Source organism: Hordeum vulgare, chromosome 3H (genome assembly GCF_904849725.1).
Source record: "Hordeum vulgare subsp. vulgare chromosome 3H, MorexV3_pseudomolecules_assembly, whole genome shotgun sequence".
Taxonomy (NCBI): Eukaryota; Viridiplantae; Streptophyta; class Magnoliopsida; order Poales; family Poaceae; genus Hordeum; species Hordeum vulgare.
In genome coordinates, this window is record NC_058520.1 from 181,206,803 (window position 1) to 181,278,891 (window position 72,089).

The 72,089-nt window shown below is 46.2% G+C and overlaps 2 protein-coding genes, 1 long non-coding RNA gene and 1 pseudogene across 4 annotated transcripts; 1 reads left to right on the plus strand and 3 right to left on the minus strand.

Annotated features, from left to right (window-relative positions):
* The first annotated feature begins 10,203 nt into the window (after positions 1-10,203).
* On the plus strand, positions 10,204-24,879 carry LOC123443427. 2 transcript variants are annotated; one of them, XR_006630657.1, is made up of 4 exons: positions 10,210-10,883; positions 21,714-21,877; positions 22,066-23,733; positions 23,943-24,879. XR_006630657.1 is itself a non-coding variant. In XM_045119789.1 (3 exons), the coding sequence occupies exons 1-3, from the start codon at positions 10,301-10,303 to the stop codon at positions 23,155-23,157; spliced, it is 1,839 nt and encodes a 612-aa protein (XP_044975724.1). In that variant the 5' UTR covers positions 10,204-10,300; the 3' UTR covers positions 23,158-23,919. The 2 variants fall into 2 exon arrangements, 1 of the variants encoding a protein (XP_044975724.1); XM_045119789.1 differs by lacking the exon at positions 23,943-24,879 and having other exon boundaries at positions 10,204-10,883; positions 22,066-23,919.
* On the minus strand, positions 12,548-13,642 carry LOC123443429 (BAG-associated GRAM protein 1-like). The gene is made up of 4 exons (XM_045119790.1): positions 13,262-13,642; positions 13,080-13,121; positions 12,882-12,979; positions 12,548-12,729 (listed from the first exon to the last, which is right to left on the minus strand). The coding sequence occupies exons 1-4, from the start codon at positions 13,544-13,546 to the stop codon at positions 12,678-12,680; spliced, it is 477 nt and encodes a 158-aa protein (XP_044975725.1). The 5' UTR covers positions 13,547-13,642; the 3' UTR covers positions 12,548-12,677.
* A 2,297-nt stretch (positions 24,880-27,176) lies between the features above and the next one.
* Positions 27,177-30,689, minus strand: LOC123443430 (annotated as a pseudogene).
* Positions 30,690-33,773: 3,084 nt separating this feature from the next.
* On the minus strand, positions 33,774-34,194 carry LOC123439770. Its single transcript, XR_006630152.1, has 3 exons — positions 34,154-34,194; positions 33,993-34,061; positions 33,774-33,874 (listed from the first exon to the last, which is right to left on the minus strand). It is a non-coding gene; the product is annotated as an uncharacterized LOC123439770 (long non-coding RNA).
* Positions 34,195-72,089: the final 37,895 nt, after the last annotated feature.

Genomic DNA, 72,089 nt, shown 5'->3' on the forward strand with positions numbered 1-72,089 from the left:
TCTTACTTTGCTAAATTCAATACTAGATATAGACTCTTGCTTGTTATTGTCTTGACTTGAATTGCATATCTCACTTGCTTTACTTTGAAGTTCTTATATGTGTGTTAGCATGTCACCACATAAATTATTGTGTTATCATTTATCTACTCGAGGACGAGCAGAAATTAAGCTTGGGGATGTTGATACGTCCCAAACGTATCTATAATTTCTGTTTGTTCCATGATATTTTGGGTGACATTGTTACATGTTTTGCTACACTTTTATATCATTTTACACATATTTGGACTAACCTACTAACTCAGTGCACCCACTGCCAGTTTCTGTCTGTTGATGTCTATTTTGTAGGGGCTTTTACCCAATTTTCCGAAGCCCGAAAAAAATCAGAAAAATATATTAAAAAATCAATGAAACAAAAGCTTCGGGATCACCGAAGGAGGGCTAGAGGGGGGGCCAGGGGCCTCCCAGGCAGCCTGCTAGCGCAGCCTGGCCCTAGGCCGCGCCAGGAGGTCGCCTGGGTGGGCCCCACCTCCTCCGGTGCCCTCCTTTGGCCTATATTTAGTGTTCCATGAGGACACCCTTGTAGACTATCTGGAATCACGAATTTCTCCATCGTTCCGCCGCCGCAGCACTTCCGAGATCGGGAGCATCAGGAGACCTCTTCCCGGCACCCTGCCGGAGGGAGGATTGACCTCCGGGAGCTCCTCCACCACCATGGACGCCTCCCGGATGTGCCGTGAGTAGTTTCCCTTGGACCATGAGTCCATGACCAGTAGCTATGTGATGTCTTCTCCCCAATCTTCTGCTTCAATGGTTAGTCCTTGTGAGCTGTCCTACATGATCAAGGCGTCTATGTAATTCTCTTGCTATTGCTATGCTCGGTTTGTTGGGATCCGATGGATTATGAGATTATGTTCAGATTGTTATGAGTTATATGTTTTATTATCCTTTTATATTATGTTCCTTAGTGATTCATGCATGTTCTCCGTTGCTTTATATTGCTTTAGCTAAGTAGTAGATCGTAACTCCAAGAGGGAGTGTTATGCATGATTGTGGGTTCAGGCCCCTCGATGTCTAGATTGAGTGACAAAAAAATGAGACTAGGGGATGTGCTTGTTACCACCAGGGAGAAAACAACGATGCTTGTGACCACGGTTGCAAGGATTGTTTACCTTACGCATAGTTCGTTAATGCAGTTGTCCGTTGCTTTGAGTTTACACTTTGGGTGGGACTCGCAACTTAATACCGGAGAGATGTTCCAGATAGATATCTCAAGGTGGATGATTAGTAAGTAGATGTTGATGAATAAACGGTCTACTTCTCTCGGCGTATTTCCCATTACTATTGAACCTCTAACTATCAAGAGCATAATTAGCATTGTGGTACGATCATAATTTTGTCAATTGCCCAACTGTGATTTGTTTACCCTAGCATAGTTATTTATCGTCTTTTGGGAGAGAGACATCACTAGAGAACGTCATGTGACTCCGGTGTTAAGGCATATTTATGCCTAAGTAATTTTGGTGATTGATGACAGTACCGTAAAGGACTAATCGTGTGCATTAAGATTTCAGATAACACATGTCAACGGCACAAGACGACTCGGCCCCCTCTATGGAACAGAAGCACGGTGTCCTCTACGATTCTCTTTCTTTGAGTCATAGGAACGCCGTACTATTAATAGGGGACCCGTAGTGGAAAGGTTTGGGTGGAATCAATTTTGCACGCACACACTTTTTCTCCTTTCCCTTTCCCTGCAGCTTTGGAGTAGTTCCCGTCTCTGGTTTATCTCCTCTTGCAAAAAGGTCTACCAGCGGTAGTACCCCTGTCCCTAGCGGTAGTACCGCTGGGCCTAGCGGTAGTACCGCTAGTGATGGCGGTAGTACCGCTAGGCTGGCGGTAGTACCGCCCCTGGTCAGCGGTAGTACCGCTCTAGGAACTTAGTACCACCTTCCTAGCGGCAGTACTTCGTCGGACTTTTTGCGAAGACTTTCTTGGCGGTGGTTGGCCAGGTAGTGCATCTGCACTACCATGGGCTCAGCGGTAGTACCGCTGCAGCCAGCGGTAGTACCGCTGGAGTGCTAGCGGTAGTACCGTTGCAGCCAACGGCAGTACCGCTAGGCTCGGGCTGTGAGTGGGAAAACGGTTGGATTTTTTCCCCCACTGTATAAAGGGTTCTTCTTGCTCTAGAACCCTACCTTTGACCCTCCCAAGTTCCATTGTTGCTCCCTAAGCTCAAAAGTGCCGATCTCTCTCCCTAGCCAATCAAACTTGTTGATTTTCTAGGGATTGGTTGAGAAGGCCTAGATCTACACTTCCACCAAAAGAAAATTGTTTCCCCCCACCAATCCCTTGCGGATCTTGTTACTCTTGGGTGTTTGAGCACCCTAGACGGTTGAGGTCATCTCGGAGCCACATTCCATTGTGGTGAAGCTTCGTGGTCATGTTGGGAGCCTCCAAGCTTTGTGTGGAGTTTTCCCCAACCTTGTTTGTAAAGGTTCGGTCGCCGCCTTCAAGGGCACCTACAGTGGAATCATGGTACCTTGCATTGTGTGAGGGCGTGAGGAGAATACGGCGGCCCTAGTGGCTTATTGCGGAGCATTGTGCCTCCACACCACTCCAACGGAGACGTACTTCCTGTCAAAGGGAAGGAACTTCGGTAACACATCCTCGTCTTCATTGGTTCCAGTTGCGGTTATCTCTAACCTTTACATTGTGTATGCTTATGTTGTTGTTTATCTCTTACTTGTCTTAGTTATATTTGTTGGTAGCATCATATAGGTTCACCTCTTTGTTGACATTTTATAGAACCCTTATGTTGCTAACCCTAACTTGCTAAGATTAATTAAAAAGTGGTCGTTGCCTATTCACCCCCCCCCTCTAGTCAACCATATTGATCCTTTCACTCCGGTCCATATCACCATCATTGTTTACACCTCCATTATTTACCGCTTTCTTTACTTTTCCGTTGCAATCACTATTACCTTCCCGCTTGTGTTTTGATCCTTTGCACACTACAAGATCGGAGAGATTGACAACCTCTTTGTACTCGTTGGGAGCAAAGTTATTTGTTGTGTGTGCAGGTCCACGTCTTCTGCTAGCGCCAGGGTGGAAGACACCTACTTGTTGAGTCCAGGAGTCCTCCAGGTTCCATAAACCTTACAGTCTCCGTGTAAGGGAAATTTGCTGCTGACTACATCTCCACCTTCCACTTGGGGTCCAACGAGGGGCGAGAAGAATATACATCACCTCGTCATCAATCGCCATGTATTTGTGTTGTGTTACACGTGACCATCCACGTGCATGTGTGGATTGGCTGGCATGGGCGGAGTACTGCTACAACACCTCTTATCACTCCACCGTGCGCACCATGCCGCTCGAGGTGGTCTATGGACGAATGCCCCTGCCTATCCTACCGGTTAACCCTGAGACGGCTCGGACTGAGGCGGCGGGCGACATGCTTCGCAGTCGGGACGAGATGCTTGCAGAGGTGCGGCTAGGCCTTCTCTAGGCTCAGCAGCTGTCCAAGCGCTACTACGACGATCATCACCATGACACAGAGTTTGCAGCAGCGGCTAAGCATATATTTGGTGGCTAAACTTACGAGTACAAGAAATAAGAGGGGGAAGATCTACGCGTTGCGGACGTGACTATTGATGATCAAAAGAATGATCCTGAACACCTACCTACGTCAGACATAACCCCATTGTGTCCTCGATCGGAGAAGGAACTCACGAAAGAGATAGTCACAGTTACGCACACAGTTGGCATATTTTAATTAAGTTACTTCAAGTTATCTAGAACCAGTGTTAACAACGTTTCCACGTTGCCACATAACCGCGGGCACGGCTTTCCGAAAGATTTAACCCTGCAGGGGTGCTCGAACTAGTCCATCACAAATTACCACAAGCCGCATAGAAATCCTCGATCACGAAGCTCGCGATCTCGTCGGACTCCTTAGTGAAAAACCTCAACTCTGAGATTACCCAAAGCATCACCGGAATCCTGATGCACAAGATATCTCGTCAAAGGTAAAACTAATCCAGCAAGGCCACCCGACATGTCGACGATCCCGATAGGAGCCGCGTATCTCGTTCTCAGGACACGACGGATAAGCTACGCGTACGGAGGCCTGATAGAAATCACCCAAGTTTCCCTGGGTTGGCCCCGCACAATGCTCTGTTTTGGACCAGCACCATCAGCACTGGCCCCCCTGTATTATGTAGAATTACTCCTCGGGTAGCGCTGACTCCCTATGCATTTCAGTATTATCAAATTATTATGTTGGGCAAATGTAGTACCAATGTTGGGCCTTGCCAGACTAGCTTTAATCTAAAACGAATTATCAAGGGGGTCCCCATAACAACCCCGATCGTGTTAGGAGCGCTCAATTATGGAACATAACACCGGTAGCCGAAACTAAGGGGGCAAAGGTGGAACAAAACACCAGGATATAAAGGCCGAGGCTTCCACATTTTACCAAGTATATAGGTGCATTAAATTAAATAGCATTAATACGGTGATATAACAAGGAACCCATGTTATCACATGGAAGCAACTGCACCTGCAACTAGCAACGGTAACACAGGGTTAAGCAAGCGGTAACATAGCCAATCAGTGGTTTGTTAGGTTGAACAGGTTGAAGGTTTTCATGGCATTGTTGAGAGGTTGATATTTAACATGTGGTAGGCAACGAGACATAATCGATAGAAGCGATAAAACTAGCATGGCAATGATAGTAATGGTATCTGGGGAAATGGTCATCTTGCCTGAGATCCTGCTTGGTAGAAGAATGACTCCGTGAAGTCGGCGAACCAACGTAGTCGAACGGGTCCTTACATTCCGACACGCTTGCGGAACTCTATCGAGATGGAGCAAACCGGAAACAAGAATCAACACACGATATACACCACACGATGCACAACACAAATGATGCATGAGCAGGAGAAAACACGCAAGACATGGCATGGCAATTCACTACAATCAACACTACACATTAAGTGAAGTTCAATATGCAACGAGTTGCATATTGGCGGAACTCCACATACGAATTATTTAGTTCACTCCCGTTTATCATCACGACAATATTAAAAGGTTGTTAACATGGCAAGGGGTGAAGCACAAATTAATCTACCTAGCCAGGCATTTTAAATGAGGCCGGAAACGACATATAGCATCTCTGAAATGACCCCACGTGTTAAATTCTAATTCTGTCCAGATTTGTCCTAATAACTTTTTATGTTTGTTAAACGAAAAAAAAAGTGGTTCACGTGATTCTACTCGTTGTTCTGGCGCATTTACATATATGGCACATCTCCAACGGAGCTACGGTTAAATAACTACGACCTAAACCGCTTCTAACATATCAACACGCAAACAGATGCAAACAACACGTTTATGTAATTTTATCATGCATGAAAGTCGGAAATTATTAATCTACGTGAAATTCTAGCCAAGTTACATATCTAACTCGTCAAAATCCGACACACGGAATAGAATCTACGGGCGTTTGAAAATATACCTATCTCCTGAAATAGCAAAATTCCTAGTGTAAAAAAACGACAAGGGAAAAATGATATGGGAAACAACTGGGATTTGAACCCCAGATCTCCACAATGACAATGCGTTGGGTTAACTAGCAGGGCTCGAAGTGCCCTTGCGCTTTGTGCATTCGGTTATTGAACATAACAACCAGGCTGATAAAAGATAAAGCAAAAACGATGAGAAAAAGGTATGTTGGAGCTGGTGGGATTTGATCCCAGGACCCCACTGGTTGCTAACGAAAGTTGACCAACTGGGCTACCAAGTGTTTGTGAAAAACTAGTGGCTTGACAGAAACTGAAATAAAGGAAGGAGGCCATCCTCAAGAGGGAAAAAATGCATATCAAAACATGCAGTCGCGGGGACTTAACCCTCGACCTGCTGGTGCTAGGAGATGGGATTAGCCGCGCTAGCCAACTCAGCTAGCATTGAACTCGTGATTAAAGCCAGCGTCTAATATATATTACCTCTACGCATCAGATACACATCTAGGGAAAGAAACACGATTCAGAAAGTTGCTTACAGGGAAACAGATCCCGTCGGCCATGGCAGGGGTCTAGAGCACGGATTTCGGCGGGGAATGACAAAGAAGGCTTGGGCAGCGGTGGCTCTCGTCGGATCCGGCCGGGGTGGCTCCTTTCCTATCGGATCTGACGCGTTCTTGAGGAGCTTGCCTCCATGGTGCTGCAAACCTGCAGGGAAGAGAGGGGAGAGAGGTGAACGAGGGGAGAGAGAGGAGAACTCGAGGAGGGCCTCACCGGCGAGCTGCAGTGGTTGAGCGGGCGCTGCAACTGCTGCAGCACCTGGGCTCCTGCTTCGGCGACTCATGTGCCTGCGAGGGGCTGCACGAGGAAGAGGCGAGGCGAGCAGTGAACAAAGAGGAGCACAGGCGCGGCTGCGGGAATTGCTGCACCTGTGGCGCGCGGACGGGGCTCCCTTGAGCGGCCGGATGCGTCCATGGCTGCAGAAGGAACAAGGGGATTGGGTTGGCTCACACAGGAAAACGAGGGAATCGGGAGGGGAGATCCCGAGGTTGGTGGAGACTGGACAGGGGTGGCGGCGCGCAGATGGGACAAGGGGGAGCATTATTAGGGATTGATTTAGGTCTCATCCACTATATATATATATAGCATATATGGCAGGTTGGGCTATCGAGACCCTCCGATCATAATCGGACGATCGCGGATAAATAGGTTAGGAGAGTCCAATAAACACACCGATGATGATTTGCAGTATAACGGGGTTGATCCGGATCCAACGGTCACGACCCGTGTGTTATGGGTATCGGGAGGTTTTTGGGCTAGGCTGCGCGGCGGTTCAGTGCACTGTGCAGAGAGGCTAGGTGGGGATGAGAGGGAAAACGAGCGGCACGGCAACATATTTTAAAACACCGACAAACGTCCGACGAATAACCGAAGACGGTGTCGCTACGGTCGACCGTTCGGGTACCAGACGGACTCCGATCGCGACGAAATTTGACAGGCGGCCTACCTATAACTAATCACGATCGCATGCCAAGTTTCACCCCGATCAGAGAAAGTTTCCAACACACTTTTAAAATAGGGTCTTGACAGTGCCGCGGGCGCGTGCGTGTGCGGTCGGGCTCAGAACGGACGACGACGTGAACAGGCAACTAACAACGGATGCAAGTTTTGAAAACTGGCGACAACGAGGTGCCGATGCAATGCTGATGGTGCGCATGATGCGATGATAATGCAACAAATAAAAATAACCACACGACAAAAACGGAATAGAAGGGGAATCTTCTGGAACGTCGGCATCGGGCTGTCACAACCTATTATGCAATTAACCCCTTGGTTTCCTGTGTATTCCATTAGTTTAAATGACGTGGCGAGTCAAATATCAAGTGGATCGAGTTGACATGTGCCACGTAAGCCCATATGTAAAGCAAATCATATTTTAGACCGTTTGTGAATCCTTAGAACAAGTATGAAGATCGTATTTCTGGTATTTACAAGTATGTGGGATCAGATCTCAACTGGTCCTCGCGTTGTCACCCACGGGGGACTCAGGTGGATCCGCCGCCACCTCCCTACCTACCTCTGTCCCCGACTCTCCTCCCGCAGCCAGCACGGGCAAATCCCCTTGTGGTTGTCTGATGGCGGCCCCTTCTTCCTCCTCGACCGGGACACGCAACGTGGGGTGTGGCGGCCTGGCCAGGATGCAACACTAGTGTGGGGCGCTGTGACGGCGGCGTGCGCAACCTGCCCGGCAGCGCGGTTGAGTGGCGTGGCTGTGGAGGCTGCGTGGTGACCTGGGAGCGTGGCGGCGTCGTGCCTTGTAGACCTGGCGCGATGGCGTCCCGATCTGACGGATCAGGATTTGCGGGCGGCGCGGGGGTGGTGGCAGCCGTCGTGGGTCGTTGCAGGGGTCATGGCTCATGGTGTTGTCTTCAACAGGCCACGGCGTACGTGGCTGTTGTGGCGGCCGGCGGCGGCTGATCCGGCCACATTCCTCTGGCCCTTGATCAGTGTGCTTCTCTCCTACGGGTTCCTGGTGATGCGGGGTGTGGCCATAGATGAAGCTGGTGGAGGAGATTCAGATTGGGTGAAACCCCTTGGTCGGCCGCGGCCGGTTGTGCCGATGATGACACTCAAGGGTGTCAATGTTCTTCTTGGAGACGTCGATCTACGTCTGCTCCTCCACTTTCTACCTCACTGCCTCATGGGTGAAAACCCTAACCCTGGTGGGCGGCGGCGACGTCCTTGACGCCATGACCTTCCTGAAGGCGTCGCCTTGAGGGCTGAGTGGTGGTGGGCACTGTGTGGGTCCTTGACGGTTGCCGGTGGTGGACACTGCTCCGGGGGAATCCATAAGATCTGGCCTTCCATATTGGACGATGGCGGTATTGCGATGTCGTTTCTCTCTTTGGAGCATCGTTTGTGGAGCAGCGCTAGATGACAGAGGCAAGAGGTGGAGCGGCTTCGTCTTGCCCGGAGATTTGGTGGAGCTGTCAAGTCATGCGTGGCTGATAGGTGCTACGCTGAGTCATGCTTGGTTGGCAGGTGCTACGCACGACAGTTCTTCGAGAATCTTCCGTGTCTGGACGGATGAGTGCAGGGCGGTGGTGCTGTTTGGCGTCGCGGTGGCGTCGACGGATGTTCGGACTGGCAAAGATGATACGAATCTCTCTTCTGAATATGGGGCAGTGGACCGACGATGATGTCGGCTTCTAATGTGTGCATGTGGTGTGCGCTTTAGGTCCGCTGCACCGATTGTTGGTCCCGATACGTTATGTGGATGGTTGGCGAGAACACCGGTTTTAGATATGGGGAGTGAGAGCACTCCACATTATCGAGTCTGTAGGTGTGAATGGTGGCTTCAGGTGATTTGATATATATTTTTGTCGGACCTTTGTGAAATAATTAATAAAGATGGCCGCATGCATCGATTAATGCAAATGCCAAGGGTTTAACCTCCTTTTGTATAAAAAAACTATGCGGACTAAAATGACCATTAAAACAAGTACTCCCTCCGTTCCTAAACATAAGTCTTTTTAGAGCAATTCCAACGGGCCGACCCAAACGGACGACGATTTTGTCCGCTTTTCATTTGTTTGGGTCGTCCGTCGGTCTGTCCGTGTCCGCTTTTTTAAATGGGTCAACACATGCACCCAAGAGGAAGCAAGTGGACAACAACACTGTGGTAATATAATAATGGGAGAAAGGTGAGTGGGGGTGGACCAGCGAATTAAACAAGCACACAGAGGTGGTTGGGTGACTGTGTGACAAGTGGGTCAGGCCGACCACATGCGAACACCGAGAGGGTGCGCGTCCGTGCCGACCCACTTCAGCCCCAAATTTGAGCCGAAAATGGGTCGACATGGACGCGTTGTAGCAACGGGTCCGTGCGTTGGGCCATCACTTTTGTCCGCGCGGACCCAAACGGACGACCGCAGAGAAATGAACCGCCCCATTGGAGTTCTTAGATATTTCACTAGTAACTATATAGAAAGCAAAATGAATGAATCTATATTCTAAAATATGTCTATATATATTTGTACGTAGTTTGCTAGTGAAACTTTAAAAGAAGGGCGATGCTCTGCGCCGGCCGGCCGCGCGGGCCGCCCGATCTGCCAGCTGTAGGCGGGCCGCGCCGTTAGATCTCCATGCAACATTTTTCTCTCGATGCAACAAATTTCGACGCTATGCAACAATTTTCGTCAACGGTTGCAAAAAAAATAATAATATTTGTAGCGAAAAAAATATCTACGTAATCGTAGCAAAAAAAAGGAAGAAGATGATGTGTGGTAGCAAAAGTCAAACGCCGGTTGTATGCAACTTTTTTAGTAAACGGTTGCATCAAAAAATGATGCCGGTTGTAGCAAAAAATAATACGGTTGTAGCAAAAGTGAAAAGGCCGGTTGTAGAAAAATCTAACAAACTCGAGTTGCAACCAAACGTATATGCAGTTTTTTTACTAGACAAATGTAGCAAATAAAAAACACTTGTAGCAAATATAAACGTTGATTGGAACAAATTTAGACAAAAAAAAGCTACATGAAAAACGTTTGTATCAAAATAACATATGGTTGCAACAAATTTAACGAAAAAATGTTGCACGAACGATTCGGCGGGCGCGCCGGGTGGAAGCGTTTACTTAAAAAAAAAACTTATATTTACGACAGATGGAGTATGAAGACATGATGATTTTTTCTCTTTAGCAAAACCGAAAAAAGAGACTCCGTCGATCTCCAGTGTTCCTCAATCCACAACCGCCGCCGCCGGCGCCGCCATTTCCAATGGCGTCGCCTCGCCACCGCTCCTTCCCGCTCCGCCTCCTCATCCTCTTCCCCGTCTCACTATGTATCCTCCTCCTCCTCCGCCGCTCCTCCTACTCCGCACCTCCGCTCATAGCCGCGGGTCCCGCTCCGGATCCCCACCGGTTCTCCCTCCTGATCAAACTCCTGGCCTACGATCGCCCTGCCCCTCTCCTCCGCTGCCTCCGTTCCCTCGCGGCTGCCGATTACGATGGCGACCGCGTCGCGCTGCACGTCCTCCTCGACCACCGCCCGCCCAACTCATCCGCCCCACTCCTCGCAGCGTCCCACGAGATCCTCACCGCCGTCGACGCCTTCCCCTGGCCGCACGGGGAGAAGCGCGTCCACTACCGGGCGGCTAATGTGGGGCTCCAGGCGCAGTGGATCGAGGCGTGGTGGCCTGGCTCGGACGACGAGTTCGCCTTCGTCGTTGAGGACGACCTCGAGGTCTCACCGCTGTACTACAGGTTCCTGAAGCGGGTGGTCATGAGATACTACTACGACAGGGAGAACTACAGTCCCCACGTCTTCGGCGCGTCACTGCAGCGCCCCCGGTTCGTCGCAGGTGAGAGCTTAATAAGCAGTGTGAACGTTTGCTGATTTTCTGGCTTAGTTAGGACTAGTAAAAGTGCCGGTGCGTTGCAACGGGCGAACACCAAAAACTCATAAAAGTTATAATGTCCAACAGAAAACAATTCAAGTTCATCAAATTGCACCAATCTGATTTGAATCCTACAAATCATTTGGTTGATGCAAAACTGGAGGATTAAGGTCTGGTTGATGCAGTGTTATATTAACAATTGGACATATCAAGAAGGGCCACAAAATCTCTTGAACAGGAAAAATTACTGACATAAACTTCTTTGTTCCTCCAGTATGCTTGCATTAGCTAACTGTATCTGCACATCTTAGTTCCTATGTCAATCATGTACCGGATTGGTAAAATTTAAGCTAGCCAAGGAATGAAAAGACAAATATGATCATTGTAGTCTACGACAATTTATTGTGTTTCAACAAAGGCCATGGAAAAGATATGTAAATGAAAACGAGCAATACCCACCCAACTGGAAATTGCTGCCAATTAAAGAAAAGATTGTTTGTTAGCACTGAAGTATCGAGTGAAAGGGAAACTGAAAATAGTTCGAGTCTAGCAGAATAGCGAGATATTCGAACAAAATTTAGGAATAGTACAACTACTATTTTAAAAACTGAACTAAGTTTTCTCTCTACGCATAAATCATCAATCAGATGTCCACTTATTAGTTGCCAATTAAAGGTTGAACTTAGAATTATAGACCTTACAATTACTCCCTAATAGGCCCAGTCAACGTGACACATTTATCATTGCTAAAATGTTGATATCTCAGGATCCTAGATTTTACAGTGATAATCCTCCCATATTAAGATAATAAATAATTAATGAATAAATAAAATAACTATAATTCAGAGCTTCAAATAAAGCAACTGGTTCGGTTAATTCTTTAGTCGACGGCTCTATTATACCTGATGGAATTATCCTCCTCGTGCTGCCAGTCGAGCACCTTGACCCGCTCATCCTTAGCGCAGCATCCACACAACCCATTGCACCACTCAAAGATACAGGTTGTGAACTCCACTAACGTGTTGTAATTGGATTTAGCTTTTTCCTCATGGAGCCAAAATCTTTTGAACATCATGTCGTACTGTAATTTCATGGCAAACATGCAAGCATATTAGCTGGACTTTTTGAGCTTTACTATATATGCATTTCTTAATCACTTTATCTAAATAAATACCCAGGCACCAAGTGAGGCAGGAGCACAATGTGCATCACTTTGTAAGAACCATAAAGAGTAACAAACAAACAAATTCCCGGGAAAAACAGACTTTGTAAGAATTCTATATTTATACCCAAGTAGCATGACTGGACGGTATTTCATTGTGAGTTGTGAGCGACATGCGCATGCTGTTGCTTCAGAGGATAGGGATACAGTGTTTTCTGTGCTTGAAGATTTCTTCGCCATGTAACTGACCTTAGTTTTAGGAAATCTCTTGTAACAGAGTTCGAAGATTAGCACAAATAATTGGTTCCTATCAGAAGACCTGTTAGTTGATATGTGGTCGACATTGCATCCTTAGCACATATAAGGGGAGCGTCCGGTGGCTGGCGAGTGGAGACAGCGACCTAGGGGCGACTGACGGTGGCAGTGAGGCGACATGTCTCAGAGGATCATGAAGAAAAGAATCATATTCTGGCAAATGGAAGATAGCCCATCAATTTAAGCATGAAGAATCTATGAGAATAATGGATTCAGTCTGCTTGAAGTCATGTTTGTTCTCCTTGGCAATAAAACATCAAAACTTACTGCCAAACAATATCCTAAAAATTTCCAAAGGGAGAACTGCTCCCCATTTTATACGGACACCAATTCCTGTCAAAATATCAGAAGATTACATGAGATTCCACAATAAAGAGCCAAACTATGAATGTGAGGAAAACATGGCGTTGTAGACCTGAATGTGAGCCAAACTATGAATCTACATCATTGCAGAAGAGACTCTACATATAAACACTGAACCGAACCTGAAACGCTTCTCTTCGCCGCAGGTGATAAGTGCATAAGGGTCCGAGGTCCCATTCAAGTTGGCCGCGATCAAATTCTTCGCGGCTAGCAGCTCCAGCTGTTACAGGCACGCACCCAAGTCACACGACCGCTCACAGAGCCAATCACATACAGGGGCCGCAACAAAATCAGAGACAAGGGGCTGATCAGCCGGTCACCTTCACCACGTACGCCGACGGCCCGGTGGAGCCTCCCTTATACTGAGCAGCAATCTCGGAAAAGCCAAACCGAAAACGCTCGCAACATTAGCATGGGTGATCGTTGGTCGTCGCGCCATAATTAACCGCCCAAATATTTTCCCCACTGACGGACCCCAGGCAAACCGCCGGAGCTTGCTTACCTTGTCGGCGCCGTCGAGTTCCTGGGCGAGGCCGAGGTCGTCGGCGCCCGCTGGCGGGGACCGCGGGACGAGGAGCTCGTAGGCAGCGTAGAGCGCGACGATGAGCATGGCCGCGGCGCAGGTGACCTCGATCTCCCAGCACGTGGGCAGGAGGAACCCGAGCGCCCTCGCTCGCATCCGAGCCGCTCCAACGTACCAGAGGTCCCGCCGCTGTCGGATCTGCGCGGGGGCTTCGCCCGGAGGACGCACACGGAGGGCGACGAGGGAGGATGAGAAGGGGAGCATCCGCTGCGCAGGCGAGATGCGCCAGAGTGGCAGAGCTTGGTGACGGGAGGGGAGCGACTCTGCCCAGGGGCTTTTTTACAAAAAAAAAACGAAACGTTTTTTCCGCTTACTATAGGACTGCGGGTTGATTTCGAAAGAACAGAAGGACTTTTCTGCAAAAACGCCAGCGACGGATGACAGAAGCGATCCGTGCTTTATTATTATTAGGGAGAGACTTAGGAACCATAGATCTTTGAATGCACGTTGTGTTGCGCAAATGTGTATGCTAGGTTGCAATTGCATAGACCATATTGTGGCCTTGTGAATGTGTGTACCACTCTTTCCTTGATCTTTGTTCTATAGTTAGGACTTAGGAGTTAGGACCTTAGGATTGGTTAGAAGACTGTTTGATGGGAGATGGAAAGTATTTTGCATTGTCATGATCTGTTTTGTTCTGTGGATGTGTTATTATGATAGATGGGGATCTGGAGCCCCTGAGATCAAATTGGGTCCAGGGTATTCTGAAGTTAATTACCATTTTGGATTTTGTGATGCTAAATTTGTGAAACTAAACTGGTTATTGCTTTGTAGAGTTTAAATAGAGTAATAAAGCCAGAAAAAAAAAACTGAACTCATACCGCTCTTCGGAATTGAACCCTGACCTTCTGATCCCTGAAATGGACACCCTATATAAGTACAGATCCCGATCAGTACACATCCCTATTTTGTGCTGGAGGTTGAGCAACATTGACTATAGCCCGTACCAAATTTGAGATTGACAGGATTGACAGCGTGGGGCGGAGTGAGCAAGCAAGGCTGGAGTGAGTTCGGTCTGGCATGATGCTCTGGAAGTGGCAGAGGATCATTGAAGTGGCAGAGGATCATTCTAATGCGCCGGACGACCATCTCGCCGTCGATGCCTTCGGTTCCGAATCAGGTGCAACTGGGAAGTGGTGATGAGAAGGCACACGCAGAGTCGTCCTCCGTGTCTGACTCGGTGGCGCCTCCGAGGAGGGTCGTAGGCAACCTCGCTTCTGCGGCAAGTGCCTCGACCCCGGCGAGGACATCTCGCGTTCGATTCTCGTGTTGCAGGCTTGCAGCCTTCCGTTTGATTTTTCTCTTCATACATACTTGTGCCTGGAACCAGTACCACACCTCTGTCATCGAGACGCGCAAGCTCCATCTCACGGCCGGCAACGGCAAGTGCGAGTGCGACACGGTCGCGACACACGACGACGTGCTCTCCTGGTTCATGTGGCAGGGATCCTCTTTATGAATATGTGTTCTGCCTGCTTTTGCATTGTTGCGTGCGCCATCAGGGAGCTAAAGATGCCGGCCTGCGCCGCGTGCCACTGGCCATAACCGCTCCTGGAGCTGCACTTACACCAACATTCCCAGCAGCACCGAGCTGTTCTTCAAGAAGCCGCGACCTTTCATTGGACTCTGTGTTGTAGCAGATTTTAGGGATAGAGAGAGATTGGGAGAGAAGATGAATATGACATATGGGTCCATGTAGTCAGTGAGAGTAAAGAGTAATCTCAGTGGGAGTTCTCTTTTTCCTGGTGTACCAAACTAATGCAAACTGATACAAGGTCGGGATTTACCGGGATCGGTAAGTTCAGGGTGCTGATTTCAGGGATTAGAAGGTCAGGGTTCGATTCCGATGAGCCGTATGAGTTCCAAGGTTTTTTTCAGACTTCACTCGTTTAAATAGCAACTTAGGTAGATAAGGTAAACTGCATCTTCTGCTGTCATCTAGTGTGTTAGCTAGAAAAATTGGTGCTTTGCAACTTATCATTTTCTTGATTAATCTCTCCACAAGCTTGCCTTCAGCCATGGATTCAGATTTATCTTGATGAATTTGAGCTAATAAAATCTAATCTGTCCACTAAAAGATAAAATGCCTTCTAATTGGCTCGGTAGCTGGAGTGTATAAGAGCTTTTGGGATTCGCTGAATCCCATGCCTGTGTTTTTCTTTCTTTCCAGGTCTTGTCAACCTTGCTTGCTGTCAAAATTTTTGGTTCTTAATTTCCCAGCAAGAATATGCTAGGCTGAACTTATTCCGGTGTTGTTTCAGTTGTTTTGGGTTACTATAGCTGGGTCTGATACAGACCTGCAGAGGTGTGCAACCTGTGCATCTGCCCAGGGCCCCCAAATAACTAGGTCGCCAAATACTTACGCTAAGTGCCAGTACTAGTTAGTACTAGTAATTCTCCCAAGGAAGTTAGTGATGATAGTAATAATTGTGTAGGTAATATTAGTACCCAACAACAAACCTATCTAGCCATTACTTCTTCACTCGAATTTTCCACCGTTTTTCATTTGGTAACAAGGGCCAAGAAATCAAATAATGTCTCATGTAGCTGATACAATTATTATTTTCATGTGAAACAAACTCATATCTGATAGTGTTTAAAGTATAAACTTTAAATGCTTACCCTGAATTGCTTTTAAGTTCGTTTACAAATAATAAACTTGGCTATTGTGGCTGCTTAGTTGAAATAACATTTGCTAGGCAATACTGAAGTAGAGTAACTAAATCGGGTTACGTAATGTACTTAAGATTGGTGATAAATTAACTACTCCCTTCGTCTCAAAATGTAAGACTTTTTCTTAAACTAACCTTTTAGAGCGTTGCCACCGTACCGAAAAAGGCTTTCGCCCCGCTTTATACGCTTTATAAATAAAGCAAACCACCGAAGCACAACATCCAACAACAGTCATAACACACCCACACACACACACACCGCATGCAAGGTAGCACAACATAAGGTTCAAAGGTTTTGCTGAGGGCACAACTCAACAAGCCCAAAGAAAGTAGAAAAAAGCACAGTCGGCGATGATCTGAAGTGAGGACACTAATCCGGCTCCGGTGGTGGTGGAGGGAGCGGCGGCGCCAAGCGAAGAGCCATCGCACGAAGATGGGGGATGATGGTGTTGATCGCGTCTCGATCCCGCGGGCGGCTAAACGGCCGCCAAAGCTGCAAGCAGCCACACATTTTGAACACCGAGTCAGTGGCACGGCTAAGAGGTACACGCTGAATCACAAGCTTATTCCGAATCATCCGCAGCGTCCAGGCAAGCACGCCAACCATCAGCCACCTAGTGTGGCGGATAGATGGAGGCAAAGCCTGGAGTTCGGCGAATAGGTCGGGGAAATTTGTGTGGCACCAAGTGCTGCTGACCACTTCGCGGAAACAACTCCAAAGGAATTGCACGGATACGCAAGAGAAGAAGATGTGGTTCAAGTCTTCCTCCGTCGCATAGAGCGGACAAATGACATCCCCAGGGCCATTGTGTTTGAGCACCTCAACACCGGAGGGGACGCAGTCGCGAATCCATTGCAAGAGGAATATCCGAATCTTCAAAGGTAGCCGAATCGACTATATCGCTGCGAGCGGCTCGGGTCTCGGAGTCTACGCAATGGCTTGGTAGAGGGATTTTGTGGAAAAGCTACCCGATGGCTCTAAGCGCCACGAGAGACGATCAATCGACTACTCCACATCCGGCTCATGTAAGGCGATGCAATCTAGGAGGTCCTGCCGGGCAATCACGTCCATAGGCCCTAATGACCGCCGGAATGCGAGGCGCCATAAGTCAATAAGGGCCACCTCGACCGAGATCCTAGGCTCGACCGCGACGGCGAACAGGTCCAGGAAGCGCGCAGCAAAGGGGGTCTCGCCGGCCCAGCGATCAAACCAGAACAAGGTGGACGCGCTAGAGCCAACCGCGATAGAGTCCGATGCGAAGGATCGGGAGAAGCTGGATGACGGATTGCCAGAACTGTGATCCGCCGGACCGCTGGCAGAAGGCGAGGGGCTGGCGATGCAAGTACTTATTCTGAATTATGTGCAGCCAAAGGCCACCCTCCCCATTGACAATCCTCCAAAGCCAGCGGGTGAGCAGAGTGATATTCATGCGTTTGGAGGACATGATCCCAAGCCCACCCTGCTCACGAGGCTTGCAGACTTCGGTCCAACGAACCATGTGGTACTTCTGCTTATCACCCTCGCCAGCCCAGAAGAACCGCGCCTGAACCGTGGCAATCTCATGATGGAGCGTCTCGGGCAAGCTATATAAGCTCATCAAGAAGAGGAGCAGGCTGGACAGAGAGGAGTTAATGAGGACAGTCCGGGCAGCCTTAGATAGCCATCGACCCTGCCACGACTCAATACGGTGTTGAAGCTTGTTGACCGTCGGTCGCAGCTCCGCTACCGTGAGGCGGGTGTCGCCAATGGGGATCCCCAAGTAGGTAGTGGGGAAGGTGCCCAATTGACAATTGAGGCGGTCAGCTATGCTCTAGGCCTCGGAAGGGGGGTAGCCCAAAACCATGACCGCACTCTTATCGAAGTTTATCTTGAGGCCCGACATTTGATGGAAACACAGGAGGAACTTCAGGTTCGAGATGTCTGCTTGAGAGCCTTCTACAATGATGATCGTATCGTGTGCATATTGCAGGAGGGAGACGCCATGCCCTCCCACAAGGTGCGGGACGATGCCGCGGATGTGACCGGCCTCCTTAGCCTTGTCAAGGAGGGAGGCGAGCGCATCAACCACCATGTTAAAAAAGAACGGGGAAAATGGATCTCCCTGGCGAACCCCACACAGGGTGGGGAAGTAGGGCCTGATCTCCCCGTTGATGTTGACTGAAGTCCGCCCCGAAGAGACCATCTGCATCACCCGGGTCACCCAACGATTGTCGAAACCCTTTCAAAGAAGAACTTCCCTAAGAGAGGCCTAGCTGACAGTGTCATACACCTTGTGGAAGTCCATCTGCAAGAAGAACGCCTTTGAGGTATTTGGTGCGGACCTCATGGAGAGTCTCATGGAAGACGAGGACGCCATCCAAGATGTATCAGCCTTGAATGAAGGCTGACTGGTCCAGATGCGTGATCCGATCCGCAAGAGGGGCCACCCTATTGGCGTACCCCTTTGCCAGGATGCGGAATATGACGATCACCGTGCTTGGGCGGAATTGGCGAATGTCAGATGCACCAGGGACTTTGGGAATAAGGGAGATAATCCCAAAGTTGAGGCGAGCAAGGTCAATGGCGCCAACAAAGAACTCCTCGAAGATGGCCATGACCTTCGTTTTAATGGTATTCCAGAAGGTCTGAAAGAACTTTACCAGGAGGCCATCGGGTGCGGGGGCGGAGGTCGGGTTCATGCCCTTGATGGCCAACCAAACCTCCTCCTCCGAGAACGGAGCCGTGAGGGCCGAGTTCTCCGCGGAGACGCGTCGGTGGGCCGGCCAAACGTCAGGGGCCAGGGTCACCCCTCCCCGAGGGCAGGTGGAAAAAAGGGCTTTGTAATAGCCATCTACGTGGGCGCGGATGTCCGTCAGCCACTGCAATAGGGAATCGCTGTCCCAGAGCAAAGGGATGGTGTTCCGGCGGTGACGGTCATTAGCGATATTCTGGAAATAGGCCGTATTGGCGTCTTCCTTGAGGACCCAATTTTGGGTACCTCGCAACCGCCAATAAGCCCCCTCATCAGTATAAATGACGGTGAGCTGATCCTCAAGATCGTTTCTCTGAAGCCATTCCTCGGCGGAGAGACCCGTAGTATCGGCCCAGAGATCTTGAAGCTGAAGGGAAGCTAGCAGAGATTGCTTCCGCACCGGCAGGTCCCTTTTGAGGTTCGCGTCCCACCCCTTCATGAATTGGCGAGACCGCTTCGCACAGAGATGCCAGGAATCCACTGCGGAGGGGGCGCGGAGAGGGGCGAGGCGAGCCGCCTGCCATTTGTCGCAGACGGCTTTGACAAACCCATTCTGGTTAAGCCAGAAGAGCTCAAAGCGGAACCGCGGAGGTTGCGGCGGGCGGCATGGGAACATTGAACATCTGCATCCATGGGAAGTTGACCAAATTATTGCTTTTGTCCTCCTCCAAATGGATGAGGTTAAAATCGCCGCCAACGATCACGAGAAGCTGAGTTGCGGCGACTTTCCTCCTCAACTCCTCGAGGAAAGACTTAGACCGACGGTGGTCGGCAGGTCCGTAGACCACGATCACTTCCCTTTGAAGTTCAACGCCCGTTCGAAGAGCTCCATGCTAACAAAGAACTCGCCCCGGTCCATGCTTCCTACCTCGAAGGTGGCATCCTTTACACCTAGAAGGATGCCTCCCTAGTGGCCAGTGGTCCCACTAGAAGGGAGCCAATGCCAGGTGAACAGGTGGGAACTCAAGGGCTTGAGCTCCGTGAGGGAAAACTAACGGCTACTATGTCAATCCATTCTTCACGCATATATTCGATCAACTGGTGACGCCGGCCATCCCGACCGAAGCCGCGGATGTTCCAGAAGAGCTTCCACATCACTGAACCATCGGGAGGCTGCTTGACCCCAGGACAAGTGATGCGCTCTGGGCGCGTAAGACGACGGTTCGGAAGCGGGTGCGGCCCCGGACCTCCACTGCCACCATTGGGGGGCGGGGAGACCTCGTCGTCGGCCTAGGGCGAGCAGGCGGGTCCGTTCCGACGACAGACCGAAGGCGAGAACGTGCCTCGTCCAAACGGCCGCCGAGAATTTCTCGAGCTCGAATCGCCTCAATCTGGGTTAAGGGGGGACCGACTTCGCCCTTGAACACAATCGCTGAGTCGGCGCAACTATCGCAAGGCGGCCAAGCGGTATCGAACCAAGAGGTCGGGGTCATCTGCCAGTCCCATCGGCATCGGTAGAGGTGGTTGAGCTCGGCCTCGATCATCTCGGGGGAGGCCATTCCCTCACCCAGGACGGTGACAACCGCGAGGAGCGAGGGAGTGGGAGGCGGGATGTCGGGCACCTCGATGTGGAAGAAGCCCATTCCCTCGATGCCGTGGCCATACATCATGAGCTCCTCCGCGACCGATGCGTTGTCATCTTACCAGCACATGACTTAATAGTAAGGACTGTCACTGCATTGATATCGCTCATGGATCGTGTTATACTTGGGAAGATCCGGCCCAAGGGGAAGTCATAATGGAATAGCTTTGTACTCAGTACATGATTGCTTTATAGCACCTGTAGCTTATGCAAACAAATTCCCTCAGAGTGGTAGCTTTTCAATGTCTAGCTAATCCACTGCATCTTATAAATTGTATAGTTATTCAGAACCTCCCCCTTCGAGCTCCTATTGAAGACCTTGGCCACACGTGCCTAAGTCTTACATTTTGTGGTGGAGGGAGTATTTTGCTATTGCAGAAGTGCATGGGTTGATTGGTTTTTCCGAGGGGCTGTATCGGAACTGCTTTGTGTAATGTAAAACAAAATACCAAGAATATATATAAATTCACATACAACTTTGTGAACTGGGCACCAACGCTATTGAAAATGGTAGTTTGGAGAAGGTTGTTGGCTAATATATGGTTGAAGATCTTGTTCTTAGATAGACTAGAAATGTGGCATATTTAAACTTATTCCATTTGAGTGTTCCAATTGGTTACACCAGTAGTTCTGATCAATAATGTTTGCGTGATCTCTCTCCATTAGTGAAGTTGGACGATAGGTACTATAACAATGCAATCTGTGTTATGTGGGCATAAACTTTTTACGTAAAGTGCAAAGTATTCAGACTTTGAGGTGCACTTACGCTAGTTATTATTTCTTTACTGTGTTTTTATCATCCATGTCTTTTATAATCAAATTGCTATGATTCTGAAAGAAACTGCCACTAACTGAAATTTGTGGAAACTAATTCTTTTGGCTTTATTTGACGAGGAGGGTTCGTTTGGGTTCAGTTCAAACTAGTATTATCAAGGAGTCTTTTCTGTGTTTTTTTATTGATAACTGCTTTTAACAATGCTAAAAAATGTGTTTATAGACTATCTTTTCCGTAGTGTCATGCAGATGCATTTTCATTATAACTTGCATCCTTTGAACCAAAAGGTTTCTAATCAAACCATATGTTTGATCTAAGGGATATACTTAAACGGTGTTATGACTTAATTTGGATTAGGCATCATGAGTTGATTTTGGAGTAAGGGAGATTTAAAGCAAAGCCTAACCCAAATCCCCTTGCAGAAACAGGGAGAGATGTTACTTCCATAGTTACAACATACACACTGGTTAACTTATTACTCCCTCTGTAAAGAAATATAAGAGCGTTTGAATCACTAAACGCTCTTATATTTCTTTACGGAGGGGGTAGTTATTATACTAAAGTGCTGGCAATGCTTCCGTTATTAACTAGTTAACCTTGAATTGAATAGGTAAACATGGAAACAAGATACAGCTGGACAGTGAAACTAGACTATTCTTGTACCAGATGGTTGGTACCTGGGGCCAACTTCTCTTTCCCAAACCATGGAAAGAATTTCGATTATGGTATGATGAACAGAAAGCCCAAGGAATCAGACCTATTCTTCAAGGCATGGTAAACCTTTTTCTTAATTAAATTTTCAGTGTGCTTCCTCAGTTTGTGTATTATATTTACTAGATCAGTTTCTTTAGATTATTCTGATCTCTATGTGCTGTTTGATTAATTAGCTTGATATAAATGTTGTTCCACTCTCATTCTAATTAGTTTGATTAATTAGCTTGATATAAATGTTGTACCTGCAGAAAACTACAGGATGGTACAGAAAGATGGGTGAGAGAATATGGACTCCTTGGTTCATTAAATTTGTCCACTCACGTGGATACTTCAACATCTACACAAACTTCTTGAAGGAAAGGGCCCTCAGCATATCTCATAGGGATGCAGGTGTGAACTATGGAAGAAGTGTCGGACCAGATTCTACATTGTTAGATGGGAACAATCTTGATTTTAACGTATGGCAATTACAGCCTCTAAAGAAGCTAAACTGGTATGATTTCTGCTTTGCTGAAATTCTTCCAGGAAGGTTTGTTAGGAAATTTAGTGAACTTGGTTCTGTGCTCAAATCTGTGCAATTAGGAAACAATGTTGTACTCATAAGTTTGTATTCAGTGGAACAGAGGATTGTGAGAAACCTTATTTGCCATCTTGAGAAGACAGGCATGCGAAATTACATCTTTGTTGGTGACAATTCAGAGTTTCTGGATGACCTTGCTCATAGAGGACATGCTGTCATTGATGCTATTGAGTTGCTGAAGGGGATCAAAATGAGTAGTTATATGAATTCTGATGGTTTTGGTAAGGAAGTACTGGCTAAAGCTTACGTGATACAACATTGCTTGAACCTGGGTTACAATACATGGGTACTAGATGGTAATATGATTTCACTTGGCAGTAAGTTGGTTGAGCCATCAAATCAATCAGTTGACATTTTTACTGCAGACCCTGTTGATTTGATATTTATAAGAAACTCACAAGGCTCTAAAAAAACATGGAATGAGCATATTATATCGAAAGTAGCAGATGGTCTGCTGTCTCCAAAAGGTGATCTTATTGCTTCCCTGAAACATGTGAGTTTTGTTCATATACTCACCAGAGTGTTGGAAAACAATGGTGGTGGTGTGAGGCTGGGGAAACTGAATGAGGGGATAATGACTATGGAATTAGGGCCTAACATGTCTAATAGATCACTGTCAGAGGGTCAAAGTAAATTGCTTTTCTGGTCTCATAATGTGGCTTCAGATTCGGTACAAAGGCAACTCGGAAATGTGAATTTGTGGTTAATTGACTCAGATTCATCTTGTAGTGGCGTTGTTTGTAGCCAAAAGCAGAAGTAGCCTCTGTTATCTTACGCATGTTTCTTTTAACATTGACCTCCATTAACGGATCCTGAGGTAATATCAAGTATTTGAGGCTTGGACCTGCTCCAGCACTTACCCAAGAAATATTGATAGCCTTTATCGATGGATGCATCTGCCATTTCTTTATTATCTTTGTGGCCTTCAATCCTCCAGAACCCTGCAATTACTTTAGATGTTGATAACTGCTGGTCTTTGGAGCCAATATTCTGTACTTAAGGGGTCTTAAAGTGTGGATCGTTCTGAATGCTTGGTAAGGTTGAAGTTAGCTATGCTAGTCCTGATTGCTAGTCCCTATTCACTGGTACAATTTTTGAGAATCCTCCAGAACTCTGCAATTACATTTGATGGTGATAATTGCTGGTCTTTGGAGCCAATATTCTGTATTTGGGTCCTTAAGGTGTTGATAGTTCTGATTGCCTGGTGAGGTTGAAGTATTCAGTTTGCTATGTCAGTCCCCATTCACTGGTACAGTTTTTGAGATGAACCTTTCCTGGTGTGCTCGGTGTGAATATCAGTGCCCCCTAAGACTGAAGACATTGGAGACTGAACTTGGTATGGTTCTCCTATATCAAGCTCTATTCCAATTCTGTAGCAACAATGTTGTCTGCGTTGCTAGTCATTTAATTGTGCGCAGCTGCAATGAGAAATACGGTACTATTAGAGATTTGCTTATGTGTGTTTTATCGTTTGCTCAGGATGGTTAGTTTTCCTTCAATCTTACAAACTTGTGGTGCATCATTTGTTGCTTGTGTTTGTTATAGAGATGTTCGGTGTTTCTGACCACTTGCAACTGAGGCTAGAGGCGACGGCAAACTTGGAGGCAGCGAAACTTGCGCTCGCAGTGTGTATGGAGAAAGTCTCTTAAGATGTTAGAGGCGGTCTTACAAGCCGAAAATCACAACACGGGGGATGCTCTTAATAGATGAAGAAAGTGTGTGATTGGCGACAATGCAATATCAACATAGTACATGTTTTACTGTGAAATATGATGAGCATGCATTGTCGATCTGAAGAGATTTCCCAACCACAGTTGACGATTCCTAGTAGCTCAATGTTCTTCCACATTGATGGCACATGGTTGCCGAGGCGTCTCGTCTCTACAACCACCACCTCCTCCAGGAGCACGTGCAGGCGGAGGAGTAGCTCGTTGTCGGCAGGGTGGAGCAAGTGGCACTCCTGGAGTCCTACCGGTAACGGGCGACGGAGGAGGAGGGCGTGTCCTCGTTTGGCGAGGGCGACGGAGGAGGAGGGTGTGTCCTCGTTTGGCGAGACCGATAACGAGGAGAACGACAACACCAAAGTCGTGCCCAACGAAGCTGACACGTTCGCGGTGCCGCCGACAGTGACAAAGAGTAGTGCACGGGAGGTTGTCAACACTCTCACCCAGGAAGGCCACCGCTCCTCCCCTCCCGTCGATGCCAAGTTTGGTGGGCTGAACAAAGTCGGTTGATTAATCGCTTGGCGGCAATGTGAGGGTGGACACCTGTGGTTGCCAGGTCTCCGGAGGGGGAGGTTACGGTGGTCGAGCTGGAGAGTGTCAAGGCGAAGCTTCATCTTTCGGAGTTCATGGCCGGACACGGTGAACGGGTGCCAGTGACAATTTAGATTAGGTATTAGTTATACCTCTAGAGCCGGACTAGAATGTAAATGTAACAAAATTTGTTGTGTTTATATGAAATCCGTCGTGTTTGCATAAAATTCGGTCGTGTTTCATCCGATTGATTTTAGTTGTTGTCAAAATATATGCGATCATGATTAGATGTCGTTTTCTTGCATCCGTATTTATGGACTGGTCTCTTTGTCCATAAAGGATGGGGAAGGAAATTTATGGGTTTTCGTTAAAATGCCCTCACAGCCTTCTAAGAGCATTTTCAGCCGGATGTCCACTTCCATCCTATATGTCCGTGTGAATGGCTTGAACACACTAAAAAGCATTGTTCAAGAAATCGGTAACTGGTAGCTGCTCGGTCGGCTTGGGAGTAGCGATTAATCGGTGAATTGGCCTATTAACTGGATTAATCGGTCGACCATTAATCGGTAGATTAAATAGAAACTTGCCAACTTATATCTAATCTTTTTATGTATCATACCATAATTCCATGCACCTAGCTATGTAATATACCAAAATACTCTATTGTGGGCATATAAAAAATAGATAAGAGGTAAAATTAATAATCGTTATGCATCTAAATATATAAAATCTCAAAATTTAAATTGAGCAATTAAACATTTAAACTTATCCATATACTTGCTAACATACATCACATAATATATTACAGATAACAACCAAAACCAACAGTTCCATCCATCCATCTACAAAATTGTAATTCATAATCTACTAATATATGAATGCTGGATTCTCCAGTAAGGTATGGGGGGTAGATGGTAGTACCTTGCCAAGGTGACGACATTGAGGAAGAGATTGGGAAGCATCCCATGGGAGAGGATGGGGATTGTCCAAGGGGGGTGGTGTCGAGGCAAGCGACCAGAATGTCGGAGCAACTAGATCTTTCATGTATAGTGTGGAGACTGGCATTGGTGAGAACACGACTAGCCACCAGCCAGGTTAGGAGGGGATGAAAGGAGCATGAGGAAGCGCGAGGAGGGCCAAACCCTATGTATTTAGTAGAAAGAGGGTGTGGGAGGCATTATGTGCCAAAATTTTGGGTTTCGTTTGCCCACTAGTTAATAGGCCAGTAGTGATTAATCGGTCTGGCAACTAATTAATCGGTATGACAACTCATTAATCGGTCTAACTGGCCAATTAATCGGCATGGCAAGTTAACACGATGAATAGACGTTATTCGATTCGGTCACCCTAAAAGTAGCGATTAACTGGCAAGTTAACTGGTTAATCGGACGAATTCTTGAACAGTGCTAAAAAGTGACACTTAATCGGACTTCCTATCAAGCCCAAATGGCTAGGTAGTTTGGGAATAAAGTCTGAAATAAACCCTGACTTAAGACGCTGAATTCTTTGACCCCGATCTTCTTAAACCCTAGACACGTCTTGGTGTACTAGGAGAAGAGACTTTCATTGACGGTATGGGTCCACAAGTTAGATTCATCCCTATCCTTTTATCTTTTTCTTTCTATATCCTCTCCTCTTCCGACCCCATTTCCCACTTCAGCCCCTAACTCCCATTTTCCTCTCCACTACCGATCCCGCTTTCCTTTTCTATGAGGCTGGTCGAGCCACACACTCATTGGCGTCGACGGTCGAGACGACTTTGTCCAGCCGACGACTGAAGACGGCTGCTGTTGGAGACCTTCGGATGGTGGGGTTGGGCAGAGTGGTGGCGGCGGGCGACGAGGTCTTGGCAGAGTGTGACGCGACCAGTTGGTCCCGTGCGCGATGCGACTATGGCTGGGGAATCGCGACGGCCTACATGTGGCTCGACCACGATAAGTGTTGGGGATATGCTCGACCATGGTAAGTGTTGGGAATAGGAGCTAGAGGAAAAAGAACATAAATAGTTTTTTTTGTGACGGCCACACACATAGCTTCAACGTTTTCTTCTCTTTTTATTTTCCCACACAAAGAAAAACAGAATTACTTCTTCTATAAACTAATATTAAAACATTTAAATTATTAAAATAATATTTTAAATGTTTTTATATTAGTTTACAAAGGAATTACAACTTAAATAGCTGACTACACACGCACAACCGGAGGCACTAACTCCATACCTCATGCACGCACACTAACCTGACTGTCACATCCGGCTATTAACCACGCACCAACACATTAAGGCCGCACTTGGATAAAGTGTATTGTAATACGAAGGTGTCAAATTTATAATGCCCGTGCGTTGCACCGAGTAAAAAAGATACAATTTGTTTCATGTATAAAAAAGACACAACTTGTTTCATGTATAAAAAAAATGTATGAAACATCTTCTGACAATACAATCATAAAAAGTTAATACTTTTATCGGCGATGACATTAAACAATGGGAATAATCAGAAACAAACTGCTAGCATACACACATCAGTAAGCAACAACCCCAAATATACAATCTTTCAAGTAAGACAACCCAATTGTCACAACAGAATGTTAGCATGATAACTGGAGCCTTTGGGTAAACTTACATCAGCCACATTACTCTGTTTCCATAACGCGTATCTTTGTTCAGATGCACGGTATTAGCACAATGATGTTAATGATGTTGATGGAAAGCGAATCACTACCTCACCGCGAAAAATACAAAATAACTTCCATCTCATATGCACTGGCTAAAAAATGGACCCGGATTTCCCCTTCCTCATGAGCATGTCCTTGGCCTCGTTTATCTTGGACGCGATGTAATGGCTGCCGCCACCATCAGGGTGGTTGGCTACCATCACCCTCTTATGCGCCTCCTTTATCTTGTCCAGCGCATCACGTTCTCTGAAACAATAACAATTGCGTATTTTTCAGCATATCTCAATGTAACTCAAAAAACAGCTGCGTACAGGATTTCAGCAGCGACATTTTCAAGAAGATACAGGTTAATTAGCAAGGACATGGACGGAGAAGAAACATCACCTTACGCCAAGGACCAATGCGACTTCTCTTCTGCTCATCTCCGTCTCGAATTCATCGGGATAGAATTTACGCACGCGTGGCATGGCCGCATGGATTCGAAAGGCCTGTCATGCCTGAATCATGTATCTGCTTCCCATCGCAGCCGCAGCTACCGACAGCCCAGCTACCAGCGGCGTAGCCTGTGGTACCAGAGAATGTTGCAGCGCACTGATTAGATCGATGAGGGTGCTAAAAAATTCAGAATGATACTTTGAACATGAAACGAGTAAGCTTGTGAAACTATGCGCAGGTTCAGTTATGCATTCCAAGTTACAGATACATAATAATAGGAAAGAAATTCGTCTTGACATAAACTGCAAATTGGACCCAAACAAATGATTTGGTCCAATTCCTGAATCCATGTCAGGTACATGAACGCAGTCAGGCTAAGGCTGGTATCGTACTTCACAGGCTGTGCAACATTTAGATTTTGTATTTCCCCCGCCACAAATGTTCTAAGGGAGAGGGTATCTTTACCACCCCACTATTCCACCACAGCAAATGCATATGCGGTAGGATTCACTCCCTCCTCAAACTGCAAAATGCAGCCATATCCTAACCCAGCAATATGGTTAACCATGTATGGTGCACAGTAAATGTGGGGAAAATGCAATCAAGACTTATGCTACATAAATCTGATGGACCGATCAATTTTCCCTAAGAAATTATCTGTAAACATCCATACTTAATCTGGTATGTACACTGGTCACAAATGTTTATTGTTTTCAAATATGAGAATTTAACAATAAATAGATTGAGTGTTCGGCATTCAGCACACTGTAATATCCATTAAATTGGTCGGGATGTTGTCTGCTTCCTGCTAGCATGGAACTTACTTTCTCTTTGGAGAGCAGGAGGAGGTCATTCTCTGACACTTGATCTTTTTTGCCCAAAGCACGATCTTGTTTGATTTCATATCTTTATAGTTGTTTTGCTACATTGGGTTTTTACCCAACTTTTTTATGAACATTCAGAGAATTTAACTTTCTAAGTCTATAGTGATGCTTTAAGGTTTGTTAATAACCAGGATAGTCTTAATTCTGCATGCTTCTAATACTAAATTCAGGGCTTCTACTATTACTTAAAAATACCTGAGGTAGAACCTATGTATAAGAATAATTTATTTTGGTCCACCAGCAGATAGTGTACAATGTAGAAACTGAAGATCTACATCTATCCATTTTGCTTGTTCTGATATTTGATTGCACTTAGATTTCAAGGAAAAATATGACTACTGCACACTGTAAATCATGAACATGTGGAGACTGGGCATTTCTTGTTTTCAGCTGGCATAATCCTGCAGCGATGAGAAACATTTCTTCAACAAGACAGGCAGTGAAAGGCGGTATGTTCATCGCCGTAGTCAGTGTTCTGTCAGTAGGCAAAACCACGCAGCAGGCCAGAGAAGCCAGGCATTTTGGTGTGATGTGTGTATGTAAAGTGATTAAGTAATAACACCCTGGCACTCTTTACCCTGATTTAAACGAATTTGCTTCTCTCATTCAAATGATTTTATGGAAACAAATAAATTCAAGTCAAAGCTATACTTCCCCTATAAAGCCATAGATTTTGCTATTTTTCTTTCTGTACAACACTTCTAACCCCTTACTGTCACAAAATTATTCTGCAGGTGGATTTAGAATTTCATCTTGGTGATGAAAAGACCATAGTCACTTCTAAAATAGCTGTATCTCCAGGCAATGAAGGTGAAGATTCATCCTGGGAGCTGTACTTTAGTTAGAGAATCATATCGGTGTTGTATCTTTTGAACCATGCCATTAGTTTTCTAGTTAGATGCTTCAGGACTTTCTTGTGTATTTGTTTGTTCATCCATTATTTTTCTCAGTTTGAGACGTTCAAAATGAGGTTCTGGACTTCATCACAAACTCTTTGTAGCAGGCACCTCATCTCCACTCGCTCTTAACGGACGTGATCTAAAGCTGTTATCAATCAAAATCAATGGCACAGAGCTGAAGGTACTTAATGTGGATCAATGCCCAATGGAAGGCATGAATGAAGGTGCAAAATCATCCAAGACCGATGATGTCATCTGGTAAATCAACTTAGAGCACAAATGCTCAAGTGCAATATAACCTTAGAACACTAATGTATACTCCGTCTTTAGAGTGTGAGTAGTAAGTTTTTCAAAGCATAAAGATGGAATTTCTACACGCAATTGGATAACATCACGAAAGACCAACCAAATTGAGCTGAGCACCCCTGTCATTCGGATCAAGGAGCACCGTCTAATCGAGTAGGAAAACAAAATGCTAGGGTGCTAATCCCATTCCCTAATTGGCATGAGAATTGAGCAGATTTAATACAAGCAGATCTTACTATTGCTAAGAAGCTCCTTCTCCTCCGCAGGGGATCCATCTGTGCAGGCCGTTGCAGCTCACGGTGGCACACACGAGTTGTCGTTGGATGCTCTTCCAAGTGGCAGTCCTCTTCCTCGCCGCCCGGATTCCAGTCCTCCTCGCCGTCGCCTTGGCCTTGGCCACCAGGGCCCGATACTGGAGCACCCTGCATGCGCGGACACAGACGGCCGGATCACGAGATGCGCCACCTCGCGCCACGAGAATCGCCACCATCCCCAAGAGCACGAACGGCGTGTGCGGAGGAGTGTCGTGTCGCCGCCGCACGAGCCACCGCTCGCAGTCAAGCTGCTCCAGCGCGGTAGAGGCCATGTCGCTGCCGGATCCAAACGGGCGACGACGAGGGGAGGAAGATAAGGGAGGGGGCGGGGGTGCTACGCAGGCGAGATGCACCGCCGGCCGAGTCGCCGTCAGGGTAATTGCGATGGATGTTTTTTTCTCTCAAACGTATCCCCGGCCAAGCACAACTCGCTGCTGCCGGCGACCCTGGAGAGCTGCCGACGGTGCATCGGGGAGAGCTGGGACTGGATAAGAAGAAGGAGATGACCACGGGTAGGATCGAAACGTTTTTTCCAGATCCACTTACACAGGGACTGCGGGTTAGAATACCCAAAAGTGGAGGGGCTTTTGTGCAAAAATGCGTACGACAGAAACGAGATGTGCTTTATTTTTACTAGTACAAATGTCCGTGCGTTGCAACGGGCTATAAATTTAATAGAATTTGGCCCTTGTATTTTTTTATAATTAATTAATTTCTATCATTAACAGTTTCATTTGCAATTTTGTTTTGTTAATTAATGATAGCATATGGATTAAGAACATTTTTTTTATCTTGGTGATATATGTGTTTGCATTTGTAATCTAAGTGAGTCTTAATTTGATTGCAAACATATTAGACAGCTACATCAAAAACAATCAATTTGTAAGTACATGCATACCAAATGTTCCAGGTTGCGTATCAATATCGATATTCTTAAAAAAATAATTAGCAAAACAGTTTATATATATGAAAAATCAAAGCTCAGCCATTTGGTTATGTAAAACTTGTATAAACAACATTGTATATTTTTTATACATTAGAAACATTTTTTTGCGTGTGACATCACAAACATTATTGAGTTTTGATGTCTAATTTTTTTAATACGCATTTTACATATTTTGTATGCATCATGAATATTTTTTATATACATGCTTTACATTATTCAAATACATGATTAACATTTTTGAAAAGTTATATTTTTTATGTCTACTTTGTTCCATACACATTATATATTTTTGTATATGTTTTCTTATACACCGGAAACATTTTCCTATGCACATTTAAAATATTCTAAATACATGATCAATATTTTTCAAAATAAAAGAAATATATATTATTTATTGTCCATACGCATTGTACACTTTTTTGCCTACAAATTTAACATTTCTTTAATCCATGATTAACATGTGTGCAAAGTTTATCGAAATAAAGGCAAAAGAGGAAAAATAGAAAAAATGTCAAATAAAAGAACAAAAAGGGTTGTACATTTTTTTATTGTCCATACGCATTATACATTTTTTTGTATATGTGAAAACTTTTTTGTCTACAAATTTAACATTTCTGTAATCCATGATTAACATGTGTGCAAAGTTTATCGAAATAAAGGCAAAAGAGAAAAAAAATAGAAAAAATGCAAAGTAGAAGAACAAAAAGGGCTTACGTGTGCAAAGTTTATTGAAATAAAGGCAAAAAAGGAGAAAAAATTAGAAAAAGTGCAAAATAGAAGAACAAAACAGGTTGTAACAAAATAGAAAAAATGCAAAATAGAAGAACAAAAAGGGCTTACGTGTGCAAAGTTTATCGAAATAAAGGCAAAAAAAGAGAAAAAATTAGAAAAAGTGCAAAATAGAAGAACAAAACAGGTTGTAAAAAAATAGAAAAAATGCAAAATAGAAGAACAAAAAGGGCTTACGTGTGCAAAGTTTATCGAAATAAAGGCAAAAGAGGAAAAAAATAGAAAAAGTGCGAAATAGAAGAACAAAAAGGGTTGTACATTTTTTTATTGTCCATACGCATTATACATTTTTTTTTGTATATGTGGAAACTTTTTTGTCTACAAATTTGACATTTCTGTAATCCATGATTAACATGTGTGCAAAGTTTTTCCAGACGAAGGGAGTAGTTCCTTCGAAAAAAGGATAGAAAATAAATCAAATATCTCATCAACAATACATCTCTATTACACACGAACAAAACCAGAAAGCTATAACAAAAATTGAAAAAGATAAACTGAAGGAGAGTAGTACACGAGTACAACTACCAATCCAGGGTTTATTGCAGAGATGTGAGCCGCTTGGCTTTGAGAATCCTGACGCTCACATGAGCAGAAGCAGGCAAGTTCTAGATGATCGCACCAAACCGGACAAACAAACTGGAGGTGACCAATAGACGTCTTTTATTCACCAGAGAAACAGAGAAATAGATGAACACAAATACGACCAAATTGAGAGATACACGAATACAAACAGAGACCACCACCAAACCGGGAATACATACAACTTGGCTAGACAGATGAAACAACGTTTTCTTGAAAGGAAAAGTGCCGGGCACATCAATCTGACAAACCTTTCCTCCTCGTGCTCCGAGATGATCCACACGAGGGTCGTGAGCCCGCCACCTTCGCTGAGCTGCTTGGCGTGTGCCTCCGTCCTGCCCCGGATGGACGCATACATGAGCAGATGCACCCACGCTTTCAGGATGAACTTTAACATGTCGTTGTCATTCATGTCCTCACGAAGTTCCTGCAAGGTCCGAATCCAGTACCCAAGTTTGCGCACACTTTTTTTCATCGCATTTCCAATCAAACGATGCTTTCCGTCAGACAGGAACAGAGCGATTTGAGTTCCTTCCCCGAGAGTACCAAGGCCCCAAAGACGATTCTCCTTTATTCCTCTGCTGATAGCAAAACTTTTGTCCTCGAGATGATCCACGTTTTCCAGCATCCACGTGGCGAGCTCCTTCGCCTTCTGTTCTTTTGTTGTTGTATAACTACTGCTGGGTTTATCCTCCTCTTTAATTTTTCCTATCTCCCTCAGGGTAGCTCGGGCTTTCTCGTACAGGCTGCGAAGCTTGAGGCCAGGCAGCATGCTGGGTTGTTTGGCGAGGAGGAACATCATGTAATCCGACATCGCCTTGATTGCCTTCTCATCATTTTGGGGCGCTGCTGGGACAACATTGTGGTAACACGAGAGGAAAAGGTCTGTGGCGATGTGCGAGATGAGGATGGCCTCTTGGAGCTCAAGAGGGAAATTTGTGGACTTGAGGGAAGTGGCCTGCCTTTTGGGGTTGTTGATGAGTGTGGGTTGGCCATGCATGGAACCACTGCTTCAGTTTGTTCATGACGGCACCCTCCGCGGCAAAGCTCACTACAACCTGCAATCCACAGACGACGTTCAGTGATCTGTTTATGTAGTTCTACCAACACAAACATGCAGTGCAGGCCAGGGCAGCAAGCAACTCACCTGATTCTTGGCCTGCCTCAGGTCTCCCATCGTCAGTGGCCTAAGGTCGATGAATGCTTCCTTGTCACCTTCAGCCTTGGTTTCTTGAACTATCCTCTTTGCTTTCTGAACTGCCCTCTTTTCTATCTGATAAATCCACCTTCTTTGAATTGTTTTCTTTGTTATCTGAACTCACCTTCTTGCTCTCTGACTTGTCTGAATCCTCTGCTGCCGCGGCGGTTTTCTGTTCCACCTCTGTTTTCCTTCTTTCCTGAGGCATCAAAATAGTATATATGTGTTTGTTCATGGTTGGCTCAGCAGCAATTCAAAGACATCAAACAGTAAATGCAAAAAAGTTAAGAAGCAAAACATTTTCTGAGTAACCTTACCATCTCTTTCAACCGTTCTTTCTTCAGGAGCTCCCTAACCGGTCGGTAAGCAGCTGTAACACAAAGATTCTGGGTGCAAAAGGAAAATTAACAACTTTCAGTGATTCAGTCAGATTGACAGTAACTACCCACTGAATCAGGTTAAATAAAAATGCACAAACCTTAAGATCACTGCCGCTGTAACCTTCGGTCATAGCTGCAAGCCAAAAGGGACCGGGTGGGGGGCGGTGCTCACCTGCGCCACTCGCGGAGGAGGGCACCCTCCTCCCTGCCCATCTCGGCGAGCGGCGGCAGGACGGGGCCGTCGTCGTCCCCGCCCCCGAAGTCCGAGTCGGGGAAGAAGGGCGAGGGGGCGTACCCGCCGGAGACGTAGCGGACGGGGACCGCAGCGCCGTCGGAGTCCGCGACGATCTCCTCGTCCACCACCTCCTCTTCCTCCTCCTCGGGACCGGCGTCGGCGAAGGAGGGGTACCCGACGTCCACGAAGGAGGTGTACCCTCCCGCGCTGCCGTCGGCCGCCACGGCGTCGGTGGTGTCGTCTTCAGTGTCGTCGAAGGGTGGGAGGCGGTGCGCTGGAGGTCGTCCGTGGCGCTGCCCTCGTCGGCGGCGAAGAAGGGGTCCATGGTGAGCTTGAGATGCGGTGGATCTTGGATAGGATAGATGGGGGCGCGACGGAGGAACCGTCAAGTTCTCGTGCGGATAGGATAGATCGACTTACAGAGGGACTGCGGGTTGAATACCCAAAAGTGGAGGGGCTTTTCTGCAAAAGTGCCGACGGCGGACGACAGAAGCGCTACGCGCTTTATTATTAGGGAAGATTATTATTAGGGAGAGATTATACCGGTCATAAGTGATTTTTGTCCAACCGATCGGACAGAGGTGTGTATTTTGTACAGGTGTATCCGAAAAAACACGTTAATCCAAACAGAACTTAACTAATCAGCTTAGCATGCGCTAACCATTAAAGCCACATGTACGCAATGCCGTGACTCCACTCTCCCCAGCATCCGATCTGCACACCCTAGCCAACCCGCATGACGCGCTCACCCGCGCCTGCTACGGCTTGCACTCCCAACAGATCGCCAATGCCTGCAATGGACTCGGGTGCACACACACATCATCGCGACACACGAGTGCAAAGTTTTGGTGGAGATTGCAATGTCCTTCTTCATACGTTCGTGAAGATTGCCAGCAATGGAAATCTCATCCAGTACTTAGGCTTGAAATTTTCTCCATTGGTACTCATGGGAATTAGTCGGTACTAAAAATAACGATATACCTCTCACAAGAAATTTCATACAACTCCAGTGTAGGTTCTTCGATGTCAAAATTTATGTGAATATTAAACTGACTTCACATGCCTGAAGAATAAGGAAATACAATTGTGTTGTTGTGCGGCTCCCGTGTTGTAATGCCCCAGATGTAACCCTTGTCATATTTGGATCCTTTCCTATTTTGGAACCATGTTTTCAATGCTATAAGAGTTATCATTTTATGTGGCTTCATATTGAGTCTCCATCTTGCATCATGGCATTCATTTGCATTCATGGCATTCCATTGCGATGTTGTTGTTGCTTGTTCCATTAAGAGTGCTAGGTGGTTGTGTTGATGTTATGATGTTTTTAAACTATGTTGCTTTCAACCAAGGTTTCAAAAACACCTTCTCCTTTAATAACTGAACTTATGAATTAACCTTGATTAAAGCTGTTTTAAAAATGTTAGTTAAGTAGAGGAGATTAATTGTGATTGAGGGGTAACTCCCATTGTGGAATATCACTTGGATTATTGTAGTAAATATCATAAACATCATTATTAATTCCTGTTTTGGTGTATAATTTAATTACTCTAAAAATCTGTTTTTTTACTTTTGTTAAATAGGGCATAATTCCCTTATGCCCTATGTATTTTTTTTATTTTTTTCAACCCCTATGTGACAGTGTGCATTTAAGTTTGGGTGTTGGTTATTTTAAAAAGGAAACCCCCCTTGTTTTATTTTCTTCGGCAGGCGCTAGATAGCAAGTGGGCCAGCTCTCTTTCCCTGGCCCATCTCCTCCTTTCCCCGTGCAAGCCCGCTCGCCTCTCCTTCTTCCTCCTCGCTATCGTCACCGTGTACGACTCCATCTCCACCACCGATCCTTTCCCTCTTCGATCCAGCGGCTCCAAGCGCGCATCCCGAGGAATTTAAGCATCCAGGCGCCCCCCCTCGCAACCCTAGCTCCACTTCCCCCCTCCTCTCTCTCCCTAGCGCCATCAGAAGGCGTTCCCGAGCTCTCCACCGCCATGGGTTGCTCCTGTTGAGGTCGTCGCGGGCGGATCGCCGCCTCGCCTTCTTCCCCGACCGGACCAGGAGGTAGCGGAGGGTCTAGGCGTTCCATTTTCACGAAGATCCAGCGTCGATACCTCCTTCCTCGACATCCACGACGACCGGCTCCTTCCTCTTCTCTCCGGCGAGCTCCTCCAGTCCGGCTCGTCGCTCTGCTTCATCTCCAGCGACGGGTTATGTCACGCCCAAGATGCGACCCTATCCTCAATTTGGCACGAGGGCCTCGTCAGGGATAGAAGCGCATCTCATCGTGTCGCAAGAATGGATATCGTTACAAGTACATGTACTGAAAAGAAGAGATTTATATAGAGTTGGCTTACAATCGCCACAAGCTACATCAGAGTCACATCAGTACATTACATAATCATCAAGAGTAAGAGCAGGGTCCGACTACGGACGAAAACAAACGACAAAAGAAGAACGACGTCCATCCTTGCTATCCCAGGCTGCCGGCCTGGAACCCATCCTAGATCGATGAAGAAGAAGAAGAAGAGGCAACTCCAAATGAACAATCAACGCGCTCGCATCAAGTAACCTTTACATGTACCTGCAACTAGTGTTGTAGTAGTCTGTGAGCCACCGGGGACTCAGCAATCTCATTTCCAAAGGTATCAAGACTAGCAAAGCTTAATGGGTGAGGCATGGTTAAGTGGTGAGGTTGCAGCAGCGGCTAAGCATATATTTGGTGGCTAACTTACGAGTACAAGAAGTAAGAGGGGGAAGATCTACGCATAGCGGACGTGAACTACAGATGATCAAATGAATGATCCTGAACACCTACCTACGTCAGACATAACCCCACCGTGTCCTCGATCGGAGAAGGAACTCACGAAAGAGACAGTCACGGTTACGCACACAGTTGGCATGTTTTAATTAAGTTAATTTCAAGTTATCTAGAACCAGTGTTAAACGAAGTTTCCACGTTGCCACATAACCGCGGGCACGGCTTTCCGAAAGATTTAACCCTGCAGGGGTGCTCCAACTAGTCCATCAAAAATTACCACAAGCCGCATAGAAATCCTCAATCACGAAGCTCGGGATCTCGTCGGATTCCCTAGTGGAAAACCTCAACTCTGAGATTACCCAAAGCATCACCGGAATCCCGATGCACAAGATATCTCGTCAAAGGTAAAACTAATCCAGCAAGGCCGCCCGACGTGTCGACGTACCCGATAGGAGCCGCGTATCTCGTTCTCAGGACACGACGAATGGAACTAGCTACGAGTGCCAAACCTCGAGTTTCCTCGTGGTGGCCCCGCAGGCAGACCGTTTGGGACCAACACCATCAGCACTGGCCCCCCTGTTTATGTAAAATTACTCCTCGGGTAGCGCTAACTCCCTATGCATTTCAATTTATCAAAATTATTATGTTGGGAAAATGTAGAACCAAAGTTGGGCCTTGCCAAAACAGCTTTAATCTAACACGAATTATCAAGGGGGTCCCCATAACAACCCCGATCGTGTTTGGAGCGCTCGTTTATGGAACATAACACCGGTAGCCGAAACTAAGGGGGCAAAGGTGGAACAAAACACCAGGCTAGAAAGGCCGAGCCTTCCACCTTTTACCAAGTATATAGGTGCATTAAATTAAATAGCATTAATAGGGTGATATGACAAGGAACCCATGTTTTCACATGGAAGCAACTGCACCTGCAACTAGCAACGCTATCAACAGGGTTAAGCAAGCAGTAACATAGCCAATCAGTGGTTTGCTAGGTTGAACAGGTTGAAGGTTATCATGGCATTGTTGAGAGACTGATATTTAACATGTGGTAGGCAACGAGACATAACGATAGAGACGGTAAAACTAGCATGGCAATGATAGTAATGGTATCTGGGGAAATGATCATCTTGCCTGAGATCCCGCTTGGAAGAAGAATGCCTCCGTGAAGCAGACGAACCGACGTAGTCGAACGGGTCCTCACATCCGACACGTTTGCGGAACTCTATCGAGACGGGGAAAACCGGAAACAAGCATCAACACACGAAATTCACCACACGATGCACAACGCATATGATGCATGAGCAGCTGAATACATGCAAGACACGGCAAGACAATTCACACAAACAAACACTACACATTAAGTGAAGTTCAATATGCAACGAGTTGCATATTGACGAAACTCCACGTTTATTTATTTAGTTATATCCCGATTAAATACACGGCAATATTAAATGTGACTAAACATGGCAAGAGGTGAAGCGTAATTAATCTACCTATCTAGGCATTTTAAATGAGGTCGGAAATGACATATAGCACCTCCGAGAGGACCTCACATGTTAATTTACAATTCTGTCCAGATCTGAACTAATGCATTTAATTAGTTGTTAAACAGCAAAACAAATAGGTTCACGTGGTTCTACGCGTCATGGCAAGCAATCTAGACATAAAGAACATCTCCAACGGAGCTACGGATCAAAAGTTACAAGCATCGCAAGATATGATGGCATGAATGCAATATGTGTGCAACGATGGCCACGAGCACTTCTAAACATACAAACAGCAAGAGAAAATGAAACTACACGAGATTCTAAGCAAGTTTCATGTAGGTCACGATCAAATCGGAGCTACGGTTCAACAACTACGAGCAAAACAAGAAATGACTACAATCTGCCAAAAACAGCCACATAGCATATTCTATGCCCCACAACTACGGCTACACAACTCCGATATGCTCAAGCAAGGCATGGCACGGAAGAGGACAAGAAGCACTATTACAAACAACTAACCGCAACTAGCATGGCAGCAAGGAACACTAGGGAAAGAAGTCACAAAATGGCTTCCCACACACTATTTCAGACTTAGTGAAAATTACACCACATGAAAGTGCAGTTTTCGATCTGAAGCAATATTGACAGCAGCAAAACCTATAGCTACAGGACTCCAAACGGCATGAAAATTCATAGCATGCTAGAGAAACACAAGGGGTACAACTAACTCCATTGGACCAATCTCAAAAGAGCTACAGATCAAAGGCTAGAAGCACAACAAAACAGCAACAAAATAATAACAGATTCCAGACTTAGAAATATTTCAGCTCCTCTAAAACAGCACTATTTCTAGCAACTTGAGAGCAAGCGAACAACACCTAAACATTCATTTCTATTGCAACCAAAAATACCAGGGGCTAAACAAAACATCCAAGATCAACTCCCTAGTTGACAACTAATTCAAACGAGGCACAGAATAAATCCTACGAATTAAACAAAAGAGCATCACGGCAAAATATCCCGCGAACTAACTTTCTCAAAAACTAAAACTAATTGCACAGAAAAATCCAATGGATTTTTCTACCCCGGAAACTTATAAAATATGTGGGGTTTGCAACACAAAATAATGCCACACAAAAATGCGAGATCAACACCTAGATACGGGAAAATAAACTACCGGCAAATCATACACGTAAAATTACAAATGACCGCTCTAAAATACATGGAAAAAATGGCCCCTAAAACATGGACATTTAATCTATGGTAGACGGGCAGTCCGGACACGCACGGAAAATAACTACGGAACGGATCCTAGTGAAACAACACGCAAAACGATGCATTAGGCACTCTAAATGGCGTCAAATAAATATGCAAGTTAAATATTCGGATGCTACACGAAATTCTACACATAAAACATATATTACACGTCTCGATCCGACTAACGAAAAATAAACTACGGGCATTTTAATATCGTCCTATTTTCTGGAATTTAATAAAATCACCAGAAAAATCCTAAATCTAAATGGGCCGAAACTGCTAAGCGCAACATAACCGAATTGCGCACAGGGCGGGGATAGAGGCGGCTCACCACGGCTCCTGGGCCGGATCTGAGAGGAGGGGTGGCAGTTGGGCCGGGGAAGCTGCGGGCCTGGTGGAGCTGGGCCGGCTCGGGCAGCACAGCCCAGGAGCGTGCACGAGGCGCTGTCGTGCTCCTCCCGTCGAGCCCTGCTCCCTCCCGAGCGCTGCAGGGGGCGGCGGCGGCAGGCTCGGCGAGGTCAGGGAGCTCGAGGAGCCTCGCTCCAGTCGGACGGGGGGGGCCGAGGGCGACGGGATCCGGCGAAGGAGGCCGGCGAGCGGCGAGATCTGGCGCGGGCACGGTCGGCTCGAACCGGCGGCCTACCGGCGGCGAGCGGGGAAACCGACAACGACGGGAAGCAGAGGGCTCCGGCCGGCGACGGGAAGGCACGAGGGGCGGCGAGGCGCTCCGGCTACTGGCGAAGGACAGGGACACGGGAGGCGGTCCGGCGGCGGCACGAACCAAGGAGCACTGCTCGGTGCCACGGGCAGGAGCTCGGGGGAGGTTGGCGAGCCGGCGGCGGATCTGGGCTCGGCGGGCCTCGGATGGGCTCGGGCGGGCCCGCGAGGCTGGTGGGGAGAGAGGCTGCGGGAGAGAGAGGGAGTCTAGGGTTTGCACGCTTTTCGAGGCAAAGGAGGGGATGTCTAAAAATTAGGAGGAGGGGGGGGTATTTATAGACATATGGGGGGCTAGGTTACCCGGAATTTCGTTCCGGATCCAACCGCGGGGTCGGAATCGGACGATTCCGAACGCGGGTATGGGTACGCGGCCGTGTGGAGGGGATATCCGGAGACGAGAGGGGGAACGGGCGGCGCGGCACGAATTTTTAAAACACCGACAGACGTCCGACGGTAGCCCGAATACGGTGCCGCTACGGTCGACCGTTCGGGTACCAGACGGTCTCCGATCGCGACGAAATTTCGACAGGCGGCCTAGCTAGAACTAAATACGACCGCATGCCAAGTTTCACCTCGATCAGAGAAAGTTTTACGCACACTTTAAAAACAGGGTTTCGACGGTGCCGCGGGCGCGTGCGTGTGTGGTCAGGCTCGGAACGAACAACGACGCGAACCGGCAACTAACAACGGATGCAAATTTTGAAAACTGGCGGCAACGGAGATGCCGATGCAATGCAGATGATGCGAATGATGCGATGATGATGCGACAAAATAAAACAGACACACGACGAAAACGGAAAGGAAAGGGAATCTTCTGGAATGTCGGCATCGGGCTGTCACATGTTACCTCTCTGACCCCTAGGTGAGCAGCGCCTGCTCCCCTCCGCCTTCCCCTTCCCTCTGTAGTCGCTCGCGCCGCGTCGTCGCCGGCGTTGCTCTGTCGTGCAGAGCAGTAGCACCTTCAGTGCAGTAGATAGGATGTCCATCGCGCCATCGTCGTTGTTCACCTCCCGACAAGTTCGAGGCGGGAATGGAACCCCTGGGGTTCCCTCTTCCTCCCCGCAAGTGCCACGTAGCCGATTCATCGCCGTAGCGTTGCCGGGGAGCCTCCCCTGTTCCGTCCGCCGCTGGTCTGCAGTAGGAGTAGAGGGGGATGCTCAAAAGAGCAACTCCCCCTCTCTGTTAAGAACCGTAAGCGTAGCAGTGGTAGAGGTCTTGCCAGATTTGTCTTACCTTAGCGATATATCTTGCGTATAGGGATTCCGGTGAAACTTTGGGTCTCCTCAAAGTTGAGGTTTTCCGCTAAGGAATCCGACGAGATCACGAGTTTCGTGATAGAGGATGTAACGACTAAGATGCGGTCCTTTCAGATCTGGGGATCGAGGCCCCGAATTGGAAAGAAGCGCATTTAAGCGTTTCGCAAACATGGTAACATAGCACATACATAAATAATAGAGGAATGACAATAAGGGATTCAACTGTCATCTCATTAATATATCAGAGTACATCAAGCATCCAAACAAGGTAGTTCCGCTACGGACTACAAAACATGAGAAATGACTATGCTACCCTGCTGCTTGCCCATGATCATGACCACGCCTCAATCTTTTGGATAGTTGACTTACAGGCGGTCGTTCTCCTCATCGTACTGCCACGCCAGCTGCGTGCCGTCGGGATTACCTATCTCGGGGGTACCTGAACCTGTTGGTGTTGTGAAGGAATCTGTGAGCCACGGGGACTCAGCAATCTATGACCTCTGTGCCAGAACTAGTCAAGTTATTAGGTTGGATAGGTGGAGTATTTAGGTTGCAGCATCCTAAGCTTAATATGGTGGCTAACTTACGTAGAACTTATATGAAGGTGGTCTATACTAGTGGTCGATGATAGATGATCACTAAGTCATACTGAACACCTACCTACGTCAAACATAACCCCACCATGTTCCCGATCGAAGAGAGATCTTCGAAGGGGACAGTCACGGTTACGCACACAGTAGGCAATTTTATTAGCTTATGTTTAAGTTATCTAATACCGGATGTTAACAAAATATTCCAAGTTGCCACATTCCGAAAGATTAAACCCTGCAGGGGTGCTCCAACTAGTCCATCACAAACGTACACGGGCCGCAAAGTAATCCTCTATCACGAATCTCGTGATCTTGTCGGATTCCTTAGAGGAAAACCTCAACTCTGGGGAGAACCAAAGCTTCACCGGGATTCCTATACGCAAGATATATCGCTAAGGTAAGACAAGACTAGCAGGACCTCCCGACATGTCGACGACCCTGATAAGAGCCGGACATCTCCCGAGTTGCCCCGGGTTGGCCCCGCACACGACTCTAGTTTGGACCAACACTCATGAGGAGCACTGGCCTGGGTTGTTGATTAAATTCCTCGGGGTAGCTATTCCCTATGCAGATTATTATTAAGTGATTAGTAAATTAACACCAATGTTGGGTCCTGCCGGACAAGTCTTAACACTACGCGATTTATCGAGGGGGTCCCCATAACAACCCCGAACGTGTTAGGAGTGATCAATATGGAATCAAACACCGGTAGCCGGTAACTATGGCGGCAATAACGGAACAAAGCACCCGGAAAAAGGCTAGGCCTTCCGTTATTTACCAAGTATATAGGTGCATTAATTAAATAACAGAATTAAGATAATGATATCAAGCTCATGTTATCACATGAGGCAAAACACCTGCATCTAGCAACGCTAACGTTAGTAGCTGAGAAAAGCCTACTTAGCCATTCAAGTTTTGCTAGGAAGGGATAAGTGTTTGGCTTCATGGCATATCAGGAGGCAATATTTCAGTGGTAGGCAGCGAGCATATTATGGAAGAAACGTAAACTAGCATAACAAGTCTAGAGATGGAATCAAGGTCATATCATCTTGCCTGTGATATCCTCAGCTTGGAACGGTTCTTGATCATCCTACACGTACTCTCCCGAATCCATGTACTCGTTCTCCGATCCCGGTGCTACCCAACATAGAAATAACATCCAATGAATAACAACACCTCAATATGCAACAACCACATGATGCATGAGATGAATATGAGCATGCATCACTATTTCTATCACTAGCACAAGCATGAGAAGTAAATACATATTCCTGGACAGAAATGCATTCTAAGCTATATTGACATGCATGAGAATGACATGATCAGATGCGTTTCGATAAAACGATGCAAAAGCATATAAAGAACGTTACAATCGGAGCTACGGATCAACGGGAATCAACAAAACAAGATATGAAGAGCTACGTGTCAAATTCATCACCACACACTCCAATGGCTCAATTCTGGTATTTCCAGGTAGCCAAGACATAAAACAAACCAACATGGATGGGGTGGAGCAAGTAAGAACACCACATCATGAACTATGCACTCACAATCATCAAAACATCAAAACTACACAATCTGCCATAAACTACATCATAGCACTTTGTGAGCTACATGCAAAGCACCTACAGCCACCTAAACATGACAAATAAGATATGTGGTTGTAGCTATCCAAGAGTACTACAAGCACAAGCAAGAATATCACACAAAGGAGTTAAACACACAAAGTTACATAGCTGCAAACTTTCCCAAAAATATCAGATTTCAGGGACTTAGTGAAAATTCCAGATTCTCACTATCTGTCTTTGCTCTGAAGCATTTTTACAGCAGCCAAAACAATATCTAAAGGACTCCAAATGGAATGAAATTTTACAGGGATCTATAAAAACATATAAGATTCAACTTTCCTGTTGAAAGCTAAGGCTAAATCACAACACATTGACCTGCACAACCTCATCAACAGGAGAAGAAAATATAAACAGATTCTCATACTTAGTGAAAATCTCATCTGGAATTTCAGCCACATGCCTATTTTGAATGGGCACAACTTGCACACATGGATCCCTAAGCATGAAACAAAAGCAACAAGAGGTAGAGGGGGTCACCCTCTAGTGCCACAACAAGGAGTCAACCTATTGTGCACACCACAACATCATGAGACCAAGCTCCAAACATAGAACAAATCTGAAATATGTCATTTCCAGGAAGTGTTCCAATGGCAAAACTGATCTCACCAATGGATTCCTGGGATGATTCTACCCCAAAACCATATATAAAACAGATGCACTTGCTTGGAACAAAAGAGCACAAACTAGAGAAGAAAAACTACATAGAATCATATGTAGTGAATAGTGCATCATACATGAGCAAAAACACTAGAACAAATCCTACACAAGCTCTTGCACATGAACACAACATCAATGGGGGTACATGAGGGGTAGTCCTCATGCCTATGTGCATTGGCACATCACCACACCATCACAAGCAACAAGCACAACACAAACATCACCTACACCATCACATCACCACACATGAAATAGAGGTCACCATCTAGTTGACACCATAGATACTACCCCTACTATATAAACAAGAGCATGTGCATATCAAGCCAACATGACTTGGGCATGTGTGTGGCACACACACACATGCACACACACAAGGTATGTGGGGAGGGGGTGAACCCATCCACACACACACCACACTCATGAGACCACAAGCATAAACCACACCCTACACTAAATCTTATAAGATGCATCTACACAAGAAATACTAGTGCAACACACATAATCAAGACTATGATTGTAATCTTATAAGTATACAAACAACCTACACAACCTCCTACCAAGTATATATGCACACACACAAGTGCATCACCAAGGGTTCACATAGCTAGCAAAAACTACTACACTCCCTTGCTGGACTGAGAGAAGGGGAAAAATATATGTCCTGATGTGCAAACTCTCACAATGCCACAATGATCAGGGATGCAATAAATTAAAACAACAAGGAAAAAAACAAAGAAAAGAAAATGGGTAGGTTCTCGGATCGAACCCCAGACCTACTGGTACTCAACTCTGCTACACACCACTGGGTTGAGATGCACCTTCTCGACACAACAGAGCAGTCTAGCAGGATAAGTACTCTGCTGCGCTACACTACTGTGCCGAAGGGAAATAAACCCAAAAAGGGGTGCCGAGGGGGGATCGAACCCACGACCTCTCAACAGGCAACAACATCACGCTACCACTACGCTACGAACGGGAGTCTGGCGGAGAAGGGGGATCTGCTCTTTTGAGCACCCCCTTCGGGATCCACCGATGAACCACGGCGGCCGGAACAGGGGAGCCACGTCACCGGCGACACAAGCTAAATTAAGCATCGGCTTGTTGATGGAAGGACGCCCACGCATCCACGATTCCATTTCCTATGCTAAGTCTGCTCGAGAAGAACCACATCTACGCTTCTACGGTGCGCGGCGGCGCCGGCGACATGGAGTAGCACGGCGGCGATCCTACGACTCCTACACGTGATCTACGACAGGGAAGGGGAAGAGGAGGATCTGCTCACCCAACGGAAGAAGACACTGGTCCTGATCGGAGAGGTAGCAGGGGAAGTAGAGGAGGAAGCCGCATCGGAGAGGTTCGTCGGAGCGGAAGGGACATCGTCGATGTAGGGGAAGAAGGGGTGCTGCCGTCGTCCTAGCTGCGGGAATGGATCCCCATGAGATCCCGTGAGCTCGCCGTCGCCTTGGAGAGGAAGCAGAGCCACATCATCAACGGCAGTGAGCTCCTTCACGAGCCGGCCATGGCGGATGCACCCTCCTCTTACCTGAGGCCGTCGACAGAGAAGAGGGGGAGATGGGAAGAAGTGGCGGCGGAGGAAGAGGAACCCTAGCCTTGGCACGGACGCCCAGGAGGGATTAAATAGGGGGAAGGAGAGGAGAGGGACGCGTCACGACCATGTGCGCGCGGTGCTCCGGTGGAAAGCAGAGAGGGGAAGATGGGTCGCTGACAGGGGGGCATCGGTGTCGAGCTGGAAAGGAGGAAGACGAGGAACGTCGCGCGGGCTCTTGCGCGAGAGAGAGGAGAACTGGGCCGGCCTGTGGGAGTAAGCCCACAGGTGGCGACAGATACGAGAAATTAATTCCCTGGTGCCTGTACTATTTACAGAAAGAACCAGAGAAGAAATAAAGCACAGAAGAAAATACTGGGGATAAAATCAAACAAAAATACCCCCTGGTCATGGAAAAATATGACATATTTGAATAAAATGTAAAATGAACATTAGGGGAAAATGAATATTTACAAAACAACATTATATGGACTGTTTTGTAATTATTTTGCACCTTTTGAAAACACCTTTTAAAACAGCAACTCCACATTTCAAAATCACCACAATTCTGCTAACACAAGAGCATTTTTAAATCAGGAACGAGGCAAGAAAAAATACACCACACCACACAAAGAGGAAAGAGGCAAGAAATAAATAGGAGGGAGATAGTTTTGAACCCTTATGCCACCACAAGCACTATTCCTATAACACATGCAAACAACTAGAGTTGCACCACACCACACATATCATAAATCCACACCATCACACAAGGTATCACATCAACTCATAAGAACACAATGCAACATCACAAAGACATGGGCATGATATGATATGTTATGCATGCATGCAAGGAAGAAATACAAGGGACATCACATGAAATCATGAGCATGAACTCTCTCATAGCATTGACAAGGTGGTCCCACATAAGAAGGTTTCCAAATAGGGAAGGTTACACACTTGGGGCATTACAAACTCTCCCACACTACAAAAAGATCTCGCCCCGAGATCTACGCCTGAAAGAACTCCAGAAATTCAGAACGGAGGTGATCCTCGCGTTCCCAAGTAGCCTCTTTATCGGAATGGTGTGACCACTGCACTTTGAGAAATTTGACAGTCTTGTTGCGGGTCTTGCGCTCAGTCACCACGAGAACCGCAACTGGATGCTCACGATAAGATAGGTCAGGCTGAAGGTCGATGTCTTGAAGAGGAATAATGCGCTCGGGGGTCTTGAAGCACCTCCGGAGCTGAGAAACCTGGAACACATCATGCACATTTGCAAAGTTTGACGGGAGCTCGAGCTGGTACGCAAGGTCGCCTCTCTTGCCAACCACTCTGAACGGACCAACGAAACGAGGCACAAGCTTGCCTTTGATGCCAAAGCGCTGCATACCCTTCGTAGGCAACACCTTGAGATAGACGAAGTCATCAAGCTCATAAGACATGTCACGGTGCTTGCTATCATAATAGCTCTTCTGACGGGACTGAGTTGCTCTGAGGTTGTCGCGAATGACCCGACACATCTCCTCAGCTTCTTCTATCAAATCATTCCCAAGAATCTGACGCTCGCCGGTCTCGGACCAGTTGAGCGGGGTACGACACTTCCTGCCGTAGAGAATTTCAAACGGAGCCTTGCCAGAACTAGCTTGATAACTGTTGTTATACGAGAACTCCGCAAAAGGCAGACAATCCTCCCACTTCATGCGAAAAGAAATAACACAGGCTCTCAGCATATCCTCAAGAACTTGATTGAGTCGCTCCACTTGACCACTAGTCTGAGGATGGAACGCTGTGCTGAAGCGGATCTTCGTGCCCATAGCAGACTGAAAAGAGTCCCAGAACTTGGAAGTGAAGATACTTCCGCGATCCGAAGAGATCATCATAGGCACACCGTGCAAGGACACAATCCTGGAGGTCTACAACTCTGCAAGCTGAGCTGCTGAAATGGATTCCTTGACTGGAAGAAAATGAGCCACTTTACTCAACTTGTCGATGACGACGAAGATGGCATCATTACCCTTCTTGGACTTCGGAAACCCGGTGACGAAATCCATCTCAATGTGATCGAACTTCCACTCGGGAATCGACAAAGGCTGCAAAAGGCCTGTTGGACGTTGATGCTCTGCTTTCACCCTTCGACATACATCACATTCATTTACGAACTGAGCAATCTCACGCTTCATACGAGTCCACCAAAAGGAATGTTTCAAGTCCTGGTACATCTTGGAGCTTCCAGGATGAATAGAGAGCAGAGAGTTATGAGCTTCCTCCATGATTACCTTTCTGAGATCACCTTTCGGGATGACAAGACGATCCTCGAAGAACAACGTGTACCTGGCATCAACATTGAAGCACTTATACTTAGGAAGACTCTTTGCCATGCCAATCTTGACTTTCTTCACCATTGCATCAAGAAGCTGTGCTGCTCGGACCTGATCTTCCAAGGTAGGAGAGATCTGAAGGTTTGCAAGAAATCCCTGAGGTACTAACTGAAGGTTGAGCTTCCTGAAAGACTCACAAAGACCAGGTTGGAGAGGTTGCAGAATCAGACTGTTGCAGTATGCCTTCCTGCTCAAGGCATCTGCCACGACATTAGCTTTGCCTGGCGTGTACTCAACACTCGGATTATAATCTTGGAGCATTTCCACCCAACGTGTTTGCCGAAGATTCAGGTTAGGCTGAGTGAAGATGTACTTGAGACTCTTGTGATCGGTGAATACTTCAACCTTACGTTCCAACAAGAGGTGTCTCCAAGTCATCAGAGCGTGTATCACAACTGCTAGCTCAAGATCATGCATAGGATAGTTCTTCTCCACTGGCTTCAACTGCGTGGAGGTATAAGCAACCACTTTCTTCTCTTGCATCAGAACTGCACCAAGACCCTGGAGAGAAGCGTCGCAGAACACCTGGTAAGGCTTGGAATCATCCGGAGGAACCAAGACTGGAGTGGAGGTGAGCTTCTCTTTGAGTGTGTCGAAGGCCAACTAACACTCTGGAGACCAAGCATATTTCGCACCTTTCTAAAGAAGACTTGAGAGCGGCTTGGCGATCTTGGAGAAGTTCTCAACGAACCTTCTGCAATAGCGTGCAAGCCTGAGAAAGCTTCGAAGCTGCTTCACATTCTGCGGAGGCTCCCATTCAACAATGGCCTGAACCTTGGACGGATCAACTTTAATGCCCTCGGCAGAGATAATGTGACCAAGATAGACGACTTCTTTCAGCAAGAACTCACACTTGGAAAACTTGGCATACAACTTGTACTCCCTCAGCTTATCAAGCACCAATCTGAGATGTTCTTCATGTTCTTCCTCGGTTTCAGAAAAGACCAGAATGTCGTCGAGATAGAGCAAGACAAAGTCATTCTTGAACGGAGAGCATATGTAGTTCATCAATCGACAGAATGTCGGAGGAGCATTAGCCAGACCAAAAGACATGACCGTATACTCATACGAGCCAAAACTAGTCCTGAAGGCAGTCTTCCGAATATCTTCTTCACGAATGCGAATTTGATGATAGCCCATTCTGAGATCGAGCTTGGAGAAGACCTTAGCACCTTTCAACTGTTCGAATAACTCAGTTATGTTCGGAAGTGGATATTTGTTCTTGATTGTCTTCTTGTTCAATGGACGGTAATCGACACACAGCCGGTCCGTGCCATCCTTCTTCTTGAAAAACAGAACTCCACAGCCCCACAGAGACGAGCTCGGTCTGATCAAACCCAAACGCTCCTGCTCATCGAGTTGTCTCTTAAGTTCCTTCAATTCTTCTGGACCCAATTTGTACGGTCGTTTGCACACCGGCTCGGTACCTGGCTCAAGCTCAATCACAAATTCAACTTCTCCGTGCGGAGGCATGCCTGGCAGCTCTTCAGGAAACACATCTTCATATTCACAGACCATTGGGACTTGCGAAATAGGATTAATCTCACCCTTTTCATTCAAAGAGAACAGACGGATTGTATCATCGCGCGCCGCGAATATAATCACGTCCTCCGAAGAGTGGGTAAGCTTCACTTCTTTAGCTTCACAATCAATTGATGCCTTTTTCATGGCCAGCCAGTCCATACCAAGGATCAAGTCAATGTCGGAATTGCTCAAGACAATAGGAGATGTGAGAAAAGCATAAGCACCCATCTTGCTAGAAACATCCGGGACCCGACAATTGGAATTCATCAACCTCTGAGGAGAAACTACTGAGATAGGCTTAACCAAATCTTGACAAACAAACTCATGCTTTGCAAAGAATGGACGGGACATGAAGCAATGCGATGCACCAGAATCAAATAACACTTTAGCAGGAATATCATTAACGAGGAGGTTACCCATGATCACATCTGACGAGTTTTCTGCCTCAGCTGCATTCACCATGTTGACTCGAGCTGATCTGGGGTTGAACTTGACAAGAGCATTACTTGGAGGTTTGCCTGGAGGAGGAGGCGACAGTCGGAGCTGAGAAGTACACTTGTTGGCATAATGACCCTTCTGACCACACTTGTGACAAGTAACCTCTGCGGGCTGCCGGTACTGAGACTGAGGAGGCCCTTACTTCTGATGCTGGAATTTCTGCTGAAAGATAGGGTTGGGTGGGTGGGAAAAACCACGACCACCAGAGTGCTTGAGCTGCTGCGAGTGTCGAGGAGGAGGAGGAGACACCCAAAACTTCTGTTGCTTCTGAACCACCTGAGTAGAGGAAGAGCTGGAATCTCTGAAGCGCTTCTTAGAATTCTCCACCCTGAGCAAGGCTGCCTTTGCCGTGAGAGCTAAGTTGTAGAACTTGTCGAAGCCAGAGCTAACTGCAAATCTTCTTTCAAGCCACCTCTGAACTGATAAATCTTGCTCTTTTGATCAGGGATATCCTCCAAGGCGTATCGGGATAGCTCGTGGAACTCAACGTTGTACTTGTACACGGAATTGCCACCCTGCTTCAAACGCCTGAACTTCTCACGCATCTCCTCCACAAAGCTGGAAGGAATGTAGTGGGACCTGAAGTCACGACAAAACTCATCCAAAGATATCACTCTAGCGCCTCTGGAGTCCTTCAGCTGTTGCCACCAGATAGAAGCCTGCCCCTTCAACTGGAATGTTGCAAATCTGACAAAATCCTTAGGACGAACATTGCTACACTCGAAATGCTTGTTTATATCACGGATCCAATCCTCGACATCGAACGACTGGTCACAGGAAGTGAAAGTCTTTGGCTGATTCGACAGGAACTGACTCAGATTAGCAAACTGATTGCCACCATGCTGGAAATTGCCTTGATGCTGGTTACCCCTCTCTTGCAACAATTGTAGCAGCATCTGAGTGTTTGCATTAGTAGCAACCATCACCGCTTGCCAGGCCTCTGTAGGAGGAGGCGACGGCGGAGGAGGATTCTCCGGAGGAGGAGGTGGCGGCGGCACATCCTCACGCCCTGGGTTCTGACGCGTTGGTGGAGCCATCCTGAAGACGGACAACACATTAGTCCACAGACTAAATTGAAGATATTGCTGAATCAAAATGACAGGAATATCTGAACAGGAATAAAGCAATTGCCCTCGAACAACATAGTAAGAATGCTTCCTCAAAGTGACGGTCGACAAAATTTTGATTAAGACCACTGCAAACAAGTGTGAGCTAGAACTGCTCGGAACAAACATATGATCGAGATTTCACCCTATATCTTCGTGGATAAGATCGCACGGGCTCAAATTTACAGTAGCCATCATGTGCAAGGTAGCGCACACGACATACGAAGTATCCCCGGGTCGTAGCAAGCTACAAGGACTCTTTAAGACACAACGAGAACCGCTGTAAGACGACCGTAAACAAACACACCCACTGAACATCGAATCCCAACCTCAATCATGTATCTGTAGGAAGATAGTCCTATAAGATACTACTTGATATCCCACCTATGAATTCTCGAAATAACTCGTCATGCAATCTGGTACACGGATACAAGGAGTAATATCACACAACTCCTATACTAACCCGTCACCTGTATCATATCTGTCAACACACAACCAGCATCTCGGACCTTCATCTACAACAGACCCTCATGATCACAACCATACCAAGTATGGCAGTACTCCTGAACAATCTGCACCAGTACTGGGGACATCGTGGTTATATCGCCACTACCAGTATTGAAGCAATTACGAACATCCTTCGTTCTTAGATACTCAAAAATCTGAATGATGGCGATGTGCGCAAGAATCCCCTGGAGCTCAACTCCCCGAAAGAAATCAAGGCAGACAGGAGGCACCAAGACAGAACTCTGTCACATCGAAATCATATAGATTTCACAAATACCCGCGTGATCCTAAAAAAAAATTTGAGCAAGAAAAGGAGTAGAATTAAGATTTCCTAAGTCAGGAACCTCACCACAGCATGGAAGAGGAGAAAAAAGAATCCTACTCTCCGATATAACTAAGACTCAAAACATTTTACTAGACTCGACTCGGCCAAGTACGATCACACAAAGGCTCCTATGATCGTAAGGCTCTGATTACCAACTTGTAACGACTAAGATGCGGTCCTTTCCGATCTGGGGATCGAGGCCTCGAATTGGAAAGAAGCACATCTAAGCGTTTCGCAAACATGGTAACATAGCACATACATAAATAATAGAGGAATGACAATAAGGGATTCAACTGTCATCTCATTAATATATCAGAGTACATCACACATACAAACAAGGTAGTTCTGCTATGGACTACAAAACATGAGAAATGACTATGCTACCCTGTTGCTTGCCCATGATCACGACCACGCCTCAATCTTCTGGATAGTTCACATACATGCGGTCGTTCTCCTCATCGTACTATCACGCCAGCTGCGTGCCGTCGGGATCACCTGTCTCGAGGGTACCTGAACCTGTTGGTGTTGTGAAGGAATCTGTGAGCCACGGGGACTCAGCAATCTATGACCTCGGCGCCAGAACTAGTCAAGTTATTAGGTTGGATAGGTGGAGCATTTAGGTTGCAGCATCCTAAGCTTAATATGGTGGCTAACTTACGTAGAACTTATATGAAGGTGGTCTATACTAGTGGTCGATGGTAGATGATCACTAAGTGATCCTGAACACCTACCTATGTCAAACATAACCCAACCGTGTTCCCGATCGAAGAGAGATTTTCGAAGGGGACAGTTATGGTTACGCACACAGTAGGCAATTTTATTAGCTTATGTTTAAGTTATCTAATACCAGATGTTAACAAAATATTCCAAGTTGCCACATAACCGCAGGCACGGCTTTCCGAAAGATTAAACCCTACAAGGGTGCTCCAACTAGTCCATCACAAACGTACACGGGCCGCAAAGTAATCCTCTATCACGAATCTCGTGATCTCGTCGTATTCCTTAGAGAAAAACGAGTTGCCCCGGGTTTGTGATCTCGTCGTGATCACAAACGTACACGGGCCGCAAAGTATTCTCAGGACATGTCGGATGGGCACAGCGTACAGTGGCGTGATAGACATCTCCCGAGTTGCCCCGGGTTGGCCCCGCACACGACTCTAGTTTGGACCAACACTCATGAGGAGCACTGGCCCGGGTTGTTGATTAAATTCCTCGGGGTAGCTATTCCCTATGCAGATTATTATTAAGTGATTAGGAAATTAACACCAACGTTGGGTCCTGCCGGACAAGTCTTAACACTACGCGATTTATCGAGGGGGTCCCCATAACAACCCCGAACGTGTTAGGAGCGATCAATATGGAATCTAACACCGGTAGCCGGTAACTATGGCGGCAATAACGGAACAAAGCACCCGGCAAAAGGCTAGGCCTTCTGTTATTTACCAAGTATATAGGTGCATTAATTAAATAACATAATTAAGATAATGATATCAAGCTCATGTTATCACATGAGGCTAAGCACCTGCATCTAGCAACGCTAACGTTAGTAGCTGAGCAAAGCCTACTTAGCCATTCAAGTTTTGCTAGGAAGGGATAAGTGTTTGGTTTCATGGCATATCAGGAGGCAATATGTCAGTGGTAGGCAGTGAGCATATGATGGAAGAAACATAAACTAGCATAACAAGTCTAGAGATGGAATCAAGGTCATATCATCTTGCCTGTGGTATCCTCAGCTTGGAACGGTTCTTGATCGTCCTGCACGTACTCTCCCGAATCCACGTACTCGTTCTCCGATCCCGGTGCTACCCAACACAGAAATAACATCCAATTAACAACAGCACCTCAAGATGCAACAAGCACATGATGCATGAGATGAATATGAGCATGCATCACTATTTCTATCACTAGCACAAGCATGAGAAGTAAATACATGTTCCTGGACATAAATGCATTCTAAGCTATATTTACATGCATGTGAATGACATGATCAGATGCGCCTCGATAAAATGATGCAAAAGCATATAAAGAACGTTACAATCGGAGCTACGGATCAACGGGAATCAACAAAACAAGATATGAAGAGCTACGTGTCAAATTCATCACCACACACTCCAATGGATCAATTCTGGTATTTCCAGGTAGCCAAGACATAAAACAAACCAACATGGATGGGGTGGAGCAAGGAAGAACACCACATCATGAACTATGCACTCACAATCATCAAAACATCAAAACTACACAATCTGCCATAAACTACATCATAGCACTTTGTGAGCTACATGCAAAGCACCTTACAACCACCTAAACATGCCAAATAAGATATGTGGATGTAGCTATCCAAGATTGCTACAAGCACAAGCAAGAATATCACACAAAGGAGTTAAACACAGAAAGTTACATAGCTGCAAACTTGCCCAAAAATATCAGATTTCAGGGACTTAGTGAAAATTCCAGATTCTCACTATCTGTCTTTGCTCTGAAGCATTTTTACAGCAGACAAAACAATATCTACAGGACTCCAAATGGAATGGAATTTTACAGGGGTCTATAAAAACATATAAGCTTCAACTTTCCTGTTGAAAGCTAAGGCTAAATCACAACACATTGACCTGCACAACCTCATCAACAAGAGAACAAAATATAAACAGATTCTCAGACTTTTTGAAAATCTCAGATTTTCACTAATCTGGAATTTCAGCCACATGCCTATTTTGAATGGGCACAACTTGCACACATGTATCCCTAAGCATGAAACAAAAGCAACAAGTGGTAGAGGGGGTCACCCTCTAGTGCCACAACAAGGAGTCAACCTATTGTGCACACCACAACATCATGACACCAAGCTCCAAACATAGAACAAATCTGAAATATGTCATTTCCAGGAAGTGTTCCAATGGCAAAACTGAACTCACAAATGGATTCCTGGTATTATTCTACCCCAAAACCATATATAAACAGATGCACTTGCTTGGAACAAAAGAGCACAAACTAGAGAAGAAAAACTACATAGAATCATATGTAGTGAATAGTGCATCATCACATGAGCAAAAACACTAGAACAAATCCTACACAAGCTCTTGCACATGAACACAACATCAATGGGGGTACATGAGGGGTAGTCTTCATGCCTATGTGCATTGGCACATCACCACGCCATCACAAGCAACAAGCACAACACAAACATCACCTACACCATCACATCACCACACATGAAATAGAGGTCACCATCTAGTTGACACCATAGATACTACCCCTACTATATAAGCAAGAGCATGGGCATATCAAGGCCAACATGACTTGGGCATGTGTGTGGCACACACACACACATGCACACACACACACACAAGGTATGTGGGGAGGGGGTGAACCCATCCACACACACACCACACTCATGACACCACAAGCATAAACCACACCCCACACTAAATCTTATAAGATGCATCTACACAAGAAATACTAGTGCATCACACATAATCAAGACTATGCTTGCAATCTTACAAGTATACAAACAACCTACACAACCTCCTACCAAGTATATATGCACACACACAAGTGCATCACCAAGGGTTCACATAGCTAGCAAAAACTACTACACTCCCTTGCTGGACTGAGAGAAGGGGAAAAATATATGCCCTCATGTGCAAACTCTCGCAATGCCACAATGATCAGGGATGCAAGAAATTAAAACAACAAGGAAAAAAAGAAACAAAGAAAAGAAAAGGGGTAGGTTCTGGGATCGAACCCCAGACCTACTGGTACTCAACTCTGCTACACTCCACTGGGCTGAGATGCACCTGCTCAACAGAACAGAGCAGTCTAGCAGGATAAGTACTCTGCTGCGCTACACTACTGTGCCGGAGGGAAATAAACCCAAAAAGGGGTGCCGAGGGGGGGGGGTATCGAACCCACGACCTCTAAACAGGCAACAACAGCATGCTACCACTACGCTACGAACGGAAGTCTGACGGAGAAGGGGGATCTGCTCTTTTGAGCACCCCCTTCGGGATCCAGCGATGAACCACGGCGGCCGGAACAGGGGAGCCACCTCGCCGGCGACACAAGCTAAATTAAGCATCGGCTTGTTAATGGAAGGACGCCCACGCATTCACGGTTCCATTTCCTATGCTAAGTCTGCTCGAGAAGAACCACAACTACGCTTCTACGGTGCGCGGCGGCGCCGGCGACAGGGAGCAACATGGCGGCGATCCTACGGCTCCTACACGTGATCTACGACAAGGAAGGGGAAGAGGAGGATCTACTCACCCAGCGTAAGAAGACACTGGTCCTGATCGGAGAGGTAGCAGGGGAAGTAGAGGAGGAGCCGCGTCGGAGAGGTTCGTCGGAGCGGAAGGGACGTCATCGATGTAGGGGAAGAAGGGGTGGTGTTGTCGTCCTAGCTGCGGGAATGGATGCCCACGAGATCCCGCGATCTCGCCGTCGCCTTGGCGAGGAAGCAAAGCCACAGCATCAACGACAGCGAGCTCCTTCACGAGCCGGCCATGGTGGATGCGCCCTCCTCTTACCTGAGGCCGTCGACAAAGAAGAGAGGGAGATGGGAAGAAGTGGCGGTGGAGGAAGAGGAACCCTAGCCTTGGCACGGACTCCAAGGAGGGATTAAATTGGGGGAATGAGAGGAGAGGGACGCGGCGCGGCCATGTGCGCGCGGTGCTCCGGTGGAAAGCAGAGAGGGGAAGATGGGTCGCTGACAGGGGGGCCCCGGTGTCGAGCTGGAAAGGAGGAAGACAAGGAACGTCGCGCGGGCTCCTGCACGAGAGAGAGGAGAAGTGGGCCGGCCTGTGGGAGTAAGCCCACAGGTGGCGACAGATAAGAGAAATTAATTCCCTGGTGCCTGTACTATTTACAGAAAGAAACAGAGAAGAAATAAAGCACAGAATATAATACTGGGGATAAAATCAAAGAAAAATACCCCTGGTCATGAAAAAATATGACTTATTTGAATAAAATGTAAAATGAATATTAGGGGAAAATAAATATTTACAAAACAATATTATATGGGCTGTTTTGTAATTATTTTGCACCTTTTGAAAACAGCTTTTAAAACAGCAACTCCACATTTCAAAATCACCACAATTGTGCTAACACAAGAGCATTTTTAAATTAGGAAAGATGCAAGAAAAAATATGGGCTTGAAATAAATAGGAGGGAGATAGTTTTGAAACCTTATGCCACCACAAGCACTATTCCTGTAACACGTGCAAACAACTAGAGTTGCACCACACCACACATATCATAAATCCACACCATCACACAAGGTATCACATCAACTCATAAGAACACAATGCAACATCACAAAGACATGGGCATGATATGATATGTTATGCATGCATGCAAGGAAGAAATACAAGGGACATCACATGAAATCATGAGCATGATCTCTCTCATAGCATTGACAAGGTGGTCCCACATAAGAAGGTTTCCAAATAGGGAAGGTCACACACTTGGGGCATTACAGAGGATTACTTTGCGGCCCGTGGCAGTTTGTGATAGACTAGTTGGAGCACCCCTGTAGGGTTTAATCTTTTGGAAAGTCGTGCCCGCGGTTATGTGGCAAACATGGATATTTTGTTAACATCCGGTTCTAGACAACTTAAAGTAACTCTAATAAAACTGCCAACTGAGTGCGTAACCGTGACTATCTCCTTCGAAGACCACTCTTCGATCGGGAACATGGTGGGGTTATATTTGACGGAAGTAGGTGTTCAGGATCACTTGGTGATCATCTAGTCTTCGACCGCTCGCGTAGACCACCATATGATTACTCTGATCTTCGTAAGTTAGCTACCATATATGCTTAGGTTGCTGCAAACCCATACACTAAACCTTCCTCACCTAATAACTTGACTAGATTCAGTACCAAGGTCATTAGATTGCTGAGTCCCCGTGGCTCACAGATTACTACAAACCCCAGCAGGTACAGGTACGCCCGACACGGGGAGATCCTGATGACAACCAGCTCAAGTGGGAGTTCGATGAGGACTCTGGCCGTCTGTATGTGAACTATCCGGAGGACTGAGGCTGTGGTCGTGATCGTGGGCTAGCATACGGGATGTGTTAGATCATCTGTTTTTTTCTGTTTAAGTCTGTAGATGGACTTCCTGCTACTTTGAATAATGTGTGTCTGTAAGCTATATGATATATTCTTAATAGATGGCAAGTGTATGCCCTACTTGTTAATCTTTAATTATGTATTGTGATGATTATCCCGTTTGCGAAACGCGTAGATGCGCCCCTTTCCCCTTTTGAGGCCTCGCCCCCAAATAAGGAAATGGCCGCATCTTAGTCGTTACAAGTTGGTAATCAGAGCCTTACGACCATAGGAGCCTTTGTGTGATCGAACTTGGCCGAGTCGAGTCTAGTAAAATGTTTTGAGTCTTAGTTACATCGGAGAGTAGGTTTCTTTTTTTCTCCTCTTCTATGCTCTGGTGAGGTTCTCGACTTAGGAAATCTTAATTCTACTCCTCTTCTCGCTCAATTTTTTTAGGATCACGTGGGTATTTTGAAATCTATATGATATCGATGCGACAGAGTTCTGTCTTGGTGCCTCCTGTCTGACTTGATTTCTTTCGGGGAGTTGAGCTCCAGGGGATTCTTGTGCACATCGCCATCATTCAGATTTCTTAGTATCTCAGGACGAAGGATGTTTGTAATTGCTTCAATACTAGTTGTGACGAGAGGAGTCCGGCTTCCCCAGTACTGGTGCAGAGAGTTCCGGATGTATCGACACACTTTGTATTGTTGTGATTGCGAGGGTTTGTAGTAGATGAAGGTCCGAGATTCTGATTATGTGTTGACGGATGTGATACACTGGACGAGTTAGTATAGGAGTTGTGTGACATATTACTCCTTGTATCCGTGTACCAGATTGCATGACCAGATATTTCGGGAATTCATAGGTGGGATATCAAGTAGTGACTTATAGGACAATCTTCCTAGAGATGCATGATGTGAGGTTGGGATTCGACATTCACTGGGTACGTTTGTTCATGGTCGTCTTACAGCGGTTCTTGTTGTGTCTTAAAGAGTCCTTGTAGCTTGCTAGGACTCGGGGATGCTTCGTAAGTCGTGTGCACTGCCTTGCACATGATGGCTACTGTAAATTCGAGTCCGTGTGATCATATCCACGAAGATATCGAATGGAATCTTTATCATACGTTTGTTCCGAGCAGTTCTAGCTCATACTTGGTTTGCAGTTGGTCTCTAATCAGATTTTTTCGACAGTCACTTTGAGGAAGCATTCTTACTTTTTGTTCGAGTGCAATTGCTAAATATTCTTGTTCAGATATTCCTGCCTTTTGATTCAGCTTTACCTTGACTGTTATTCTCTGGTCTAATGTGTTGTCCGTCTTCAGGATGGCTCCACCAACTCGTCAGAATCCGGGCCGCGAGGGTGCTGATGTTCCGCCACCACCCCCTCCGCCACCTCCGTTGCCTCCTCCTCCTGCAGAGGCTTGGCAAGCAGTGATGGCTGCAACAAATGCTAACACCCAGATGTTAATCCAGCTGTTGCAAGAGAGGACCAATCAGTAGTAGGGCAATTTCAACCATTGTGGTAATCAGCTTGCATCTCTGAGTCAATTCATGGCAAACCAACCGAAGACCTTCACGTCATGTGATCAGCCGTTTGACACTGAGGACTAGATTCAGGACATGAACAAACACTTTGAGTGCAGCAATGTCCGTCCAGAGGACTTCGTCAAGTTCGCAACGTTTCAGCTCAAGGGGCAGGCAGCAGTTTGGTGGCAGCAGTTGAAGGGTTCCAGGGTGGCAGATTGATCGGTTGGATGAGTTCTGCAGAGATTTCAGGTCTCACTATATCCCGTCTAGCTTTGTGGAAGAGATGCGTGATAAGTTCAGACGCTTGAAGCAAGGTGGTTCCTCTGTGTACAAGTACAACATCGAGTTCCATGAGCTAGCTCGATATGCTTTGCACGACATTCCAGATCAGAAGAGCAAGATCTATCAGTTCAGAGGTGGTCTGAGAGAGGACTTGCAGCTGGCCCTCGCGTTGCACGATCCTGATGAGTTTGATAAGTTCTATAACTTGTCTCTCAGGGCTGAGACAACTTTGCTCAGGGTGGAGAATTCGAGGAAGTGTTTCAGAGAGTCCAGTTCGTCGCCCTCAACTCAGGTGGTTCCGAAGCAGCAGAAATATTGGGTGTCTCCTCCTCCTCCTCCTCGGCAGACTCGGCAGTTCAAGCAATCAGGTGGTCGTGGTTCTTCCCACCCACCCAACCCAGCTTCCCAGCAGAGGTTTCAGCAGCAGAAGCAAGGGAATCCTCAGGTGCAGTTCCGTCAGCCGGCAGATGTTACTTGTCACAAGTGTGGGCAGAAAGGTCACTATGCCAACTAGTGCACCTCTCAGCTGTGTCTTCCGCCTCGTCCTCCAGGGAAGCCTCCAAGCAATGCTATGGTGAAGTTCAATCCTAAGTACTCCCTCCGTTTCAAAATATAAGACTTTTTAGAGATTACACTAGGAGACTACATACGAAACAAAATGAGTGAATCTACATTTTAAAATATATCTATGTACATCCGTATGTAGTTCATAGTGCAATATCTAAAAGGTCTTATATTTAGGAGCGGAGGGAGTATGCAAGAGTCAATATGGTGAATGCAGCTGAAGCAGACAACTCCTCAGACGTGATTATGGGTAAACTCCTAGTTAATGAATTTCCTGCAAAGGTTTTATTTGATTCTGGTGCATCACATTCAATCATTTCTAGGCCTTTTGTTGCAAAGCATGAGATGTGTTGTGAAGAGTTGCCTAGATCCTTAACTGTGGTTTCACCGGGCTTGCAAATGAATTCTCGCTTCATAGTTCCTGATATCACTGTCAAGATGGGTAATTATGCCTTTCTAGCTTCTCCTATTGTCCTTGGCAACTCTGAAAAGACCTCGATGACGCCTAGAGGGGGGGGGGGTTAATAGGCTATTTAAAAAATTCTTTGGATTTGGCTTAAACCTAATGCGGAAATAAACTAAGAGGATACTTGTCAAGCACAAATCCTAAATGCACTAGGCACTGCAACGTGTATCAACAACACGATCTACCAAGATGGACACAATATAGTTACTAACAAGCACAAGTAAGTTACACAAACTTACTTGAGCTATATCACACGACAAGTAGGTGAACGACACAAGATACTAGATCACACTAGCACATGATATATCAAAAGCTGCAAGTGTGAACGTGTGGATATAGAAGGTATGCTTGAATGATTAATGTTGTACAAGAAATAGCCAACACAATATAATGAGCACAAACAATATGCAATGTATGTATGCTCAAGTAACACAAGTAAACCACAAGTAAGGAGTTAGGGTTAAGGATAACCAAGGTCACTGAGACGAAGATGTATCCCGATGTTCACTTCCTTGGAGGGAAGCTAGTCACCGTTAGAGAGGTGGATGTTACCACGAAGGCACACCAACGCCATGAAGGCTCACCCTATTCTCCCTTTGAGATAACACCACGAAGGCGTTTCTCAACCACTAGTGGTAAGCCTTTGAGGTGGCTTCCAAACCCTCACAAACTTTTCCGGGGGGTAATCACAAGGATTGATTCCTCTCCGAAGAACTCCTATCGCCTAGGAGTCTCCAACCTCCAAGAGTAACAAGATCACGGGGAATGCTCAAAACTTGCTCAAATCTCAAATAGCTTGGGTTGAGAGAAGGAGAGGGAGACGATCTATCTTTTGATTGGAACAACTCTCAAAGGGGCTCACAAATGCTCTTGGGATCTAAAATTTGGTGTGAGCAAATGTGTGTGAGGTAGAAATGAGTTCTTATGAGGATAAGGCTGTGTTGGGGCACCCTCTCACGAAGTGGGAGGGGGGTATTTATAGTGGGGAGAGAAAAACAGCCGTTGGGGACACTTTAAGTCACACAGGGATCGGACATCCGACAGTTCACGGATGTCCGGGCGTCCACAAGGGGTCGGACGTCCGACAGGGGTTGGACGTCCGAGGGCTGTAAATATATCTAGAACCACTGTGGAGTTGAATTGGGACCGGACGTTCGGAGAAGGCCGGAAGTCCGAGTTATTCGACTCAAACTTCACTCGTGCAAGATTCCGGATTTCCGAAAGGGGACGGACGTCCGGCCCTCGGACGTCCGGAGGGAGCCGGAAGTCCGAGTTATATGGCTCAAGTTTCTCTGGTGCAAAGCTCCGGATTTCCGAAGCTGGTCGGACGTCCGGCCCTCGGACGTCCGGAGGGAGCCGGAAGTCCGAGTTATATGGCTCAAGTTTCTCTGGTGCAAAGCTCCGGATTTCCGAAGCTAGTCGGACGTACGGCCCTCGGACGTACAGCCCTCGGACGTCCGGAGGGAGCCGGAAGTCCGAGACATTAGACCTATTTTGAGATAGGAGCAGAGTAGAGAATATGTGGTATTGAGGAGAATAGTGGATATCTAGTTTGAGCAAGTTCATCACAAAAACCTGTGATCCCCTCTTAATAGTGCGGGATCCCTAAAGACCCAAGAATTGTAAAAGGTATACCGATGATCCATACTTGAGTGTGTACTTTTATTCGCTGATCATCACTCCGCACCGCTAACATCAAAGTAACTGATACCTTGAGTTAGCCCTTTCACTTGAGCTTAATGTTGTTGTTCCTTCTTGGCTCAATTTGAAAGCAAGACATGATGAAGTCTTCAAGTAGCTCTCCCATACACAATGTGGAATGCCTAGCTTATGTATTCATCTTCATTTGTCCATCATGTGAACATCCACAAGAATCAAGCATGTAGTGCTCAGGAATGCTTATCTTGATCTTGTCCTTGTTAGCACATGAGCTTGTCCTTATCAACACATGATCATTAACAATAGTTTCAATGATATATTCATGTTGATCCACTTGAACTTGCACACCACAATCTTGATAACGATCACCACTTGACATCATCCTTCATGGGTTGTATGAGATGTTCCTTTTGACGCAAGCCCATGGAAGCACACCTAACCCCCACATAGGACTCTCACAAAGACCATGGGTTAGTACACAAACACGTAATGGACAATGCTTACCATACCATGGGATCACTTGATCCCTCTCGGTACATCTTATACGCTTTGTGTGTTGATCATCTTGATTTACTTTTTGTCTGAGATCTTGATCAACCTAGTGTATCTATGACCATTCTTTGGATAATACCTTGAATACCATCTTGTTCATCATATAAACTCCTTGAACCCAACAGATGGAATTCAAGAAGTGCCTATGGACAAATCCTATAAATATAACTTAAGGCAACCATTAGCCCATAGGAATTTTCATCAATTACCAAAACCACATATGGAGATATATGCTCTAACAAACTCTGATATTGATTTGATCCTTGGAATGGATTGGTTGGCTATGAACAAGGCGTCTATTGATTGTGAAGCCAAAGAAGTGAAGCTAACTCATTCTTCGGAGGACGTGATTATCTTCGCAGCGCGTGATGACACGGCCCGTCTATTTTCCTTGAATGAGAATGGTGAGATCTCTCCAATTTCACAAGTCCCAGTGGTCTGCAAATATGAAGATGTTTTTCTGGAATAACTGCCAGGAATGCCTCCGCACCGAGCAGTTGAGTTCGTAATTGAGCTTGAACCGGGTACTGAGCCTGTGTGTAAATGGTCGTACAAACTGGGTCCAGAAGAGCTGAAGGAGCTGAAGAAACAACTTGATGAGCAAGAGCGTCTGGGTTTGATCAGACCAAGCTCATCTCCTTGGGGCTGTGGAGTTCTTTTCATCAAGAAGAAGGATGGTACGGAACGACTCTGTGTCGATTAGCGTCCATTGAATAAGAAGACGATCAAAAACAAGTATCCGCTTCCTAACATCAATGAGTTGTTTGAGCAATTGAAAGGGGCTAAGATCTTCTCGAAGCTTGGTCTCAGGATGGGTTATCATCAGATTCGCATTCACGAAGAGGACATTCCAAAGACTGCTTTCAGAACAAGCTTTGGCTCGTATGAGTACACGGTGTTGTCTTTCGGTCTGGCCAATGCTCAACCGACCTTCTATGGGATGATGAATTATATCTTCTCCCCATTCAAGAATGAATTCGTCTTGTTGTATCTTGATGATATTCTGGTCTTTTCGGAAACTGAGGAAGAGCATGAAGAACATCTCAAGCTTGTGCTTGATAAGCTAAGAGAGCATAAGTTCTATGCTAAGTTTTCCAAATGTGAGTTCTGGTTGAAAGAAGTTGTCTACCTTCGGCACATCATCTTTGCCGAGGGCATCAAAGTTGATCTGTCGAAGGTGCAGGCCATAGTTGAGTGGGAACCTCCGCAAAATGTGAAGCAGCTTCGAAGCTTTCTCGGGCTTGCAAGCTATTGTAGAACATTCGTTGAGAATTTCTCCAAGATTGCTAAGCCTCTCTCAAGTCTTCTTCAGAAGGGTGTGAAGTATGTCTGGTCTCCAGAGTCTTAGTTGGCTTTCGACACACTCAAAGAGAAGCTCACTTCTACTCCAGTCTTGGTTGCTCCTAATGACTCCAAACCTTATCAAGTGTTCTGCGACGCCTCTCTTCAAGGTCTTGGTGCAGTGTTGATGCAAGACAAGAAAGTGGTAGCTTATACCTCGAGGTAGTTGAAGCCAAGTGAGAAGAATTACCCCACTCATGATCTTAAGTTGGCGAGAGTGGTACATGCTCTGATGACTTGGAGACACCTCTTGTTGGAAAGAAAGGTTGAAGTGTTCACTGATCACAAGAGTCTCAAGTACATCTTCACCCAGCCTAACCTCAATCTTCGGCAAACTCGTTGGGTGGAGATGCTCCAAGATTTTAATTCAAGCTTTGAGTACACTCCAGGCAAAGCTAATGTCGTCGCAGATGGCTTGAGCAGGAAGGCTTACTACAACAGTCTCATTCTGAAGCCTCCCAGCTTGACCTTTGTGAATCTTTCAGAAAGCTCAACCTTCAGTTAGTACCTCAGGGATTTCTTGCTAATCTTCAGATTTCTCCTACCTTGGAAGACCAGGTCCGACAAGCTCAACTTCTTGATGCAATGGTGAAGAAGGTTAAGATTGGCTTGGCAAAGGGAGTTCCCAAATATAAGTGCTTCAGTGTTGATGCCAGAGATACTTTGTTCTTTGAGGATCGCCTTGTCGTTCCGAAAGGAGATCTCAGAAAGGTTATCATGGAAGAAGCTCGGGTTTCCGTAGTCCAAGAAGGGTAACGATGCCATCTTCATCGTCATCGACAAGTTGAGCAAAGTCGTTCATTTCCTTCCAGCCAAGGAGTCTATCTCGGCAGCTCAGCTTGTAGAGTTGTACACTTCGGGGATAGTCTCATTGCACGGTGTTCCAATGCCGATTTCTTTGGATCACAGAAGCATCTTTACTTCCAAGTTCTGGGACTCATTTCAGTCTGCGATGGGTACTAAGATTCGATTCAGCACAGCCTTTCATCCTCAGACTAGTGGGAAAGTTGAGAGAGTCAATCATGTCCTCGAGGATATGCTTAGAGCATGTGTCATTTCCTTTGGCATGAAGTGGGAAGACTGCCTACCTTTTGCTGAGTTTTCATATAACAACAACTATCAGCAAGTTCAGGCAAAGCTCCGTTTGAGATTCTCTATGGCAGGAAGTGCCGTACCCCGCTCAACTGGTCAGAGACTGGCGAGCGTCAAATTCTTGGGAATGACATTATTGAAGAAGCAGAAGAGATGTGTCGTGTCATTCGGGATAATCTCAAAGCAGCGCAGTCCCGTCAGAAGAGTTACTACGATAGCAAGCATCATGGCATGGCTTATCAGCTCGATGACTTCGTCTATCTTAAAGTGTCTCCTATGAAGGGCACTCAGCGCTTTGGCATCAAAGGAAAGCTTGCTCCTTGTTTTGTTGGGCCTTTCAGAATTGTTGGCAAGAGATGCGACCTTGCATATCAATTAGAGCTCCCTTCAAACTTCGTAAATATGCATGATGTGGTCCATGTCTCTCAGCTCCGGAGATGCCTCAAGACTCCCGAGCGCACAATTGATCTTCAAGATATCGACCTTCAACCCGACCTATCCTACCGTGAGCATCCAATTGCAGTTCTTGAGACGACTGAGCGCAAGACCCACAATAAGTGAATCAAGTTTCTCAAGGTGCAGTGGTCACATCATTCCGATAAAGAGGCCACTTGGGAGCGTGAGGATCACCTCCGTTCCGAATTTCCAGAGTTCTTTCAGTCCTAGATCTCGGGTCGAGATCTTCTTGTAGTGTGGGAGAGTTTGTAATGCCCCATATGTACCCTTGCCATATTTGGATCTTTTCCTATTTTGGAACCATGTTTTCAATGCTATAAGAGTTATCATTTCATGTGGCTTTATATTGTGTCTCCATCTTGCATCATGGCATTCATTTGCATTCATGGCATTCCATTGTGATGTTGTTGTTGCTTGTTCCATTAAGAGTGCTAGGTGGTTGTGTTGATGCTATGATGTTTTCAAACTATGTTGCTTTCAACCAATGTTTCAAAAACACCTTCTCCTTTAATAATTGAATTGATGAATTAACCTTGATTAAACCTGTTTTAAAAATGTTAGTTAAGTAGAGGAGATTAATTGTGATTGAGGGGTAACTCCCATTGTGGAATATCACTTGGATTATTGTAGTAAATATCATAAACAACATTATTAATTCATGTTTTGGTGTTTAATTTAATTACTCTGAAAATCTAGTTTTTATTTTGTTAAATAGGGCATAATTCCCTTATGCCCTATGTATTTTTTTTAATTTTTTTCAACCCCTATGTGGCAGTGTGCATTTAAGTTTGGGTGTTGGTTATTTTAAAAAGGAAACCCCCCCTCGTTTTATTTTCTTCGGCTCTCTTTCCCTGGCCCATCTCCACCTTTCCCCCGCACAAGCCCGCTCGCCTCTCCTTCTTCCTCCTCGCTGTCGTCACCCTGTACGACCCCATCTCCACCACCGATCCTTTCCCTCTTTGATCCGGCGGCTCCAAGCACGCATCCCGAGGCATTTAAGCAGCCAGGCGCCCCCCTCGCAACCCTAGCTCCACTTCCCCTTCCTCTCTCTCCCTGGCGCCGTCACAAGGCGTTCCCGAGCTCTCCACCGCCATGGGTTGCTCCTGTTGAGGTCGTCGCCGGCGGATCGCCGCCTCGCCTTCTTCCCCGACCGGACCAGGAGGCAGCGGAGGGTCTAGGCATTCCATTTTCGCGAAGATCCGGCGTTGATACCTCCTTCCCCGATGTTCACGATGACCGGCTCCTTCCTCTTCTCTCCGCCGAGCTCCTCCAGTCCGGCTCGTCGCTCTGCTTCATCTCTAGCGACGGGTTACCTCTCTAACCCCTAGGTGAGCAGCGCCCGCTCCCCTCCGCCTTCCCCTTCCCTCTGTAGCCGCTCGCGCCGTGTCGTTGCCGGTGTTGCTCTGTCGCGCAGAGTAGCAACAACTTCAGTGCAGTAGATAGGATGTCCATCGCGCCGCCGTCGTGGTTCACCTCCCGGCGAGTTCGAGGCGGGAATGGAACCGCTGGGGTTCCCTGTTCCCCCTCGCAAGCGCCACGTGGCCGATTCATCACCGTAGCGTTGCCGGGGAGCCTCCCTTGTTCCGGCCGCCGCTGGTCTGCAGTAGGAGTAGAGGGGGATGCTCAAAAGAGCAACTCCCCCTCTCTGTTAAGAACCGTAAGCGTAGCAGAGTGGTAGGGGTGTGATTTTGCACCACGCAAGTCCGGGTTCGATCCCAACATCTCCCTTTTTTATTTTCTTTTCATTTTGCTGATTTGTTTTGTTTTTTGCTTTTAAATCCTACCAGGGTGTTGTTTAGTATTTTAGTGATGCTTAGGAGGTTCGCTCCATGCATGTGCATGTGTGTATGTGTTTATGTGTGTATGTGTGCATGAGTTTGTGTGTGTAGGTTGGAGATGTGTGTGTATGTGTGTATGTGTTACACACACACTTGTGCAAGTATGCACAAACACATGAGTGTGCATCTCCACATATATTGGGTGTTTCTTTTATGTGTGTGTGCTCATGTGTGTGTGTAGGAGTAGGTTGATGTGCTCATAAGTGTGTGTGCTCAAATGCATGTGTATGTGTGAGCACATGAGTGTGTGTGGGGATGAACACATCACACTTGAGGTTATTTATGTATGTGATGCTATGCCTAGATAGTTTGATCTTGTCCTAGTGCAAGTGCATGTGTAGGTGATGCATAGGACAACTTTTACATGTGTCTAATAGGCAATTGTAGCATATTGGATTCTAGGTGGTAGTTTTCGAGCTAGCTTTGTGTCTTGATGTTACATGAAAGTACCCATGTATTATATATGATTTTGGGGTAGAATCATCCCAGAAATCCATTGGTGCAATCAGATTTCACTTTAGAGCAACTTCATAAAACTGTTATTTTCTGTCATGATGCCATGTTTAGTGCTTTGTATTAGGTGGTGCCTTGACCCTTTGAGGATGAATACTTGATGTAGTGGTAGTGGGTAAACCCATCTACAACATTGGGTCTTTGTTTTGTTCTTAGGAATTTGTATGCACCTATTGTGCCTTGTCAAAGTTGACACTTGGCTGAAACTGACAGATTTGTGAAACCTTGTGATTTTCACTAAGTCTGGGAATCTGATGTTATTTTCTTCCCATGTTGTCTTGGTTGAATTAGCTCATGTGTTGAGAATCAGCCCATGCAACAAACTAAAGTTTGTTAGCTTTTGTGTTTGTCAAGCCCCCTGTTAAATTTCATGCTTATTCACTTCCTGTAGATATCATTTTGGAGGCTGCCATAATGCTTCAGAGCATAAGCAGCTGGTGAAAATCTGTGATTTTCACTAAGTCCTAGAATTTGTGATATTTTGTCCAAGTTAGTGCGTGTAGATCTGCTCATGGGTGATTCCTTTGCATTAGCTTCTTGCACAGGGTTGTAGAGCTTTTGGATGGATTTTGCCTCATATCTTGTTTGAACTATTTAGATGGCTTTAGATACTTTAAATGTTGTAGACAAACAACTATGATGCTGTTGAAAAACAGATTGCATGTTTTTGTTGATTTGAAGCTTGTGTGGGCATTGTTGATGGTGTGGTGTGTTCCCATGCACCACCCCACTTATATTTGGTTGCTTGGTCATGTGGCAACCTGGTAACACCAGGAGAGTGCCATTGGAGTGTGTTTGTGGCTGATTTGAACCGTAGGCCTCCATAACTTGTTCGTAGTTTCCGGTTGATCTGTAGCTCCGTTCTCTACGTTCTTTATATGCTTTTGCATCGTTTTCTCGTGATGCACATGTTCATGCCATCTTCATGCATGTCAAGATAACTTAATATGAGGTTCTGTCCAGAATTCAATTAACTCCACTAATGCATATGGAAGTGACTAGAATAGTGATGCATGCTTCCTTCTTCACACATGCATCATATTGCTTGTTGCATTATGTTGTGTTGGTGTTCATTGGATGTTATCTTATCTTGGGTAGCATCGGGATCGGAGAGCGAGTACATGGATTCTGGAGAGTACGTGCAGGAAGATCAAGAGCGGTTCCAAGCCGAAGACATCACAGACAAGATGACCGTGACCTTGATACCGTATCTAGCTTTGTTATGCTTAGAATCACGTTTCCTTCGATACATGCTCGTTGCCTACCACTTGATATAAATGCCACATGTCTTGCCATGAAACCCAAACACTTCCCTCTCCTAGCAAATGTTGTTTGGCTAAGTAGGCTTGCTCAACCTCTAATGAGTAGCTTTGCTAGTTGCAGGTGCCAGTTGTCTCATGTGAAAACGTGAGTATTTTGATATCATTATGTTTAAACTGCTATTTAATTTAATGCACCTATATACTTGGCAAACGACTGGAGGTCTAGCCTTTTTCTGGGTGATTTGTTTCGTTGTTGCCGCCTTAGTTTCGGTTATCGGTGTTTGATTCCATAACTAATCGCTCCTAACACGGTCGGGGTTGTTATGGGGACCGCCTTGATAAATTGTGTAGTGTTAAGGCTCGTGTGGCAGGACCCAACGTTGGTTTTAATCTGCTAATCACCTAATAATAATTTGCATAGGGAATAGCTACCCCGAGGATTTAATCAACAACCCGGGCCAGTGCTCCTCATGAGTGTTGGTCCACCCTGTCAATCGCCGGTGGCTACCATGGGCAACTCTGTGATTGGCCTACCAGAAGTTTGGACAATCCGTCGTGTCCTGAGAACGAGATACACGGCTCCTATCGGGTTCGTCGACACGACGGTAGGTCTTGCCAGATTTGTCTTACCTTAGCGATATATCTTGCGTATAGGGATTCTGGTGAAACTTTGGGTCTCCTCAAAGTTGAGGTTTTCCTCTAAGGAATCTGACGAGATCACGAGTTTCATGATAGAGATTACTTTGCGGCCCATGGCAGTTTGTGATGGACTAGTTGGAGCACCCCTGCAGGGTTCAATCTTTCGGAAAGCCGTGCCCGCGGTTATGTGGCAAACATGGATATTTTGTTAACATCCGGTTCTAGACAACTTAAAGTAACTCTAATAAAACTGCCAACTGAGTGCGTAACCGTGACTGTCTCCTTCGAAGACCACTCTTCGATTGGGAACACGGTGGGGTTATGTTTGACGAAAGTAGGTGTTCAGGATCACTTAGTGATCATCTAGTCTTCAACCGCTCGCGTAGACCATCATATGATTACTCTGATCATCGTAAGTTAGCTACCATATATGCTTAGGTTGCTGCAAACCCATACACTAAACCTTCCTCACCTAATAACTTGACTAGATTCAGTACCAAGGTCATTAGATTGCTGAGTCCCCGTGTCTCACAGATTACTACAAACCCCAACAGGTACAGGTACGCCCGACGCGGGAGATCCTGATGACAACCAGCTGAAGTGGGAGTTCGATGAGGACTCTGGTCGTGTGTATGTGAACTATCCGGAGGACTAAGGCCGTGGTCGTGATCGTGGGCTAGCATACGGGATGTGTTAGATCATCTGTTTTTTTCTGTTTAAGTCCATATCTGGACTTGCTGCTACTCTGAATAATGTGTGTCTGTAAGCTATATGATATATTTTTAACATATGACAAGTGTATGCCCTACTTGTTAATCTTTAATTATGTATTGTGATGATTATCTCGTTTGCGAAACGCGTAGATGCGCCCCTTTCCCCTTTTGAGGCCTCGCCCCCAAATAAGGAAAGGGCCACATCTTAGTCGTTACACGTGTCCTCACCAGTTTCGGTGCACCTACCACGTCCTCGTAGGTTGGAGAGTGACCCCTACATCCTTGGTGACGGCCGCGACGCCCACATCGACCTACATGCATGCTTCGTGAAGAACAAGATAACAAAAAAATATGTTCATGGAATTTTGTAGTATGATATAGGCTACAGACTGGGATGATAAGCAAGAATCCGCAAATTTCCATTGTACCATAATATCTAGCTCAGGAATTTTGCTCCATATCTTCTTATTTCGCAGTACACCTACATTTAGCATGATGTCAACGAGCACATAACACCATCATTGGTTAGCGATCTGATCCTGTCTCTCACTACCCGTGCAAACACAAATATTAAATTAATAATATATCATTTCATGATGGATAGAAAATTCAATAGATTTAA

Excerpts from the sequence above, each read along its gene's own strand:
- LOC123443429 (XM_045119790.1), bottom strand. The coding sequence starts at position 13,546 with ATGCTCCCCTTCTCATCCTCCCTCGTCGCCCTCCGTGTGCGTCCTCCG. Across the intron at positions 13,122-13,261 it reads AACTCGACGGCGCCGACAAG|TATAAGGGAGGCTCCACCGG; the intron begins GTAAGCAAGCTC and ends ATTGCTGCTCAG. Across the intron at positions 12,980-13,079 it reads CGTCGGCGTACGTGGTGAAG|CTGGAGCTGCTAGCCGCGAA; the intron begins GTGACCGGCTGA and ends TGCCTGTAACAG.
- LOC123443427 (XM_045119789.1), top strand. The coding sequence starts at position 10,301 with ATGGCGTCGCCTCGCCACCGCTCCTTCCCGCTCCGCCTCCTCATCCTC. Across the intron at positions 10,884-21,713 it reads GCGCCCCCGGTTCGTCGCAG|GTAAACATGGAAACAAGATA; the intron begins GTGAGAGCTTAA and ends TGAATTGAATAG. Across the intron at positions 21,878-22,065 it reads GACCTATTCTTCAAGGCATG|AAAACTACAGGATGGTACAG; the intron begins GTAAACCTTTTT and ends TTGTACCTGCAG.